The sequence below is a fragment of the Mustelus asterias genome, chromosome 2 (genome assembly GCF_964213995.1).
Source record: "Mustelus asterias chromosome 2, sMusAst1.hap1.1, whole genome shotgun sequence".
Classification (NCBI taxonomy): domain Eukaryota; kingdom Metazoa; phylum Chordata; class Chondrichthyes; order Carcharhiniformes; family Triakidae; genus Mustelus; species Mustelus asterias.
In genome coordinates, this window is record NC_135802.1 from 10,852,447 (window position 1) to 10,924,535 (window position 72,089).

Below are 72,089 nucleotides of genomic sequence, written 5' to 3' on the forward strand. Positions count from 1 at the left end.
TAATCTAGAAACTCACCTAATGCTCTGGGGACCCGGGTTCGAATCCCGTCACGGCAGATGGTGGAATTTGAATTCAATAAAATATATCTGGAATTAAGAATCTACTGATGGCCATGAAACCATTGTCGATTGTCGGAAAAACCCATCTGGTTCACTGATGTCCTTTAGGGAAGGAATTTGGGCCAGCGGGCTGACGAATGGCAGATGGAGTTTAATTTAGATAAATGCAAGGTGATGCATTTTGGTCGACCGAACCTGGGCAGGACTTACTCAGTTAATGGTAGGGCGTTGGGGAGAGTTATAGAACAAAGAAATCTAGGCTACAAGGTTCATAGCTCCTTGAAAGTGGAGTCACAGGTGGACAGAGTAGTGAAGAAAGCATTCGGCATGCTTGGTTTCATTGGTCAGAACATTGAATACAGGAGTTGAGATGCCTTGTTGAAGCTGTACAAGACATTGGTAAGGCCACACTTGGAATACTGTGTGCAATTCTGGTCACCCCATTATAGAAAGGATATTATTAAACTAGAAAGAGTGCAGAAAAGACTTACTAGGATGCTACCAGAACTTGATGGTTTGAGTTATAAAGAGAGGCTGGATAGACTGGGACTTTTTTCTTTGGAGCGTAGGAGGCTGAGGGGTGACCTTATAGAGGTCTATAAAATAATGAGGGGCATAGATCAGCTAGATAGTCAATATCTTTTCCCAACTGTAGGAGAGTCTAAAACTAGAGGGCATAGGTTTAAGGTGAGAGGGGAGAGATACAAAAGGGTCCAGAGGGGCAATTGTTTCACACAAAGGATAGTGAGTGTCTGGAACAAGTTGCCAGAGGTAGTAGTAGAGGCGGGCAGAATTTTGTCTTTTAAAAAGTATTTAGACAGTTACATGGGTAAGGTGGGTATAGAGGGATATGGGCCAAATGCGGGACTCGCTGAATGGTTAAAAAAAAGGGGCAGCATGGACAAGTTGGGCCAAAGGGCCTGTTTCCATGCTGTAAACCTCCATGATTCTATGAAATCTGCCGTCCTTACCTGGTCTGGCCTACATGTGACTCCAGAGCCACAGCAATGTAGTTGGCTCACAACTGCCCTCCAAGGGCAACTAGAGTTGGGCAATAAATGCTGCCCAGCTAGTGACGCTCAGGTCCCACAAATAAATGAATAAAAATAAGCTCCCAAAACAGTTGATGACCATGATTATCTATTGGTTGAAGTGGGGGCGGGTAAGATGAAGATAGGAGGCAGGAAAGAAGGTGGGGGGGGGGGGGGGGGTTGCGTCAGAATAAGAATGGGCAGCACGGTGGCACACTGGTTGGCACTGCTGCCTCACAGCGCCAGAGACCTGGGTTCAATTCCCAGCTTGGGTCACTGTGCGGTTTCGTCTGGGTGTTCCGGTTTCCTCCCACAGTCCAAAGATGTGCGAATTCGGTGGATTGCCCTTTGGTGTCAGGGAATTACCCGGGTAAATTCATGGGGTTACACGGATAGATGCGATTGTTGCTGATTCAAGCTCGATGGGCCAAATGGCCTCCTTCTGCACTATTAAGTTTAAGTTTATTTATTATTGTCACAAGTAGGCTGACATTAACACTGCAATGAAGTTACTGTGAAATTCCCCGAGTCGCCACACTCCGGCGCCTGTTCGGGTACACTGAGGGAGAATTTAGCACGGCCAATGTACCTAACCAGCGCGTCTTTGGGCTGTGGGAGGAAACCGAAACACCCGGAGGAAACCCACGCAGACATGGGGAGAATGTGCAAACTCCACACAGACAGTGACCCAAGCCGGGAATTGAACCTGGTCCCCAGCATTGTGAGGCAGCAGTGTTAAGCACTGTAGGGATTCTATGAATAAATCTTTACACCCTCCCAAATGGCAAAATCCCACAACCGCTGATGACCAAGTTTATGGGTGGGATTTTATGGCCTCGCTTGAGTGAGACCGGAAATTCCCACCCAAGGTCAACAGGGATTTCTGCTGTCAGAGCCTCACCCAACTCCGATTCCGGCGTCGTGGTAGAGTTCTAGCGTATCTGTTGGTTAAAAGGGGAGTTAAAGTCAAATCTGTCATCGACTTCAGGAAGCGTAGAGGAGAACGCGTCCCTGTCTACATCAATGGGGACAAAGTAGAAAGGGTCGAGAGCTTCAAGTTTTTAGGTGTCCAGATCACCAACAACCTGTCCTGGTCCCCCCATGCTGACGTTATAGTTAAGAAAGCCCACCAACATCTCTACTTTCTCAGAAGACTAAGGAAATTTGGCATGTCAGCTACGACTCTCATCAACTTTTACAGATGCACCATAGAAAGAATTCTTTCTGGTTGTATCACAGCTTGGTATGGCTCCTGCTCTGCCCAAGACCGCAAGGAACTTACAAAAGGTCGTGAATGTAGCCCAATCCATCATGTAAACCAGCTTCCCATCCATTGACTCTGTCTACACTTCCCGCTGCCTCAGCAAAGCAGCCAGCATAATTAAGGACCCCACGCACCCCGGGCACTCTCACTTCCACCTTCTTCCATCGGGAAAAAGATACAAAAGTCTGAAGTCACGTACCAACCGACTCAAGAACAGCTTCTTCCCTGCTGCTGTCAGACTTTTGAATGGACCTACTTCGCATTAAGTTGATCTTTCTCTTCACCCTAGCTATGACTGTAACACTACATTCTGCACTCTCTCCTTTCCTTCTCTATGAACGGTATGCTTTGTCTGTATAGCACGCAAGAAACAATACGTATGTTAATACATGTGACAATAATAAATCAAATTAAATCAGTGAAGATAGGAGGCAGGAAGGGAGGAGATAGGAATAATAAAGTTAAAGTTTATTTATTCATGTCACAAGTACGCTTACATTAACACTGCAATGAAGTTACTGTGAAATTCCCCTAGTTGCCACATCCCGGCGCTTGTTCGGGTACACTGAGGGAGATTTTAGCATGGCCAATGCACCTAACCAGCACGTCGTTTGGACTGTGGGAGGAAACCGGAGCACCCGGAGGAAACCCACGCAGACACGGGGAGAATGTGCAAACAAGGATGTTGCCGGGACTTGAGAAGCTGAGTTACAGAGAGAGATTGAATAGGTTGGGACTTTATTCCCTGGAGCGTAGAAGAATGAGGGGAGATTTGATAGAGGTGTATAAGATTTTGATGGGTATAGATAGAGTGAATGCAAGCAGGCTTTTTCCGCTGAGGCTAGGGGAGAAAAAGACCAGAGGGCATGGGTTAAGGGTGAAAGGAGAAAAGTTTAAAGGGAATATTAGGGGGGGCTTCTTCACGCAGAGAGTGGTGGGAGTGTGGAATGAGCTGCCGGATAAAGTGGTAAATGCGGGGTCACTTTTAACATTTAAGAAAAACTTGGACAGGTTCATGGATGAGAGGGGTGTGGAGGGATATGGTCCAAGTGCAGGTCAGTGGGACTAGGCAAAAAATGGTTCGGCACAGACAAGAAGGGCCAAAAGGCCTGTTTCTGAGCTGTAATTTTCTATGGCTCTATGGTTCTATGGTCCACACAGACAGTGACCCAAGCAAGGAATTGAACCCGGGTCCCTGGCGCTGTGAGGCAGCAGTGCTAACCATTGCAGGGATTCTATGAATAAATCTTTTCCCCCAAGATCCCACAAACAGTTGATGACCAAGATTATGTGTTGGTTAGAGGGGGTTGGGGGTGGGGGGGCGGGGAGGGGGGGTGGGGGGGGGGTGCTGTTAACGTCAAGATGGGAGGCAGGAAGCGAGGAGGTGGGAATAATAATGTTAAAGTTTATTTATTTGTGTGACAAGTAGGCTTACATTAACACTGTAATGAAGTTACTGTGAAATTCCCCTAGTCGCCACACTCCGGCGCCTGTTCGGGTACACTGAGGGGGAATTTAGCATGGCCAATGCACCCTAACCAGCACGTCTTTCGGACTGTGGGAGGAAACTGGAGCACCCGGAGGAAACCCACGCAGACACGGGGAGATTCCACACAGACAGTGACCCAAGCCGGGAAGGTTTACATTAACACTGCAATGAAGTTACTGTGAAATTCCCCTAGTCGCCACACTCTGGCGCCTGTTCGGGTACACTGAGGGAGAATTTAGCACCGCCGATGCACCCTAACCAGCACATCTTTCAGACTGTGGGAGGAAACCGGAGCATCCGGAGGAAACCCACGCAGACACGGGGAGAAGTTAAAGTTTAATTATTAGTGTCACAAGTAAGCTTACATTAACACTGCAACGAAGTTACTGTGAAAATCCTCTAGTTTGTAAATCTCTTCCCTTTCCAAACAGCAGCTGTCAAAGTCAGGGGCTGAAAGGTTTAACATTGCAGGGCAGCGTTTTGAAAGCACCTCCTTCTCCCACCCACTCGACTGACAAAAGGGAACTCCACTATAAAAACTTTGGAAGTTTGTATTCTCTGCTAACTTGACTTGTCCGTCTCCACTCGCTGCAGTCTCTCACCCAGGCGCACACACACAGCTGTAGAGATATTGCAACATGGTCAGGGAGGTGCAGTGTAAGTCTTTCTGGAGAGCTGCCCTGGCTGAGTTTCTGGGAATGACTGTCTTCATTTTCCTGAGCATCGGTTCGGCCACCAAGTGGACACCCAGCGGCTTCCCCGCGGACCTGGTGCAGATCGCCCTGACCTTCGGGCTCTCCATCGCCACCCTCGCCCAGTGCGTGGGCCACATCAGCGGGGCGCACCTCAACCCCGCCGTCACCCTGGGGCTGCTGCTGGGCTGCCGGATCAGCCTGCTCCGGGCAATGGTCTACATCATCTCCCAGCTGCTGGGAGCGCTGGCTGCCAGCGCCATCCTGCTGGGAATCACCCCCAAATCCAGGAACGGCACCCTGGGGGTCAACGCTGTGAGTAATCCCTCCGCACCCCCAGAAAGGGCAAACATCAGGGTGCTGGGGTGGGTGGGGTGTCATTAGAGTGTTGGGGATTGGGTGGGAGTGTCATTAGCGTGCTGGGGATTGGGTGGGGGTGTCATTAGCATGCTGGGGATTGGGTGGGGGTGTCATTAGCGTGCTGGGGATTGGGTGGGGGTGTCATTAGATTGTTGGGGATTGGGTGGGGGTGTCATTAGGATGCTGGGGATTGGGTGGGGGTGTCATTAGCGTGCTGGGGATTGGGTGGGGGTGTCATTAGGGTGCTGGGGATTGGGTGGGGGTGTCATTAGGGTGCTGGGGATTGGGTGGGGGTGTCATTAGCGTGCTGGGGATTGGGTGGGGGTGTCGTTAGATTGTTGGGGATTGGGTGGGGGTGTCATTAGGGTGCTGGGGATTGGGTGGGGGTGTCATTAGGGTGCTGGGGATTGGGTGGGGGTGTCATTAGCGTGCTGGGGATTGGGTGGGGGTGTCATTAGATTGTTGGGGATTGGGTGGGGGTGTCATTAGGGTGCTGGGGATTGGGTGGGGGTGTCATTAGCGTGCTGGGGATTGGGTGGGGGTGTCATTAGGATGCTGGGGACGGGATGGAGGTGTCATTAGGGTGCTGGGGATTGGGTGGGGTTGTCATTAGAGTGCTGGGGATTGGGTGGGGGTGTCAATATGGTGCTGGGGATTGGGTGGGGGTGTCATTAGGGTGCTGGGGATTGGGTGTGGGTGTCATTAGGGTGCTGGGGATTGGATGGGGGTGTCATTAGGGTGCTGGGGATTGGGTGGTGCTGTATTTAAGGTGCTGGGGTTTGGATGGGGTGTATTTTAGGTGCTGGGGTGGTGTTATTAAGGTGCTGTGAGGGCGGTGTATTTAAGGTGCTGGGGATTGGATGGGGGTGTATTTTAGGTGCTGGGGTGGTGTTATTAAGGTGCTGTGAGGGCGGTGTATTTAAGGTGCTGGGGTGGGCTATCAATGGGTGCAATATTATAATGGGTGCAAGTCATAAGTTTAAAAAAAAACAAACACCTCTGAAGTCACTGTGTATCCCTTCAACCTGTGGACCCCACAGAGAACCCCAGTTAGTCTCACACCCGGGGAGGGGTCTAAGGAGGGGATTTGTCACTGAGAGACTATCAGCTGTATCATTGTAGCTCTATGATCAGATTTGAAAGGTGGATAGGATGAAGGGTGAGCCTTTTAAATTGATCACATCGATAACTAGCAAAAGACTCAAAATTCTTTAATTAACTTATAACAATCGTTTTTGCAAACGTTGTATGAACAAATCCATACTCTCTCTCTCTACACACACACATATATATATATATATATATATATTTAAGAGTGTGTAACAGCAGTGTGTCAAGGAGCTGTGATCTTATCCAGTTGTCAGTACCGCTTGCAACATCAATTGGCAGAATGAGGCTGGATAAGGAGGAGACCATTCGGCTCATTCTGCCCCTTCTCCTGCCCCTTGCACCAGAGCTTTGTCAATCCTCTTCTTTGATAAGCGATTTGTAACTGTGATCTTAATCCTCTTGATTGCGAACACAATGCCTTTACAGTCTGTGGGTGAGATGGAGCTATATTAGTTAATTTGGCATTTATTAGTTTTGTATAAATGTTAGAAAAAAGTCGCTCGAAGTTAAATATATAAAGCGCTGAAGTTAAACATCATTCTGTATTCAGCCACCACTATCTACGAGTTAACAAACAGCCCTTAACCTCAGCATGGGTTTAATATTTAATGATCTGGGATATATTTTCCCTGGTTAAAGGTGCTCTGCTCTGTACCTCTGCAGTGTTTATCTAAACAATTCATGCTTATTTGTGAAGTCTATCTGTGTAAATAGTTTAAATTGGTGTCTCTATGTTATCACTCAGGTTTAACTGTTCTTTATCTGGAGAAAAATAAATAAGACATCATCAAATTAATCATCAAATATGATCACAAGCTGTTTGTCCCGAGGCGCCCTGAAAATCAAATCACCTCAGACCCAACTAACTATTAAAAAATGGATATAGATCATTCAAACTCGGGCTATTCCCTCGCTTGAACCTTTGGGATTGTGTGTAATATTCACACACGATTGGTTCAGACAACACAACCTTCCCTGAACCTTTGAGATTTTCACAGAATCTCCCTCACTAAAACTTTGAAGACAACTAAAGGTGCTTGGGATTTCGAAACTCGCGTTGTTATCTGAAGCGTGCATGCGCGTGTTAGTATTTGTACATTTTTTGCGTGTATCTTAGTATTTGTATATTTTGTGTTCGTGTGTTAATTTATATTAATATTTGTATATTGTGTGTGTCTATGAGTATATGTATATTTTGTGTGTGTGTGTTTATTTATCAGTATTTGTATATTTTGTGTGTGTATGTTAGTATTTGTATATTGTGTGTGTGTATATGAGTATATGTATATTGTGTGTGTGTGCGTGTGTGCCTTTATGTATATTGGGAAATTACTGAGTTCAGTCCCCTCCCAAAGACTGTGTCGGTGCGGTCAGTGTCCCCTCAGTGACTCATTGCTCAGAACTTGTATCATCACAGCAGCTCACACACACAGCACATGGAGATGTGAGCTGCTCACACAGATTGGATCTGCGGATAGGATTCTCGGCCGTTTCCTTATCTGATATTTGGATTGACCTTTGATCGATTCTCCAATTGTCCATTCTCCTCAAGATCCTAGTGCTGTCAGCCAGACAGATCCACCCGGGAACAGAGGGACATTTAGCCCGGGTCAGTCACATAGGCGGCCATTCGGACCATCGTGTCTGCAACGGCTCCCCAAACGAGCTTCCTGGTTTAGTGCCATTCCCCTGCCTTTCCCCATTCCCCTGCCCTTTCCCAAATCCCCTCCCCTTTCCCCAATCCCCTCCCCTTTCCCCATACCCCTGCCTTTTCCCCATTCCTCAGCCTGTCCCCATTTCCCTGCCCTTTCCCCCATGCCCTTGCCTTTCCCCATTCCCCTACCTTTCCCATTCCCCTGCCCATTCCCCATTCCCCTGCCCTTTTCCCCACTCCCCTCCCCTTTCTCCATCCCCCTGCCTTTCCCATTTCCCTGCCCTTTCCCCATTCCCCTCCTCTTTCCCCATACCCCTGCCTTTTCCCCATTCCTCAGCCTGTCCCCATTTCCCTGCCCTTTCCCCACATGCCCTTGCCTTTCCCCATTCCCCTGCCTTTCCCCATTCCCCTGCCTTTCCCCATTCCCCTGCCCATTCCCCATTCCCCTGCCCTTTTCCCCACTCCCCTCCCCTTTCCCCATCCTCCTGCCTTTCCCATTTCCCTGCCCTTTCCCCATTCCCTTCCCCTTTCCCCATACCCCTGCCTGTTCCCCATTCCTCAGCCTGTCCCCATTTCCCTGCCCTTTCCCCCATGCCCTTGCCTTTCCCCATTCCCCTGCCCTTTCCCCATTCTCCTGCCTATTCCCCATTCCTCTGCCCATTCCCCATTCCCCTGCCCTTTCCCCCACTACCCTTCCCTTTCCCCATCCCCCTGCCTTTCCCCATTCCCTTGCTCTTTCCCCATTCCGCTCCCCTTTCCCCATTCCCCTGTCTTCCCCATTCCCCTCCCCTTTCCCTATTCCCCTGCCTTTCTCCTGATCTACTCTGTCCAGCCCCCTCATGATTTTGAACATCTCTATCAAATCTCCTCTTAGCCTTCTTCTCCCCAAGGAGAACAATCTCAACCTCTCCAATCTATCCTCATCACGTAATCCTTAAAAGTGGATGGAATGGTGACACAGTGGTTAGCACTGCTGCCTCACAGCACCAGGGACCCAGGTTCGATTCCCGGCTTGGGTCACTGTCTGTGTGGAGTCTGCACGTTCTCCCCGTGTCTGCGTGGGTTTCCTCCGGGTGCTCTGGTTTCCTCCCACAGTTCGAAAGACGTGCTGGTTAGGTGCATTGGCCAGTCTAAATTCTCCCTCAGTGTAACCGAACAGGCGCTGGAGTGTGGCGACTAGGGGACTTTCACTGTAACTGCATTGTGGTGTTAATGCAAGCTGACTTCTGACACTAAGAAATAAACTTAAACTGAAGTTTCTCATCCCTGGAACCATTCCTGTAATCCTCTCCTGCACTCTCTCCAATGCGTTCACATCTTCCCTATAGTGTGGCTCCCAGAACTGTACACAGTATTCCAGCTGAGGTCTAACCAGTGTCTTGTATAAATTCAGCATAACCTCCTTGCTCTTGTACTCTCTGCCTCTATTAATACAGCCCAGAATACTACACGCTTTATTAACTGCTTTCTCTGCCTGTCCTGCCATCTTCAATGATCTACACATATACACCCAGCTCCCTCTGCTCCTGCAGCCCTTTTAGAATTTTACCCTTTATTTTATATTGTCTCTCCATGTTCTTCCTTCCAAAATGCATCACCTCACACTCCTCCACATTAAACTTCATCTGCCACTTATCCTGAATCTGTTCCGATAGTCAATGAGCTAATGGCTGTTCTGCAACTAACTCCAGAAACCCCACTTTTGCCCCTTACCCCAAATACCCAAATCCCTACAGTGCAGAAGAGGCCATTCAGCCCATCGAGTCTGCGCTGACTCTCTGACCCAGTATCTTACCCAATCCCTCTTCCCTTCCCTATCCCCATAACCTCACACATTTAGCATGGCCAATCCACTTAACCTGCACATCTTTGGACACTAAGAGGCAATTTAGCATGGCCAATCCACCTAACCTGCACATCTTTGGACACTAAGGGGCAATTTAGCATGGCCAATCCACCTAACCTGCACATCTTTGGACACTAAGGGGCAATTTAGCATGGCCAATCCACCTAACAGGCACATCTTTGGATTGTGGGAGGAAACCGGAGCACCCGGAGGAAACCCATGCAGACACGAGGAGAATGTGCAAACTCCGCACAGACAGTCATCTGAGGCTGGAATCGAACCCGGGTCCCTGGCGCTGTGGGGCAGCAGTGCCAACCACTGTGCCAGACTAAAATCTATCAATCGCCCATTTAAAATTAAATATCGATCTGCCATTTGCAGATGAAGAGTTCCAAGCTTGTGCAACCTTTTGCTTTGTATGTTTTTAGAGCTGTTTTTCTAGTGACCCCTGAAGGGCCAGGTATTTTGTTTAAATGCTCCCTCCCAGTCCGAGATGCCTGAGCTGACATGAATAGTTTTCTGTGCTTACCATACCTGTTTCCCATATTCACCTGAAAACTTTGATCAAATCTAATAAATACCAGCATTTAGTGCCCTTATTTGTGCAATTGCAGCTTATAATTTAACCCTTGATGTTCTGCTATCTTTCTGGTGAATCTGCATTCTCTCCAAGGTGCTGTGTTCTGATGTAGGCGGCACGGTGGCGCAGTGGTTAGCACTGCTGCCTCTCAGCGCCAGGGACCCGGGTTCAATTCCAGCCTCGGGTCACTGTCTGTGTGCAGTTTGCACATTCTCCCCGTGTCTGCGTGGGCTTCCTCCGGTTTCCTCCCACAGTCCAAAGGTTGATTGACCATGATAAATTGCCCCTTAGTGTCAGGGGGATTAGCAGGGTAAATACGTGGGGCTATGGGGATAGGGGTTGGATGGGATTGTGGTCAGTGCAGACTCAATGGGCCGAATGGCCTCCTCCTGTCATGTAGGGATTCTATGATATGCTCACATTGCTCCAGGTATAGTTGGGCCATGATTTTCTATTACAGAAGCCTGATTTCCAGGATGTGTTGCAGACTGTTTTTACAAATGAATATCAAAGTGAAGCAGGCGTGGATGGGGGTGTAAACATAAAAACTAGAAGCAGGACTAGGCCATTCGGCCCTTCAAGCCTGCTCCCCCATTCATCTTGATCATGGCTGGTCATCGAATTCAATATCCTGATCCCCCCCCTTCCCCCCATATCCCTTGATCCCTTTAGCCCCAAGAGCTATATCTAATTTTTTCTTGAAATCACACTACATTTTGGCCTCAACTACATTCCATGATAGTGAATTCCAAACATTCACCAACCTTTGGGTAAGAAATTTCTCCTCACCTCAGTTCTAAAAGGTTTACCCATTATCCTCAAACAATGAGCCCTAGTTCTGGACTCTCCCACCATCGGGAACATTCTTTCTGAATCTATCCTGTCTAACCCTGTTAGAATTTTATAAGTTTCTATGAGATCCCCTCTCACTCTTCTAAACTCCAGTGAATATAATCCTAACTGACTTAGTCTCTCCTCATATGACAGACCTGCCATCCCAGTAATCAGCCTGGTAAACCTTCACTGCACTCCCTCTATAGCAAGAGCATCCTTCCTCCTGGCTAACGGACAGGACTTGTGCTGAATGTTAGCACCCTGCTTGGAAAGAATAAAGATCAAAGAACAGTACAGAACAGGAACAGGCCCTTCAGCCCTCCAAGCCTGTGCCAATCATGATGCCTGCCTAAACTAAAACCATATGTGATTATGGAGTCCGTATCCTTCCAGTCCCACCCTATTTAAGGAGAGGTGATGGTCTAGTGGTATTATCGCTGGACTATTAATCCAGAAACTCAGCTAATGTTCTGGGGGCCCGGGTTCGAATCCCGCCATGGCAGATGGTGGAATTTGAATTCAATAAAAATATCTGGAATTAAGAATCTACTGCTGACCATGAAACCATTGTCAATTGTCGGAAAAACCTATCTGGTTCACTAATGTCCTTTAGGGAAGGAAATCTGCCATCCTTGCCTGGTCTGGCCTACATGTGACTCCAGAGCCATAGCAATGTGGTTGACTCTCAATTGCCCTCCAAGGGCAATTAGGGATGGGCAATAAATGCTGGCCAGCCAGCAACATCCATGTCTCATGAAAGAATAAAAAAAAATTCATGTATTTGTTGAGTTAACATAGAACATAGAACATAGAACATTACAGCGCAGAACAGGCCCTTCGGCCCACGATGTTGCACCGACCAGTTAAAAAAAAACTGTGACCCTCCAACCTAAACCAATTTCTTTTCGTCCATGAACCTATCTACGGATCTCTTAAACGCCCCCAAACTAGGCGCATTTACTACTGATGCTGGCAGGGCATTCCAATCCCTCACCACCCTCTGGGTAAAGAACCTACCCCTGACATCGGTTCTATAACTACCCCCCCTCAATTTAAAGCCATGCCCCCTCGTGCTGGATTTCTCCATCAGAGGAAAAAGGCTATCACTATCCACCCTATCTAAACCTCTAATCATCTTATATGTTTCAATAAGATCCCCTCTTAGCCGCCGCCTTTCCAGCGAAAACAATCCCAAATCCCTCAGCCTCTCCTCATAGGATCTCCCCTCCATACCAGGCAACATCCTGGTAAACCTCCTCTGCACCCTCTCCAAAGCCTCCACATCCTTCCTGTAATGTGGGGACCAGAACTGCACACAGTACTCCAAGTGCGGCCGCACCAGAGTTGTGTACAGTTGCAACATAACGCTACGACTCCTAAATTCAATCCCCCTACCAATAAACGCCAAGACACCATATGCCTTCTTAACAACCTTATCTACTTGATTCCCAACTTTCAGGGATCTATGCACACATACACCTAGATCCCTCTGCTCCTCCACACTATTCAAAGTCCTCCCGTTAGCCCTATACTCAACACATCTGTTATTCCTACCAAAGTGAATTACCTCACACTTCTCCGCATTAAACTCCATCCGCCACCTCTCGGCCCAACTTTGCAACCTGTCTAAGTCTTCCTGCAAACTACGACACCCTTCCTCACTGTCTACCACACCACCGACTTTGGTGTCATCAGCAAATTTGCTAATCCACCCAACTATACCCTCATCCAGATCATTAATAAATATTACAAACAGCAGTGGCCCCAAAACAGATCCCTGAGGTACACCACTTGTAACCGCACTCCATGATGAATATTTACTATCAACCACCACCCTCTGTTTCCTATCCGCTAGCCAATTCCTGATCCAATTTCCTAGATCACCCCCAATCCCATACATCTGCATTTTCTGCAGAAGCCTACCATGGTGAACCTTATCAAACGCCTTACTAAAATCCATATATACCACGTCCACTGCCTTGCCCCCATCCACCTCCTTGGTCACTTTCTCAAAAAACTCAATAAGGTTAGTAAGGCACGACCTACCTGCCACAAAACCATGCTGACTATCACCTATCAATTCATTACTCTCCAAATAACTATAAATCCTATCCCTTATAATTTTTTCCAACATCTTGCCGACAACAGAAGTGAGACTCACCGGTCTATAATTCCCGGGGAAGTCTCTGTTCCCCTTCTTAAACAATGGGACAACATTCGCTAACCTCCAATCTTCTGGTACTATACCAGAGGCCAACGACGACCTGAAGATCAGAGCCAGAGGCTCTGCAATCACTTCTCTTGCCTCCCAGAGAATCCTTGGATAAATCCCATCCGGACCAGGGGATTTATCTATTTTCAGACCCTCCAGAATATCCTGCACATCCTCCTTATCAACTGTAATACTGTCTATTCTACTCCCTTGCAACCCAGTGTCCTCCTCAGCTATATTCATGTCCCCTTGCGTGAACACCGAAGAGAAATATTGGTTCAATGCTTCACCAATCTCCTCCGGTTCCACACATAACTTCCCTCTGCCATCTATAACTGGCCCTAAACTTGCCCTAACCAACCTTCTGTTCTTGACATACCTATAGAACGCCTTAGGATTCTCTTTAACCCTATCCGCCAAAGTCTTCTCATGTCCCCTTTTAGCCCTTCTAAGCTCGCTCTTCAACTCCCTCTTAGCCAATCTAAAGCTTTCTAGTGCACTACCCGAGTGCTCACGTCTCATCCGAACATAAGCCTCCTTTTTCTTTTTAACCAACAAAGAAACTTTTTTGGTGCACCACGGTTCCCTAGCCCTACCAATTCCTCCTTGCCTGACAGGGACATACCTATCACAGACTCGCAGTAGCTGCTCCTTGAAAAAACTCCACATGTCGGACGTTCCCAGTCCCTGTAATCTCCTAGTCCAACCTATGTTTCCTAATTCTCTCCTAATAGCCTCATAATTACCCTTCCCCCAGCTAAAACCACTGGCCCGAGGTTCATGCCTATCCCTTTCCATCACTAAGGTGAACGTAACCGAATTGTGGTCACTATCACCAAAATGCACACCAACTTCCAAGTCTAGCACCTGGTCTGGCTCATTTCCCAGCACCAGATCCAATATAGCCTCACCTCTAGTTGGCCTGTCTACATACTGAGTCAAAAAACCTTCCTGCACGCTTTGAACAAAAACTGACCCCTCTAACGAGCTAGAGCTATAACAATTCCAGTCAATATTAGTCAAGTTAAAATCCCCCATAACAATTGCCCTATTACTTTCACTCCTAAGCAGGATTGACTCCGCAATCCTTTCCTCAACCTCTCTAGAACTTTTAGGAGGTCTATAAAAGACTCCCAACAGGGTGACCTCTCCTCTCCTATTTCTAATCTCCGCCCATACTACCTCAACAGATAAGTCCTCATCAAACCTCCTCTCTGACACTGTGATACAATCTCTGACCAATAATGCTACCCCTCCCCCTCTTCTACCTCCTTCCCTACTTCGACTAAAACATTTGAACCCCGGGACCTGCAGCATCCATTCCTGCCCCTGCTCTATCCATGTCTCTGAAATAGCCACAACATCGAAGTCCCAGGTACTGATCCACGCTGCAAGTTCACCCACTTTATTGCGAATACTCCTGGCATTGAAGTATACACATTTCAAACCCTGCTCCACCCCACCTCTGCAATGCCGTGCATTGCAGTCCCCATCCATGCATCCCTCACTTTCAGCCCCACTACTCAGGATCCCTCCCCCCCCCCGAATCAGTTTAAACCTCCCTGCATGGCCTTAGCAAATTTACCCCCAGGATATTGGTCCCCTTCTGATTAAGGTGTAGACCATCCTTCTCATAGAGGTCACACCTTCCCCAGTACGAGCCCCAATTGCTTAAGTACCTGAACCCCTCCCTCCTGCACCATCCCCTCAGCCATGAATTCAAACCTTCCCTCTCCCTATTCCTCTCTAAACTATCCCGTGGTACAGGCAAGAGTCCAGAGATAACCACTCTGTCAGTCTTGGCCTTTAGTTTCCACCCCAACTCCATAAATCCCTGCCTAATATCCCCTTCCCCTATCCTCCCTATGTCGTGTGTCCCCACATGTACAATAACTTGTGGTTTATCTCCCTCCCCCCTTAAATGTGCGGGTTAGGTTGATTGGCCTTGCTAAATTGCCCCTTAATGTCAGGGGATTAGAAGGGTAAATACGTGAGGTTACGGGGATCGGGCCTGGTGGGATTGTGGTCGGTGCAGACTCAATGGGCTGAATGGCCTTCTTCTGTCATGTTTGTGGGAGCTTGCTGTGCACACTTTGACTGCCCTGCCTCTACATGACAACTGTGACTACATTGGTTGTAAAGTGTTTGGAGATGAAGTCCTGAGGTGATGGTGAGGGTACAATCTCTCCCATCTCTATCTGCCCTCCATTTACGAGGGTAGTTGAAAGTCAATCACATTACTGTAGTTCTGAAGTGCAGAGCCGACATGCACAGAGATGTGAAACCCCGGCGCCCCCCCACCACCCCCCAACACCCCCCCACCCCCCACCCCCAACACCCCCCCACCCCCCCAACACCCCCCCACCACCCCTCCCCCAACACCCCCCCAACACCCCCCCACCACCCCTCCCCCAACACCCCCCCACCCCCCACCCCCCAACACCCCCCCCACCCCAACACCCCCCCACCACCCCTCCCCAACACCCTCCCACCCCCCCACCCCCAACACCCCCCCCACCCCCAACACCCCCCACCCCCCCACCCCCCCCCAACAAACCCCCCAACACCCCCCACCCCCTCCCCCCACCCCCAACACCCCCCACCCCACCCCCCACCCACCGGACACCCATTCGATTTTTCTTTTACCAATGGGTGCCACCCTTCTCCTTTAGTTTTCTTTTGTTGTTGTTGTGTTTACTTTGGCTTCACCTCCAGGACCAGTTGATTCTCCGACGGGAATAGTTGGAAACCGCAGTCCAGAACGTTTGGTCTTTCAGAGACTCCAGGGCTATGGGGGGTGGGGGGGGGGGGGGAGGGCGGGAAAATGAAGTGGAGGTAGAAGGTCAGCCATGATCGTGCTGGAACAGCATGGCAGGCTTGATGGGCTGAGCGGCCTACTCCTCCTCCTGATCTTCAACAACCTAGGGTCTCAAGTCCATTCTTGAAAGTAGGAGAGGTGATGGCCTAGTGGTATTATTGCTAGACTATTAATCCAGAAACTCAGCTAAAGTTCTGGGAACCCGGGTTCGAATCCCACCACGGCAGATGGTGGAATTTGAATTCATTAAAAAATATCTGGAATTAAGAATCTACTGATGACCATGAAACCACTTTCAATTGTCGGAAAAATCCATCTGATTTACTAATGTCCTTTAGGGAAGGATATCTGCCATCCTTATCCGGTCTGGCCTACATGTGACTCCAGAGCCACAAAGCCCTCTGAAATAGATATAGAGATATAGAATCCCTACAGTGCAGAAGGCGACCATTCAGCCCATCGAGTCTGCACCGACCACAATCCCACCCAGGCCCTGATCTCGTAACCTCACATATTTACCCTAGCTAATCTCCCTGACACAAAGGGGCAATTTAGCATGGCCAGTCCGCACATCTTTGGAGTGTGGGAGGAAACCGGAGCACCCGGAGGAAACCCACGCAGACATGGGGAGAACGTGCAAACTCCAGACAGACAGTGAGCCGAAGCCGGAATTGAACCCGGGTCCCTGGCGCTGTGAGGCAGCAGTGCTAACCACCGTGCCACCGGGCACAGCGACTGAGCAAGCCACCCAGCTCAAGGGCAACTAGGAATGGGCAACAGATGGTGGGCCAGCCGCGATGCCCATGTGTCACGAATGAATAAAATAAGGTTAAGAGTAAAAGTCTAAAATCCTTCACTTATGAAGCTCAGGGTATAAAGTTCACTCGCAGGTGGAGAGGATGTTTCTATCAAAACCTGCAATTATAACAGCTCTGTGCTAGCAATAAACTACTTGTGAAATCTTGCGAAGTTTGTTGGTTCCTATAAACCCATTAAACTAACCATATGATCCTTGCAGTTTATTTGGGAGAGTTAGCAATGAAAGGTGATTTTACCCTTTGTGTTTCCTCCTAATGTTGTGGATATTATTTTTTGTCCCGTTGCACAGCATCTAGTCCTCGGTCAGTGAATCTAATCTGGCGGGGGGTGGGGGGGGGGGGGGGGGGGGGGGGGGGGGGGGGGGGGTGGGGGGCGGCGGTGGTGCTAGGGTAGAAGCAGGAGCCGGAGTGGGGGGGGGTGGGGGGCAACGGTATTATGGATTGAATTTGGCCACAGGGTTGTGTTATCGTTGGTTCAACCAGCGTTTAAAATTCATGACCGGAAAAATGGTTTAATTGGAAAGACAACAACACTAAGCTTAGTTTGCACGAACTACAGTTGTGATTTAAAAAAAAAATTAACTAGAAGTTTCTTTGGATTCAAAGTCACTCTGCATGTGACGCTCTTTATATCCCCACATTAAAGTCAATAAAACCAAGCTAACAGTCTCGGAAGATTTATGGTTTTGTGCGTGACGCACCCCCTGTAACAAGCACTTAAGTGGCAAGAGAGGGGAACCTGGTTTGGATGTTCCCCTTCAAGCCTCTCACTATCCTGATGTGGAAATATATTGGCTGTTCCTTCACTGTCGCTGGGTCAAAATTCTGTAACTCCTTCCCTAACAGCACTGTGGGTGTACCTACACCACATAGACTGCAGCGATTCAAGAAGGCAGCTCACCACCACCTTCTCAAGGGGCAATTAGGGATGGGCAATAAATGCTGGCCAACCAGCGGCGCCCATGTCCCATAAATGAATTAAAAAATTGAAGAACGTCACCTCATGAACCCCAAAACTCATGAACCCTGGGTAATTTTTAAAATTAACCTTCTTGTCTTTCAGACAGAACTAAGCGATCCCACAGCCAACGGATCAGATCTAAGTTCTGCATTCCCGCCACATTCAGCTGTGAATCATAGGGGTGGCACGGTGGCACAGTGATTAGCACTGCTGCCTCACAGTGCCAGGGGCCCAGGTTCGATTCCCGGCTTGGATCACTGTCCGTGCGGAGTCTGCATGTTCTCCCCGTGTCTGCGTGGGTTTCCTCCGGGTTCTCTGGTTTCCTCACACACTCCAAAGATGTGTGGGTTAGGTGGATTGGCCATGCTAAATTGCCCCTTTGTGTCAGGGGGACTAGCTAGGGGAAATGCATGGGGTTATGGGGATAGGGCAGAGGGTCAGTACTGAGGGAGTACCGTACTGTCAAAGGGTCAGTACTGAGGGAGTGATGTACTGTCGGAGGGTCAGTACTGAGGGAGTGCTGCACTGTCAGGGTCAGTACTGAGGGAGTGCCGCACTGTCAGAGGGTCAGTGCTGAGAGAGCGCTGCACTGTCAGAGGTTCAGTACTGAGGGAGTGCTGCACTGTCAGAGGGTCAGTACTGAGGGAGTGCAGCACTGTCAGAGGGTCAGTACTGAGGGAGTGCCGCACTGTCAGAGGGTCAGTACTGAGGGAGTGCCGCACTGTCAGAGGGTCAGTACTGAGGGAGTGCTGTACTGTCAGAGGGTCAGTACTGAGGGAGTGCCGCACTGTCAGAGGGTCAGTACTGAGGGAGTGCCGCACTGTCAGAGGATCAGTACTGAGGGAGTGCCGCACTGTCAGAGGGTCAGTACTGAGGGAGTGCTGTACTGTCAGAGGGTCAGTACTGAGGGAGTGCCGCACTGTCAGAGGGTCAGTACTGAGGGAGTGCCGCACTGTCAGAGGGTCAGTACTGAGGGAGTGCCGCACTGTCAGAGGGTCAGTACTGAAGGAGTGCCGCACTGTCAGAGGGTCAGTACTGAGGGAGTGCTGCACTGTCAGAGGGTCAGTACTGAGGGAGCGCCGCATTGTCGGAGGGTCAGTGCTGAGGGAGTGCCGCACAGTCAGAGGGCCAGTACTGAGGGAGTGCCGCACTGTCAGAGGGTCAGTACTGAGGGAGTGCTGCACTGTCAGAGGGTCAGTACTGAGGGAGTGCTGCACTGTCAGAGGGTCAGTACTGAGGGAGCGCCGCATTGTCGGAGGGTCAGTGCTGAGGGAGTGCCGCACAGTCAGAGGGCCAGTACTGAGGGAGTGCCGCACTGTCAGAGGGTCAGTACTGAGGGAGTGCTGCACTGTCAGAGGGTCAGTACTGAGGGAGTGCTGCACTGTCAGAGGGTCAGTACTGAGGGAGTGCCGCACTGTCAGAGGGTCAGTACTGAGGGAGTGCCGCACTGTCAGAGGGTCAGTACTGAGGGAGTGCTGCACTGTCAGAGAGTCAGTACTGAGGGAGTGCTGCACTGTCAGAGGATCAGTACTGAGGGAGTGCTGCACTGTCAGAGGATCAGTACTGAGGGAGTGCCGCACTGTCAGAGGGTCAGTACTGAGGGAGTGCCGCACTGTCAGAGGGTCAGTACTTAGGGAGTGCCGCACTGTCAGAGGGTCAGTACTAAGGGTTCAGTTAGACAGGGAAGGGATTGAGAAAGGTAATAATGATTCCTGATAAGCGGGCTTGTTGGGTCCATTTCCTTCCTGTGTGGCATTTTCTAATCATTCTTCTTCCTGTGTTTCAGCTGGGAGAGGGTGTTACCCCAGGGCAGGGTCTGGGAGTTGAAATCATCATCACCTTCCAGCTCGTTCTGTGTGTCTTTGCAACGACTGACAAGCGAAGGTCGGATCTCTCTGGCTCAGGCCCTCTCGCCATCGGACTATCGGTCGTCATTGGTCACTTAATGGCGGTGAGTGAAACCGGCGGAAACATCTGGCTGGAGTTAGCAAAACATTCCAAGACTGTGTTTCACTGGTCAACAACCTTCCAGCCAATAGTCTCACCCGAGTTGTCCCATAAAGGGGACCAGCAGAGTGGAAGATTCCAGATGGTTCCAGGCTTATCCAACATGGAAGGCCATTCTGGCCCTCCAGGCCTCTGCTGTCACTCTGAAGGAGCTACCCAATCATTCCTTGCTTCTTCCGCACACCTTCCAAATCTACCTCTGGATCTACCTATCCAATTTGCTTTAAAAAAATTACGGACCGGGGACATGGGAGCATAGGATTTAGGAGCAGGAGTAGGCCATTCAGCCCTTCGAGCCAGCCCCATCTTTCAATATGATCTGAGTGTGGTCTTAAGTCCACCTTGTCACCTGCCACCCCCCCCCCCCCCCCCCCTTCCTCCCCCATAACCCTTGACTCCCTTGAACAGGATTTTCCGGCCGCATTCACCCCAAGTCTGGAAAATCCCACCCGAGGTCAACAGACCTTTGCATGGTCCGTGTCCCCTCCTGCTACGATTCCCGTGGCGGTAGAGACGGGAGAATTCCGCTCGAAAATCTGTCTAACCCTGTCTGGAATCAATTTAAGGACCCAATCTTCACTATGATTGAATCTGCTTCCACCAACTTTTCCAGGCAATCTCTCCGGATCTCACTGGATTAAAAAGCCTCCTTATTGTAATTTATCCTTGGGGAAGGGAGTGGGGGGGGGAGAGGGAGTCCGGGCAACTTGAATGTTTGTTGTCCACCTTCAGTTTTACCGAGAGGGGAGTTTTGGACATTGCCCTTTGAACTGCTGCAGCCCATGTGGTGAGGGTGTTACCCACAATGCTGTTCATGGGGGGAGTCCAGTGCCGATGAAGGAATGGTGTGTGCGGAGGATGTGGAAGGACCAACATGATTGCTGGTCTTGTCCATCTTGGTCCCTCAGGTCAGGGGATGGGGGAGGTGCTGTTCAAACGTCCCTGGGAGGCCGTGCATTCTGAACCTGAAAAGGTGATGAGGGGCGGCACGGCGGCACAGCGGTCAGCACTGCTGCCTCACAGCGCCAGGGACCCGGGTTCAAATCCCGGCTTGGGTCACTGTCTGTGTGGAGTCTGCACGTTCTCCCCGTGTCTGCATGGGTTTCCTCCGGGTGCTCCGGTTTCCTCCCATAGTCCGAAAGATGTACGGGTTCAGTGGATTGGCCGTGCTAAATTGTCCCTTAGGGGGACTGGCTAGGGTAAATGCATGGAGTTATGGGGATAGGGTCTGGGTGGGATTGTGATGGATGCAGATTCGATGGGCCGAATGGCCTCCCTCTGCACTGCAGGATTCTATGATTCTGTGCTGCATTTTGGGAGGACCAACAAGACCAGGGAATATGCAATGAACGGCAGTACACTAGGAAGTACAGAGGACCAGAGGGACCTTAGGGTGCATGTCCAAAGATCCCTGAAGGTAGCAGGACAGCTAGCTAAGGTGGTTAAGAAGGCAAATGGGATACTTGCCTTTATTAGCCCAGGCATAGAATGCAAGATCAGCGAGGTTGTGATGGAGCTGTATAAAACGCTGGTTAGGTCACAGCTAGAGTATTGTGTGCAGTTCTGGTCACCACACTAGAGGAAGGATGTGATTGCACTGGAGAAGGTACAGAGGAGATTCACCAGGATGCTGCCCGGGCTGGATTGTCTCAGCTATGAAGAGAGGCTGGTTAGGCAGGAGTTGTTTTCCTTAGAGCGGAGAAGGCTGAGGGGGGACCTGATTGAGGTGTACAGAATTATGAGAGACACAGATAGGGTGGATAGGAAGAAACTTTTCGCTTAGTAGCGGGGTCAGTAACCAGGGGGTGTAAATTTAAGAGAAGGGGCAGGAGATTTAGTGGGGATTTGAGGAAAGACTTTTTCACCCAGAGGGTGGTGGGAATCTGGAATCTCACTGCCTGAAATGGGTGTAGAGGCAAGAACCCTCACAACATTTAAGAAGTATTTCGATGAGCACTGGAAACACCATAGCACACAAGGCTACGGACCAAGTGCTGGAAACTGGGATTAGAATAGATGGGGGTTTGATAGAGTGCAGATATGATGGGCTGAAGGGCCTCTTTCTGTGCTGTAAAACTCTATGGCCGAAACCCTATCACCTCGCCCTCCCCAGAATGGAAATTTCCGTTGGCCTCAGGTGGGATTTTACGATCTTGCCCGAGCGGGGCTGTAAAACCCCACCTTGTGGCTCTATGGCTGCTGTCACAGCACAGTGGTGATGGCAGTATCTACTGGGGAATTAATCATAGGTAAAAAAAGGAATGAGGTCCTAAAAGCAGAATACAGGGAGCTAGGAAGAAAGTTAAGAAAGTGGACCTCAAAGGTAGTGATCTCAGGATTACTACCGGTGCCACGTGCTAGTCAGAGTAGAAATGAGAGGATATATCAGATAAATACGTGGCTGAAGAGATGGTGTCAGGGGGAGGGTTTCAGATTCCTGGGGCATTGGGACCGGTTCTGGGGGAGGTGGGACTTGTACAAATTGGACGGGTTACACCTGGGCAGGACTGGGACTGATGTCCTAGGGGGACTGTTTGCTAGAGCGGTTGGGGAGGGTTTAAACTAATAGGCCAGGGGGATGGGAACCTATGTAAGGAGTCCGAGAAGGAGGGAGCAAGGACACAATACGGGGAGAAGGTTCCAACCACATCAAAAATCAGGAAAAATGTTAGAAGGAAGGAGAACTCAGGAGATGTTATTAATGGAAGTGTTAGAATTCAAAAAGAAGGTACAAAAACTAGCATAAGGGCACTTTATCTGAATGCTCGTAGCATTCGAAACAAGCTAAATGAGTTGGCGACACAAATCATTGCAAACGAGTATGATTTGGTGGCCATTACAGAGACATGGTTGCAGGATGGTCACGACTGGGAGTTAAATATCCAGGGGTATCAGACTGTTCAGAGGGACGGACAGGAAGGTAAGGGAGGTGGTGTAGCTCTGATATTTAAGGATGACATCAGGGCAGCAGTGAGAGATGATATAGGTTCTATGGAAAAAAAGGTTGAATCCACTTGGGTGGAAATTAGAAATAGTAAGGAGAAAAAGTCACTGATAGGCGTAGTCTACAGGCCACCAAATAATGACATCATGGTGGAGCAAGAAATAAACAAAGAAATAACTGATGCATGTAAAACTGGTTCAGCAATTATCATGGGGGATTTTAATCTACATGTCAATTGGTCAAACCAGGTCGGTCAAGGCAGTCTTGAGGAGCGGTTCATAGAATGTATCCGCGATAGCTTCCTTGAACAGTATGTAATGGAACCGACAAGGGAGCAAGCTATCCTAGATCTGGTCCTGTGTAATGAGACAGGAATAATTAATGATCTTACAGTTAGGGATCCTCTTGGAAGAAGCGATCACAGTATGGTTGAATTTAAAATACAGATGGAGGATGAGAAGATAAAATCCAATACCAGTGTCTTGTGCTTAAACAAAGGAGACTATAAAGGGATGAGGGAGGAGTTGGCTAAGGTAAACTGGGAGCAAAAACTTTATGGTGGGACAATTGAGGGACAGTGGAGGACCTTCAAAGTGATCTTTCACAGTGCTCAGCAAAAGTATATACCAGTGATAAGGATGGACTGTAGAAAAAGGGATAATCAGCCATGGATATCTAAGGAAATAAAGGAGGGTATCAAATTGAAAGAAAATGCATACAAAGTGGCAAAGATTAGTGGGAAACTAGAGGATTGGGAAATCTTTAAAGGTCAGCAGAAAGCCATGAAAAAAGCTATAAAGAAAAGTAAGGTGGATTATGAGAGTAAACTAGCTCAGAATATAAAAACAGATAGCAAAAGTTTCTACAAATATATAAAACAAAAAAGAGTGGCAAAAGTAAACATTGGTCCTTTAGAGAATGAGAAGGGGGATGTAATAACTGGAAATGAGAAAATGGCTGAGGCATTGAACAGGTATTTTGTGTCGGTCTTCACAATGGAAGACACAAATAACATGCCAAAAATTGATGACAGGAAGGCTATGGCAGCTGAGAACCTAGAAACTATCATTATCACGAAAGAGGTAGTGTTGGGCAAGTTAATGGGGCTAAAGGTAGACAAGTCTCCTGGTCCTGATGGAATGCATCCCAGGATACTAAAAGAGATGGCGGGAGAAATAGCAAATGCATTAATGGTAATTTACCAAAATTCGCTGGACTCTGGGGTGGTTCCCGCAGATTGGAAAACAGCAAATGTTTAAAAAAGGAGATAGACAAAGGGCGGGTAACTATAGGCCAGTTAGCTTAACTTCTGTAGTAGGGAAAATGCTTGAATCTATCATCAAGGAAGAAATAGCAAGACATCTGGATATAAATTGTCCCATTGGTAAGACGCAGCATGGGTTCATGAAGGGCAGGTCATGTTTGACTAATTTGGTGGAATTCTTTGAGAACATTACATGTGCAGTGGACAATGGGGAATCTGTGGATGTGGTGTATCTGGATTTCCAGAAGGCATTTGACAAGGTGCCACACCAAAGGCTGCTACATAAGATAAAGGTGCACGGTGTTACGGGTAATGTATTAGCATGGATAGAGGATTGGTTAACTAAAAGAAAGCAAAGAGTGGGGGTAAATGGGTGTTTTTCTGGTTGGAGATCAGTGACGAGTGGTGTGCCTCAGGGATCAGTTTTGGAACCGCAATTGTTTACGATTTTCATAGATGATTTAGAGTTGGGGACCAAGTGTAGTGTGTCAAAATTCGCAGATGACACTAAGATGTGTGGCAGAACAAAGTATGCAGAGGACGCTGAAAGTCTGCAAAGGGATATAGATAGTCTAAGCGAGTGGGCGAGGGTCTGGCAGATGGAGTACAATGTTGGTAAATGTGAGGTCATCCATTTTGGTAAGAATAACAGTAAAATGGACTAGTATTTAAATGGTTAAAAATTGCAGCATGCTGCTGTGCAGAGGGACCTGGGTGTCCTTGTGCAGGAATCTCAAGGAGTTGGTTTGCAGGTGCAGCAGATAATTAAGGCAGCAAATGGAATTTTGTCCTTCTTTGCTAGAGGGATGGAGTTTAAAAACAGCGAGGTTATGTTGCAGCTGTATAAGGTTCTGGTGAGGCCACACCTGGAGTACTGTGTACAGTTTTGGTCTCCTTACTTGAGAAAGGATATACTGGCACTGGAGGGGGTACAGAGAAGTTTCACTAGGTTGATTCCGGAGTTGAGAGGGTTGAGAGGGTTGGCTTATGAGGAGAGACTGAGTAGACTGGGGCTATACTCATTGAAATTCAGAAGAATGAGGGGAGATCTTATAGAAACATATAAGATTATGAAGGGAATAGATAAGATAGAAGCAGGGAAGTTGTTTCCACTGGTGGGTGAAACTAGAACTAGGGGGCATAGCCTCAAAATAAGGGGAAGCAGATTTAGGACTGAGTTGAGGAGGAACTTCTTCACCCAAAGGGTTGTGAATCTGTGAAATTCCCTGCCCAGTGAAGCAGTTGAGGCTACCTCATTGAATGTTTTTAAGGCAAGGATAGATAAATGTTTGAACAGTAAAGGAATTAAGGGTTATGGTGAGCGGGCGGGTAAGTGGAGCTGAGTCCACAAAAAGATCAGCCATGATCTTATTGAGTGGCGGAGCAGGCTCGAGGGGCCAGATGGCCTACTCCTGCTCCTAGTTCTTATGTTCTTGTGAATTTTGTCTTACCATGAAATAACGTCATTGAGAGCATGTATGGACAAGAGCTGTGAATCTGCAATAAAAACAGCAAATGCTGGATAAACCCAACATCTGCGGAGAGAGAAACAGAGATAACGTTTCGAGTCTGTATGATGCTTCTTTCAGATGAGGCTGAAATAGGAAGTACATTGCATTTTTATCCAGAGAATGGTTAGGCGTCTGTGCAGAGTCTGCACGTTCTCCCCGTTTCTGCGTGGGTTTCCTCCGGATGCTCCGGTTTCCTCCCACAGTTCAAAGATATGCAAGTTCGGTGGATTGGCCATGTTAAATTGCCCCTTCGTGTCCAATATTGTGTAGGCTGGGTGGATTAGCCATGCTACATTGCCCTTTAGTATCCAATATTGTGTAGAGTAAATGGATTAGCCATGCTAAATTGTCCCTTAGTGTCCAACGATGTGTAGGTTAGGTGGATTGGCCATGCTAAATTGCCCCTTAGTGTCCAACGATGTGTAGGTTAGGTGGATTGGCCATGCTAAATTGTCCCTTGGTGTCCAAAGATGTGTAGGCTAGGTGGATTGGCCAGGCTAAATTGTCTCTTAGTGTCCAAAGGTGTGCAGGTTAGGTGGATTAGCTATGGTAAGTGTGTCGGGTTCAGGGGATAGGACAGGGGAGAGGGCCTGGGTAAGATGCTCTGTCAGAGAGCCAGTGCCGACTCAATGGGTAGGGATCCTATGGTTCTGATAGCTGATAGCAGTTGGTGTGGTCAGGTGATGGAGGCTGTGTTTATGTGTGGTATAACACTAGGGGGAGCACTTTCTGCACATGTGCAGACAACCCTGTCAGAGTTCGTGAAGTGATTTGATTTATTATTGTCACATGTATTGGGATACAGTGAAAAGTATCGTTTCTTCAGCACTACACAGACAAAGCATACCGTTCATAGAGAAGGAAAGGAGAGAGTGCAGAATGTAGTGTTACAGTCATAGCTAGGGTGTAGAGAAAGATCAGCTTAATGCAGGGTAGGTCCATTCAAAAGTCTGACGGCAGCAGGGAAGAAGCTGTTCTTGAGTCGGTTGGTACGTGACCTCAGACTTTGTATCTTTTTCCCGATAGAAGAAGGTGGAAGAGAGAATGTCCGGGGTGCGTGGGGGTCCTTAATTATGCTGGCTGCTTTGCCGAGGCAGCGGGAAGTGTAGACAGAGTCAATGGATGGGAGGCTGGTTTGCGTGATGGATTGGGCTACATTCACGACCTTTTGTAGTTCCTTGCGGTCTTGGGCAGAGCAGGAGCCATACCAAGCTGTGATACAACCAGAAAGAATGCTTTCTATGGTGCACCAGAGTCAGTGAAGTCAGTGTCAGCTTCATGCTGGGTGGCTGTCTTTCCCACACACAAACTCCTAGTTTCGGTGGATAATCCTCAGGAGTTCCCCAGCGTAGTCATTGCTCCAACTCAATGCTGTCTTAAAAACTGTTAACTAAGATCCTGAGGGGGACCTGACAGGGGCGGATGCCGAGAGAGTGTCCCCCTCATGGGGGAGTGTCGATCCAGGGGGCGCAGGTTGAAAATAAGAGGTCTTGCACTGAAGACTCGGAGGAGAAATTTCTTCTCTCTGAGAGTTGTAGTCTCTGTTCTTACCTCTCTGAGGAAACATTTGCTGATCTCCGTATTGTTACTGTCTCTTCTTAGATCGGCTTCACCGGATGTGGGATGAATCCAGCCCGGTCTTTTGGGCCGGCTGCTGTTACCGGCAACTTCAAGGATCACTGGGTGAGTTGGTGCCTGTCAAAACAAGAAGCTATTGGATCAAATGTGCCACTGGGCCCGGGTGCTGTGGGGAGGGGAGGGACATGAGTAAATGTGGGGGATGGGGGGAGGGACGTGAGTGGATGGGGGAATGGGGGGGGGATATGAGTGAATGGGGGATGGGGGGGGGGATGTGAGTAGATGGGGGATGGGGTGGGGGATGTGAGTGGATGGGGGATGGGGGGGGGATGTGAGTGGATGGGGGGGGGGGATGCGGTGGGGGGGGGGGGGGGCACCAGGAATTGGGCGGATACTGGGAGAAACACCAACCCTTTCAGCAACACCCACATTCTTTCTTTTTACTCATTCGTCGGACAGGGGTGTCGCTGGCTGGGCCAGCATTTATTAGACCATCACACATTGGAGCAGAATTAGGCCACTCGGCCCATCGAGTCTGTTCTGCCATTCAATCATGGCTGATATTTTTCTCATCCCCATTCTCCTGCCTTTTCCCCATAACCCCTGATCCCCTTATTAATCAAGAACCTATCTATCTCTGTCTTAAAGACACTCAATGACCCGGCCTCCACAGCCTTCTGCGGCAAATAGTTCCACAGATTCACCACTCTCTGGCTGAAGAAATTCCTCCTCATCTCTGTTTTAAAGGATCGTCCCTTTCGCCTGAGGTTGTGCCCTCTGGTTCTAGTTTCTCCTACTAGTGGAATCATCCTCTCCACGTCTACTCTATCCAGGCCTTGCAGAATCCTGTAAGTTTCAATAAGAACTCCCCCTCATCCTTCTGAACTCCAATGAGTACAGACCCAGAGTCCTCAACTGTTCCTCATACGACAAGCTCTTCATTCCAGGGTTCATTCTTGTGAAGCTCCTCTGGACCCTTTCCAAGGCCGGCACATCCTTCCTTAGATACGGGGCCCAAAACTGCTCACAATACTCCAAATGGGGTCTGACCAGAGCCTTATACAGCCTCAGGAGTACATCCCTGCTCTTGTATTCTAGCCCCTCTCGACATGAATGCCAACATTGCATTTGCCTTCCTAACTGCCGACTGAACCTGCACGTTAACCTTAAGAGAATCTTGGACAATGACTCCCAATTCCCTTTGTGTTTCTGATTTCCTATTGCACATCCCTAATTGCCCTTGGAGGGCAGTTAAGAGTCAATCACATTGCTGTGGCTCTGAAGAGACATGTAGGCCAGACCGGGTAAGGACGGTAAACGTAGGGGAGTCTAAAACTAGAGGGCATAGGTTTTAGGTGAGAGGGGAGAGATACAAAAGTGTCCAGAGGGGCAATGTTTTCACACAGAGGGTGGTGAGTGTCTGGAACAAGCTGCCAGAGGTAGTAATAGAGGCGGGTACAATTTTGTCTTTTAAAAAGCCTTCAGATAGTTACATGGGTAAGATGGGTAGAGAGGGATATGGGCCAAATGCGGGCAACTGGGACGAGCTTAGTGGTAAACACTGGGCGGCATGGACAATTTAGGCCAAAGGGCCTGTTTCCATGCTGTAAACCTCTATGACTCTATGACTCTATCCAATATGTTCATGCCCAAAGCACTCACATCTACTCAATCAGCATCCATGTTACACCCATGCCCAGTGTCAATGCCTCACCCTCACTGTTGTATCCCGCTCTCCCCGGCCACCTGCCAATACCTTCACCTCTTCCCCGTCTCTCAAAAGAACAAAGAAAATTACAGCACAGGAACATGCCCTACAGCTCTCCAAGCCTGCACCAACCATGCTGCCCGACTTAACTAAAACCCCCTACCCTTCCGGGGACCATATCCCTCTATTCCCATCCTATTCATGTACTTGTCAAGACGCCCCTTAAAAGTCACTACGGTATCCGCTTCCACTACCTCCCCCGGCAGCGAGTTCCAGGCACCCACCACCCTCTGTGTAAAAAATCTGCCTCGTACATCTCCTTTAAATCTTGCCCCTCGCACCATAAACCTGTGCCCCCGAGTAATTGACTCTTCCACCCTGGGGAAAAGCTTCTGACTATCCACTCTGTCCATGCCCCTCATAATCTTGTAGACCTCTATCAGGTCGTCCCTCAACCTCCGTCGTTCCAGTGAGAACAAACCAAGTTTCTCCAACCTCTCTTCATAGCTAATGCCCTCCATACCAGGCAACATCCTGGTAAATCTTTTCTGTACCCTCTCCAAAGCCTCCACATCCTTCTGGTAGTGTGGCGACCAGAATTGAACACTATATTCCAAGTGCGGCCTAACTAAGGCTCTATAAAGCTGCAACATGACTTGCCAATTTTTAAAGTCAATGCCCCAGCCGATGAAGGCAAGCATGCCGTCTGCCTTCTTGACTACCTTCTCCACCTGCGTTGCCACTTTCAGTGACCTGTGTATCTGTACACCCAGATCCCTCTGCCTATCAATACTCTTAAGGGTTCTGCCATTTACATTTATTAACCAGCTCCTGGGAAGGAATCTCCCCGTTCTCCCGCTAATTCCTGTGTCATTTATTTTTCCCGCCAGTTGTACTGGGTGGGCCCCATCGTCGGGGGATTTGCCGCCGCGTTGATCTACGACTTCCTGCTGACCTCAAACTGCTGTAACATGTCTGAGCGGCTCAAGGTGCTGACCAACGGGCAGGTGGAAGAGTATGACGTGGAAGGAGAGGAGGACAGCGCCAGGATAGAGATGAAGCCAAAGTAAACACAACAAAAAGAAAAAAGAAAAATAAAGGAGAAGGATGGCACCCATTGAGAAAAGAAAAATCGAATGGGTGTCCGGTGGTGGGGGGGTGGGGGGGGAAGGGGCGGTGGGGGGAGGGGCAGGGGTGAAGGTGGGGGGAGGGGAGGGGAGGGGCGCCGGATTTTCTCATCTCTGTGCACGTCGGCTCCGCACTTTGCCGGGTGGGAAATGTTGGGATCATGGAGGCAGTGTCGGAAGACCCACCCTCTTCCTCCACTTTCAAACCTCATGGAGCCTGAAATCTAGGCCGTCTCCCCCCTTGGCCGTACTGACGGGGGAGGGGGCAGGGGTGCTACACTGCCGAGAGCGCTGTCTTTCAAATGAGACTTCAAACCCGGGCCCCGATTCCACTGCGGTTCAATCCGACTTGTTTCGGTCGTGCGTTTTTAAGTTTGTTTCTTTCTCGTAACCCAGAACGTGGGTCTGGATCCTCGGCCTAGCTCACTCTACAACCAGAACCCTTCTCGAATTTCAACTTTACCTCACGTCCCAGACAGCAGGATTTGCCTTCGTTTAGCACCTATCTGATGGCTTTAACTGTTGAAGTATTTTTGAAGTTTTAAGGAAGGAATCTTGGGAGCCAATTTACACATAAAGAAAGGAAATCAGTGATTAGATAATGTGCTTTTTTTAGCTTGAGGGATTAGTGTTAGCCCAGGGCACGAGGATGGGGGGAGTGTGGGTCCAGTGAAGTCTCTCCTTATTCAAAATGGCGGCCTTCTGAGATTTTATATTCACGTGAGCAGGCAGGCAGGAATTGGCTTTAACATCTTAACCGGAACTGCCCGACGGTGCAGCTCTCCCTCAGCACTGCACTGGGATTGTTGAGCACAGAGGTTATAGAATGCCTACAGTGCAGAAGGAGGCCATTCGGCCCATCGAGTCTGCACCGACAACAATCCCACCTTGGCCCTATTCCCGTGACCCCACACATTTTTCCCTGCTAATCCCTCTAACCTACACATCCCGGGACACTAAGGGGCAAATTTAGCACGGCCAATTCACCTAACCAGCACCTCTTTCAGACTGGGAGGAAACTGGAGCACCGGAGGAAACCCACGCAGACACGGGGAGAATGTGCAGACTCCACACAGTCACCCAAGCCGGGAATTGAATACAGGTCCCGAGCACTGTGAGACAGCAGTGCTATCCACTGCGCCACCAAGCCTCTGAAATGGGGTTTGACCCCAAGAACTTCTGACTCAAAGGTCAGAGTGCTACCTCCTGAGCCAAGGATGACGACAAGATGCTACCTCTGACCTGTCAGGTCTCTGTGACCATTCTGGCGGTCATTTGATGTCAGCGCTGTTCTGTCTTCTTCCATTGTGGTTGCCGTGGATACTGCACTACTTGAGGCCACTTGGCCCATCATGCTTTTGGGCAGCTCTGTGGGGAGGCTATCCAATCAGACCACACACCTTCCCATCCTACCATTTCCCCACAAACCTCTTCCCTTCAAGTAGATGTCCAATCCTCTCCAGACAACCAAGACTGAATCTGCTTCCACCGCCCTTTCAGACAGCACCTTCCACGTCATGACAACTTGTTGAAGTTGTACAAGACATTGGTAAGGCCACGCTTGGAATACTGTGTACAGTTCTGGTCACCCTATTATAGAAAGGATATTATCAATCGAGGGATTGAGTTTAGGAGTCCGGGGATAATGATGCAGCTATATAAGACCCTCGTCACACCCCACTTGGAGTACTGTGCTCAGTTCTGGTCGCCTCATTACAGGAAGGATGTGGAAAAGATTGAAAGGGTGCAGAGGAGATTTACAAGGATGTTGCCTGGATTGAGTGGCATGCCTTATGAGGATAGGCTGAGGGAGCTCGGTCTTTTCTCCTTGGAGAGACGAAGGATGAGAGGAGACCTAATAGAGGTATATAAGATGTTGAGAGGCATAGATCGGGTGGACTCTCAGAGGCTTTTTCCCAGGGTGGAAATGGCTGCTACGAGAGGACACAGGTTTAAGATGCTGGGGGGTAGGTACAGGGGAAATGTTAGGGGTAAGTTTTTCACACAGAGGGTGGTGGGCGAGTGGAATCGGGTGCCATCAGTGGTGGTGGAGGCAAACTCAATAGGGTCTTTTAAGAGACTCCTGGATGAGTACATGGGACTTAATAGGATGAAGGGTTATAGGTAGGCCTAAAAGGTAGGGATATGTTCGGCACAACTTGTGGGGCCGAAGGGCCTGTTTTGTGCTGTAGTTTTCTATGTTTCTATGTTTCTATTATTAATCTAGAAAGAGTGCAGAAAAGATTTACTAGGATGCTACTGGGACTTGATGGTTTGAGTTATAAGGAGAGGCTGGATAGACTGGGACTTTTTTCTCTGGAGCGTAGGAGGCTGAGGGTGACCTTACAGAGGTCTATAAAATAATGAGGGGCATAGACAAGGTAGATAGTCAATATCTTTTCCCAAAGGTAGGGGAGTCTAAAACTAGAGGGCATAAGTTTAAGGTGAGAGGGGAGAGATACAGAAGTGTCCAGAGGGGCAATTTTTTCACACAGAGTGTGGTGAGTGTCTGGAATGAGCTGCCAGAGGTAGCAGTAGAGGCGGGTACAATTTTGTCTTTTAAAAAGGATTTAGGCAGTTCCATGGATAAGATGGGTACAGAGGGATATGGGCCAAATGCGGGCAATTGGGACTAGCTTAGTGGTTTAAAAAAAAAGGTGGCATGGACAAGTTGGGCTGAAGGGCCTGTTTCCATGCTGTAAACCTCTATGATTCTAACTCAATTCTATTTCTTCTGGCAAGTTCTTAAAATTGATCACTCTTGGCTGGCCGTCTCACCTCAGCCTCCATTTAGCAAGAGGAAGGAGCTTTATTCAGCTGTTAGCAGGGAGATCTTGTGGTGCAGTGGGTAGCATCCCTGCCTCTGAACCAGAAGCTTTGGGTTCGAGTCCCACCTCAGGACTTGACGCAAGGAAGTTGCGTCATAACAGGGGTGGGGGTGCTTGGGGAGCAGAAACTAATTGAATAATAACTTTCACAAATAACTTTTAAATAATACTCAACGAGGATATGAATTTTCAGGATGATGGTGGGAAAATAGCGGGAGAGTGGGACTAGAGTCAGTCAGAGCCATCAGAGGGCACAGAAGGAGGCCATTCAACCCATCGAGCCCATGATGGACAAACTGGATAGGTCTTTCAAACAGCCAGCACGGGTTAGAGGAGCTGAATGGTCTCCTTAGGCACAGGATGATTCCAATTCTAAATCAATACCGACACTTGAGAAGGCAGAAATTTATATATTAAGCTCATTTTACTTATTATTCTCTGTAATTGTGCAGAACGCACACACCTTGATAAGTATCGCCATGCCAGTATCATTGTACAGTTCCACCTCACAGAGGTTTCTGGGGGTTTTTTTGTAGTCACTCAGGGGCGTCTGGGTGGGGTGGGGAGGAGAGGGGGGGGGGGTGGTGGAGGGGAGGGGTGGGTGGGGGGGAGGTGGGGTGGTGGAGTTGGTGGTGGTGGTGATTGTGGGGGGGCGGGGAGTATGGGGGGATGTGGGGGTTTCACAGAGAATGGAAAGCGAGAGCCGGAGGCCGCGGTGGAGGAGCGACATGGTAGAGGGCTCACACAGTGAGGCCAGCGTAGCGATGGTAACCTAGGCCTCAGGCTTCAACCACTCTCTTCCTTCAGCAGCCATTTTGATTCCAAACCTCAATATGGCCGCTGAGGCCACATTGTTTTCTGTGCCGAAAGAGCTTGAAAATGTTGGTGATGTTGGAGATTTACAGCTGCACATTTCAATGCGCAGTTTACTCGTGTTCAGGAAACAGTTAAATTCTGTGTAAAAAAATGTTCATTGTTCGAATGCTGTCCACTAACATCTGAACGATAATACAGCTGCCTCATAGCTCCCTTCGTGTACTGATCTTTCTCTTTATCGAGATAATATTTATTGGGATAATTTGAGTATTTCTTTATGTTATTCAAATAAACTACTACATACAGTTGTATGTCTTTGAGTTTCTTGCAGAGTCTAAGTGTTGTTTTATCATTCTCTTTTAAATCTTTCACTCATTTTATTGTTCGTGGGATGTGGGTGTCGCTGGCTGGGTCAGTATTTATTGTCCATCCCTAATTGCCCCTGAACTGAGTGTCTCGCTGGGCCATTTCAGAGGGCAGTTGAGTCCACCACATTGCTGTGGCTCTGGAGTCGCATGTAGGCCAGACCAGGTAAGGACGGCAGATTTCCTTCCCTAAAGGACATTAGTGATCCAGATGTTTTTTTTTACAACAATCAATGATAGTTTCATATGTCCCCAATACCGAGACTAGCTTTAGATTCCAAATTTTATGAATTAAATTTAAATTCCACCAGCTGCCGGGGTGGGATTTGAACCCATGTCCCATGAACCCTAAGCCTCTGGATTACTAGTCTATTGACATTTCCATTGTAGCATTGGCTCCTGAATTAATGGTTCCAGATGACAATGAAAAGCAGGAAGACGCACAACTTAATCATAGAATCATAGAATCCCTACACACAGAAGGAGGCCATTCGGCCCATCAAGCCTGCACCGACCACATTCCCACCCAGGCCCTATCACTGTAACCTCAAGTATTTACCCCAATAATCTCCCTGGCACTAAGGAGCAATTTAGCACGGCCAATCCACTTAACCTGCATATTTTGGAATACTAAGGGGCAATTTAGCATGGCCAATTAACCTAATTTGCACATCTTTGGACTGTGGGTGGCACAGTGGTTAGCACAGCTGCCTCACAGCGCCAGGAACCCAGGTTCGAATCCTGGCTTGGGTCACTGTCTGTGGAGAGTCTGCACGTTCTCCCCGTGTCTGCGTGGGTTCCCTCTGGGTGCTCCGGTTTCCTCCCACAGTCCAAAGATGTGCAAGTTAGATTTATTGGCCATGCTAAATTGCCCCTTAGTATTCCAAAATATGTAGGTTACGTGGATTGGCCGCGCTAAATTCTCCCTCTGTGTATCCGAACAGGCGCTGGAGTGTGGTGACAAGAGGATTTTCACAGCAACTTCATTGCAGTGTTAATGTAAGCCTACTGGTGAGACTAATGAATAAACATGAAACTTGTTGGAGGAATCCGGAGCACCCGGAGGAAACCCACGCAGACACGGGGAGAACATGCAGACTCCACACAGACAGTGACCCAAGCCGGGAATCGAACCTGGGTCCCTGGCGCTGTGAGGCAGCAATGCTAACCATTGTGACACCGTGCCGCCCTAATGCACAATGAGCAGACACCTCTTCCCCGTCACTGACCCACCTCCAAAGGTCAATCCTTCTCTCAAGGTTGACATGACTGAAGGGAACGCGGAGGCGGCGGATGTTTGAGTCCCGTGAAACTTTCCACTGCTGCCCCGTGCAACCTCGCTTCAAGCTATTTACTGGGATATTATGGTGCAATGTAGCTAAAGACCCCTTGTCGATCCAGCGATGTGTAACTATTTCCTGGGCTGTTGAGTGTCCAATCTGATTTCCCTTTCTTGTCCCTCTGTTTACATTGTCCAGGTTTCACACTTCCCATGAAAAATTCCCATTTGAAACATAGAACTGCCTCGATTTGAAGATTCCTGTCCTTGGAATGGAATGTTCCGGTCCCACCAGCAGCGGGAAGCTTGACGGGCTGTGAGGGGGGATTGGTCTTAATTTAGTGAGAGGCCCAAAGATCACTGTTGGAGGTTAATGAATGAACTGAGTCTTCCGAGACCCTGTAGAACTTCAACAAAAACAGCTTTATTCAACATGCATGAGGGAGAGCAGAATTTGTGGCTGTAACTACAGCTTGCTTCCGAGCTACTCTGCTAATCACTGGGCCTTACATATTCTTGTACTCCTTCCTTTACATTACAACATGCTACATTTCGATTAGGTCATCAGTTTGTTACTTTGAATTGTTTACAGTTCTGTTTCTGATCACAATATATGGTTCCATTGTCTTGGGTGCTTCAGCTTTAATTGCGTTGTGGACGTGTCCTGTCTCCCTGTTTACAACATCAAAGCGTTGTGTTTGTCAAACTGATTTCGATGGGCTGTTAATTGTCCCATCCCCTGGATGTTTGATTCAGTTTTCAGAGGCATAGTGGTTCCTCTAGACCTTTTGGAGCCTTGGCAATTGATATCAATTCTCATATGGTTGTTGTAACCTTGGAGTGATCCCACCTGGGGTGTGACTATTTGAGTGCTGTCTGAGATATAGTTATTTGTTTTTGTCCTGTTTGCCTGCAGTGAGTGTGGACACTACAGCGCTGTCTTTTTAACCCTTTCCATACACTCCTCTCCTACTCCCTAGGTTTTGCCCTACTACATGTCACTTTCCTGACGATGGGATGAACTTTAGTGATTATATTCTCGGGATTTTAAACACGGGTTAAAGCTGGGCGGAGCTTCCCGCTGGACAATGTCGGGAAGCCCTTTTGTGTGTATTAGTGAGTCATACCTGCTCATTAAAAGGCCGCCTCACCTGGAATGAAGTCCCCTCCCCCTCCCCCTCCCCAACCCACCCCCACCCCCACCCCCACCCCCCTCCACCCCCCCACCCAGCCCAGCCTCCAAATTAAGTTCCTCGCCAGCGAGAAATTAGAGCGTTTACACTCACCGCTGTGCCCAAGTGTTTGTGCACCCGGTGAGGTAGACGCCCTCTCTGATTGACGGTGAGTTGCTGTTCCATTGACCTCTTTGGGGTCGACTGTAAACAGTACTTGATAATGAAGACCAGGTGGCAGCAGCAAGTGTTGTTGAAGAATGGCCAATGAAGTGGAGGAGGGTTAGCGGGGGAGAGCAGAGCAATGTCCAGCAAAGGTGGAAGAGATAGCGCAGAGTGTCTGAGTGCCCTTTAAACATGGCGTTTGACCTTCGACCCCCCCCCCCCCATGAGGTAATGGCAGAGACGCTGACTTCCTGCCTGCCCCCATGGGCGAGCTCTTTGCGGATGTATATGTAATGAGCTGTGGTTAGGGGGATTGGTCATGCTAAATTGCCCCTTACTGTCCAAAGATGTGCAGTATAGGTGGATTGGCCATGTTAAATGCACGGGGTTCCAGGGATAGGGCAGGGGGTGGGTCTGGAGGGGGATGTTCGTTCGGAGTGTGGTGCAGACTCGATGGACTGAATGGCCTCTTTCTGCACTTTGTATCTTTTTCCTGAAGGAAGAAGGTGGAAGACAGAAAGACCAGGTGTGTGGAGTCCTTAATTATGCTGGCTGCTTTGCCGAGGCAGCGGGAAGTGTAGACAGTGTCAATGGATGGGAGGCTGGTTTGAGTGACAGACTGGGTTTCGTTCACGATGCTTGGTAGTCAGGGACAGATTGAAATGATTGCCGCATTTCCCTCTCTACCTGAGGAAAAACCATCAAGCCATTGGGAGTGTCGATCTGTTGGTTGTAAAGGATGTGCTGCCCATTCTGATCGAAGGGTGACCAGCTCATTGCCCATTGCCAGTGGTCAGTCTCGCTGCCATGAATGATGTGGAGATGCCGGCGTTGGACTGGGGTAAACACAGTAAGGAGTCTAACAACACCAGGTTAAAGTCCAACAGGTTTATTTGGTAGCAAATACCATTAGCTACTGATTCAGTATTCTGTAACTTGATTTCTGTGTCTCTGTGCACTGTTTGAGAGCACATTTCCACTCCATCTGACGAAGGAGCAGCGCTCCGAAAGCTAATGGTATTTGCTACCAAATAAACCTGTTGGACTTTAACCTGGTGTTGTTAGACTCCTTGCTATGAATGATATGATACAGTAAGAAGTTTAACAACACCAGGTTAAAGTCCAACAGGTTTATTTGGTAGCAAAAGCCACACAAGCTTTCGGAGCTGCAAGCCCCTTCTTCAGGTGAGTGGGAATTCTGTTCACAAACAGAGCATATAAAGACACAAACTCAATTTACACGAATAATGGTTGGAATGCGAATACTTAGAACTAATCAAGTCTTTAAGAAACAAAACAACATGAGTGGAGAGAGCATCAAGACAGGCTAAAAAGATGTGTATTGTCTCCAGACAAGACAGCCAGTGAAACTCTGTGGGGGTTACAAATAGTGGGACATGAACCCAATATCCCGGTTGAGGCCGTCATCGTGTGTGCGGAACTTGGCTATCAGTTTCTGCTCAGCGACTCTGCGCCGTCGTGTGTCGCGAAGGCCACCTTGGAGAACGCTTACCCGAATATCAGAGGCCGAATGCCCGTGACCGCTGAAGTGCTCCCCAACAGGAAGAGAACAGTCTTGCCTGGTGATTGTCGAGCGGTGTTCATTCATCCGTTGTCGCAGCGTCTGCATAGTTTCCCCAATGTACCATGCCTCGGGACATCCTTTCTTGCAGAGTATCAGGTAGACAACGTTGGCCGAGTTGCAAGAGTAGGTACCGTGTACCTGGTGGATGGTGTTCTCACGTGAGATGATGGCATCTGTGTCGATGATCCGGCACGTCTTGCAGAGGTTGCTGTGGCAGGGTTGTGTGGTGTCATGGTCACTGTTCTCCTGAAGGCTGGGTAGTTTGCTGCGGACAATGGTCTGTTTGAGGTTGTGCGGTTGTTTGAAGGCAAGAAGTGGGGGTGTGGGGATGGCCTTGGCGAGATGTTCGTCTTCATCAATGACATGTTGAAGGCACCGGAGGAGATGCCGTAGCTTCTCCGCTCCGGGGAAGTACTAAACAACAACGAAGTTGTCCAGTACTTCCCCGGAGCGGAGAAGCTACGGCATCTCCTCCGGAGCCTTCAACATGTCATTGATGAAGACGAACATCTCGCCAAGGCCATCCCCACACCCCCACTTCTTGCCTTCAAACAACCACGCAACCTCAAACAGACCATTGTCCGCAGCAAACTACCCAGCCTTCAGGAGAACAGTGACCATGACACCACACAACCCTGCCACAGCAACCTCTGCAAGACGTGCCGGATCATCGACACAGATGCCATCATCTCACGTGAGAACACCATCCACCAGGTACACGGTACATACTCTTGCAACTCGGCCAACGTTGTCTACCTGATACGCTGCAAGAAAGGATGTCCCGAGGCATGGTACATTGGGGAAACTATGCAGACGCTGCGACAACGGATGAATGAACACCGCTCGACAATCACCAGGCAAGACTGTTCTCTTCCTGTTGGGGAGCACTTCAGCGGTCACGGGCATTCGGCCTCTGATATTCGGGTAAGCGTTCTCCAAGGCGGCCTTCGCGACACACGACGGCGCAGAGTCGCTGAGCAGAAACTGATAGCCAAGTTCCGCACACACGATGACGGCCTCAACCGGGATATTGGGTTCATGTCCCACTATTTGTAACCCCCACAGAGTTTCACTGGCTGTCTTGTCTGGAGACAATACACATCTTTTTAGCCTGTCTTGATGCTCTCTCCACTCATGTTGTTTTGTTTCTTAAAGACTTGATTAGTTGTAAGTATTCGCATTCCAACCATTATTCATGTAAATTGAGTCTGTGTCTTTATAAGCTCTGTTTGTGAACAGAATTCCCACTCACCTGAAGAAGGGGCTTGCAGCTCCGAAAGCTTGTGTGGCTTTTGCTACCAAATAAACCTGTTGGACTTTAACCTGGTGTTGTTAAACTTCTTACTGTGTTTACCCCAGTCCAACGCCGGCATCTCCACATCATGAATGATATGAACCAGAGGGTGGCAGCATTGCTCTTTCTCATCCTGTCCACTCTGCATCCTGTCTGCATCTCGAACCTTAAAGAGACTAAAATCCACTCCCTTTACCTCTACCCCGATCTGGGGAAAAGCCGCCGTGACTTGCACTCATATTAGCACCTTTGATAAAGTGAAATAAAGTCCTGAGTCGCATTGTGGGGTGTCACAGAAAGAAAATTTGACAGCCATCTGTGTAAGGAGACTAAAGCCTTTGGCAAAAAGTCAGGTTTTAAATCAACATCTGATGTGAAGATAGAACGAGAGAGAGAGAGAGAAGCGGGGTGGTTATAGAATTATAGAACCTTTACAGCTCACCAACGCCTCTACTTTCTCAGAAGACTAAGGAAATTTGGCATGTCAGCTACAACTCTCACCAACTTTTACAGATGCACCATAGAAAGCATTCTTTCTGGTTGTATCACAGCTTGGTATGGCTCCTGCTCTGCCCAAGACCGTAAGAAACTACAAAAGGTCGTGAATGTAGCCCAATCCATCACGCAAACCAACCTCCCATCCATTGACTCTGTCGACACTTCCCGCTGCCTCGGCAAAGCAGCCAGCATAATTAAGGATCACACACACCCCGGACATTCTCTCTTCCACCTTCTTCTGACGGGAAAAAGAGACAAAAGTCTGAGGTCACGTACCAACCGACTCAAGAACAGCTTCTTCCCTGCTGCCGTCAGACTTTTGAATGGACCTAACTCATAGATCTTTCTCTACACCCTAGCTATGACTGTAACACTACATTCTGCACTCTCTCCTTTCCTTCTCAATGAATGGTATGGTGGCACAATGGTTAGCACTGCTGCCTCACAGCGCCAGGGACCCCGGTTCAATTCCCGGTTTGGGTCACTGTCTGTGTGGAATCTGCACATTCTCCCCGTGTCTGCGTGGGTTTCCTCCAGAAACTCCAGTTTCCTCCCACAGTTCGAAAGATGTGCTGGTTAGGTGCATTGGCCATGCTAAATTCTCCCTCAGTGTACCTGAACAGGTGCCGGAGTGTGGCGACTGGGGGATTTTCACAGTAACTTAATTGCAGTGTTAATGTAAGCCGACTTGTGACAGTAATAAATAAACTTTAAACTTAAAACTGTATAGCACTGAAGAAACAATACTTTTCACTGTATACTAATGCATGTGAGAATAATAAATCAAATCAAATCTAATTAGTGCAGAAGGAGGCCATTCGGCCCATCGAGTCTGCACCGACCACAATCCCATCCAGGCCCTATTCCCATAACCCCACGTATTTAAACTGCTAATCCCCCTGACTCGGTAACGGAGGCCATTCCGGAGCTTGGTTCCATGGTCGCTGAGGATACAACCCGTCGATAGCAGAGCCATTCCATTCGGGAATGTAATGCCCGAGAGGCCTGAATTGGAGGAGCCACAGCGATCTCAGGGAGTTGTGAGGCTGGAGGGGGTGACGGAGACAGGGGTGGGGGGGGGAGGGGAGAGAACGGGAGGATTTGATGATAAGGGGGAGGAGGGGGCGAGGATTATAAAAGTGAGGTGTCGTTACTGGGGAGGGAAGGGGAAGGCAATGTAGGTCAGTGAGCACAGGGGTGAGGGGTGAAGGGGTACAGGTCACAGAACCTCCCGTTATAAAAGGAAAAATTACTGCGGGTGCCAAAATCAAAACAGAAAATGCTGGAAACACTCAGTGGGTCTGGCAGCATCTGCAGAGAGAGAAACCGAGTTATCGTCCCGAGACCACCTGTCGCTTCCTTGGAGAGTTATGTTTAAGTAAGGTGACTGTGGGACCATGCTATAATTGATAGAGTGGGGTCAACTATCATCGATTGTTGTAAAAACACATCTAATGTCCTTTAGGGAAGGAAATCTGCCATCCTTACCTGGTCTGGCCTACATTTTTTTTCATTCATGGGACATGGGCGTTGCTGGCTGGCCAGCATTTATTGCCCATCCCTAGTTGCCCTTGGAGGGCAGTTGAGAGTCGACCACATTGCTGTGGCTCTGGAGTCACATGTAGGCCAGACCGGGTAAGGACGGCAGATTTCCTTCCCTAAAGGGACATTAGTGAACCAGATGGGTTTTTCTGACAATCGACAATGGTTTCATGGTCATCAGTAGATTCTTAATTTCAGATATTTTTATTGAATTCAAATTCCACCATCTGTTGTGGTGGGATTCGAACCCGGGTCCCCAGAACACTACCTGGGGTCTCTGGATTACTAATCCAGTGACAAAAGCACTGCGCGACTGCCTCCTCTGCTACACAACTACCTCCCCTTTGGGTGCTGCCTAAATAACCTGGCTGAATTTTGTAAGACAAACCTTGATATTTTTAACTTGATCATGATTTCCAGGGTTATAAGAACATAAGAACTAGGATCAGGAGTCGGCCATCTGGCCCCTCGAGCCTGCTCCGCCATTCAATAAGATCATGTCTGATCTTTTTGTGGACTCAGCTCCACTTACCCGCCCGCTCACCATAACCCTTAATTTCTTTACTGTTCGAAAATTTATCTATCCTTGCCTTAAAAACATTCAGTGAGGTAGCCTCAACTGCTTCACTGGGCAGGGAATTCCACAGATTCACAACCCTTTGTGTGAAGAAGTTCCTCCTCAACTCAGTCCTAAATCTGCTTCCCCTTATTTTGCGGCCATGCCCCCTAGTTCTAGTTTCACCCGCCAGTGGAAACAACTTCCCTGCTTCTATCTTATCTATTCCCTTCATAATCTTATATGTTTCTATGAGATCTCCCCTCATTCTCCTGAATTCCAATGAGTATAGCCCCAGTCTACTCAGTCTCTCATCATAAGACAACCTTCTCAACTCCTTATGGAGAAAGTGAAGGGAGTGGGGCTGGTTGGAATGTGGTGACCCAGAGCTGAACCCAGGATGATGGATTGAATGGCCTTCTGTGCTGTATCAGTTTACGAGTCCATGCCAGAGACTGAAAGCAAACAGACAGGAGGGGGAATCTGAGTCTGAATGTTCAGAAGGGAATGCTGGATAAACTCAGCAGGTCTGGCAGCACCTGCAGGGAGAGAAACAGGGGCGGCATAGTGGTTAGCACTGCTGCCTCACAGCGCCAAGGACCTGGGTTCGATTCCCAGCTTGGGCCACTGTCTGTGTGGAGTTTGCACGTTCTCCCTGTGTCTGAGTGGGTTTCCTCCGGGTGCTCCGGTTTCCTACCACAGTCTGAAAGACGTGCTGGTTAGGTGCATTGGCCATGCTAAATTCTCCCTCAGTGTACCCGAGCAGGCGCCGGAGGGATTTTCACAGTAACTTCATTGCAGTGTTAATGTACGCCGACTTGTGACACTAATAAATAAACTTTTAACTTTAGAAGCAGAGTTCGCGTTTCGAGTCTGCTTGACTCTTCATCGGAACAGGGAGCTCTAATATTCCGAAGTTCTCACATCTTGGCCTAAATTTCCTGGTCCCACCTGCCGCGGGAATTGTCACCGGTGGGAAGGACAATTTGATGAATCATTTAAAGGCCTGTTGACCCTCAATGGGAAATTCTGGTCTCGGGGTGTCTCTGCTGTATCTCTGTGGAGGTGGGAGTTACTTTACCCATGGATGTTATTCTCAACCTTTTCTCATTACAATGACCTGGAAACTGACCAAATTGATTCAACCTTTGGCGTTTTGACCTCGCTGTAAACAGAAGCATTGCCATAGCGGCAGTGTCACTGATCTAGTAATCCGGAGACCCCGGGTAATGTTCTCGGGACCCAGGTTCGAATCCCACCATGGCAAACGGTGAAATTTGAATTCAATAAAAATCTGGAATTAACAATCCAATGATGACCATGGAACCATTGTCGTAAAAACCCATCTGGTTCACTAATGTTTTTGATTTGATTTATTATTGCCACATGTATTAGCATACAGTGAAAAGTATTGTTTGTTGCGTGCTATACAGACAAAGCATACCGTTCATAGAGAAGGAAAGGAGAGGGTGCAGAATGTAGTGTTACAGTCATAGCTAGGGTGTAGAGAAAGGTCAACTTAATGCAAGATAAGTCCATTCAAAAGTCTGACAGCAGCAGGAAAGAAGCTGTTCTTGAGTCGGTTGGTTCGTGACCTCAGACTTTTGTATCTTTTTCCCGATGGAAGAAGGTCGAAGAGAGAATGTCCGGGGTGCGTGGGGTCCTTAATTATGCTGGCTGCTTTGCCGAGGCAGCGGGAAGTGTAGACAGAGTCAGTGGCTGGGAGGCTGGTTTGCGTGACGGATTGGGCTGCATTCACGACATTTTGTAGTTTCTTGCGGTCCTTTAGGGAAGGAAATCTGCCGTCCTTACCCTGGTCTGGCCTACATGTGACTCCAGAGCCACAGCAATGTGGTTGACTCTTACGTGATGGGTAATAAATGCTGGCCCAGCCAGCGACACCCGTATCACATGAATGAATATAAAAAAATGTTATCTTAGAAAAGGAACAAAATACACTCAGTGTCCTTGAGTTGAAAGATCAATCTTGCCTGAGCTATTATTAGCAAACTTTATAGACTTATTGAGAGCAATGGATGTTGTAAATGTGAACAAAGACGCGGTATTATCTGGAGAGTGTAATGTCATTCATATAAAATTAACTTAAATTACATCTACCAGGGGAATAGTATGGAGGGAAGGATCTATTATCAACGTACCAGCATCTTTGCCTCATATCGAGTGAGATAGGGTTGATATTTTTCCGCTTTCTTGAATGCTGTTAGTGTTATTCTATATTCTGAAAGGCGAGGAAGGCTGGTTATGGGGATTGGAATGTTGAAGCCCAGTGTTCTGACACCATTAAAGTAGGCATGATGTGGAGATGCCGGCGTTGGACTGGGGTGGGCACGGTAAGAAGTCTCACAACACCAGGTTAAAGTCCAACAGGTTTATCTGGAATCATGAGCTTTTGGAGTGCTGCTCCTTCATCGGGTGAGTCCTGAATGTGAGAACTCGCCTGATGAAGGGGCAGCTCTCCGAAAGCTCGTGATTCCAAATAAACCTGTTGGACTTTAACCTGGTGTTGTGAGACTTCTTACTGTACCGTTAAGGTACAGATGGGGACACTTTATAACATAAAACTTCCCTGTTAGTCAAGAGTATAAGAGCTTAAGAAATAGGAGTAGGCCTTTCGGCCTCTCGATCCTGGTCTACTTGTCAATAAGATGATGGCCGATCTGACTGTGGTCATAACCTCACTTTTCTGCCTAATCCCCCATAACCCTCCACTCCCTTGTAAATCAAAAACCTGCCTAATTCAGCCCTGAATACAAAATTTATCTTATTAGCATCAATTTTATTACTGCAATGAAGTTACTGTGAAAATCCCCCAGTCGCCACTCACTGGCGCCTGTTTGGGTACACTGAGGGTGAATTTAGCATGGCCAATGCACCTAACCAGCATGTCTTTCGGAGGAAACCGGAGCACCCGGAGGAAACCCAAGCAGACAAGGGGAGGACGTGCAGACTCCACACAGACAGTGGCCCAAGCCGGGAATTGAACCCGGGTCCCTGATGCTGTGAGGCAGCAGTGCTAACCACCGTGCCACCCTCATGCAATGAGCCAGCCTCCACTGCTCTCTGGGGATGGGAATTCCAAGCACTGACCACCCTCTTGGAAAATAAATTCCTCCTTTGCTCCGTTTTAAGTAGGAGTCTCCTTATTTTTAACTGTGCCTACTGGTTCTAGATTCCCCACAAGGGGAAACATTCCCTCAACATCTACACTGTCACCATGCCTCTCCTCAGAATCTTACATGTTTCAATGGAACCACCTCTCATTCTTCTAAACTCCAATGAGTATAGGCCCAACCTGTTCAACATCTGCACAGAAAAGGACAATCGATCGCCAATTCTGATTGGAGGTATTCCTGGAAATTGCATCATATGATCTCCAAACACCTGCCCCCATAAGCTCAGATGATTGGTTGCCGAACGCAGTCATTGTCATGGTGCTCCGCCCCTTCCCGCACGGCCATTTTGAAAACCAACAGACTCCTGGTTGTCCAATTGGATGACCTCTGACTGTTAGTCAGCTCTCCGTCTCCAATATACTCCAAACAGAAAATGTTCAGAGAAAATTTGGGAATAAAGACCCACACATTTGCTTCATGTCATTCTGATTTTTGCTGGTGACAGTGATGGCCTGGAGATAAATCTTCAGTTCCCGCAGATCCCAGGGCAATCCCGGAGAATTGGCGACTCTACATCTGGAGCAGGAGGGTGGTTACAAAAGGTTGGGAACGCTTATGTGCTTCTCCCTGGAATTTTAACCTCACCTTCAGCACAAGCAGCAAGGACACCTCAAGTTAAAGTTTGTTTATTAGTCACAAGTAGGTTTACATTAACACCGCAATGAAGTTACTGTGAAAATCCCCTAGTCACCACACTCCGGCACTTGTTCAGGTCAATTCACCGAACCAGCACGTCCTTCCGACTGTGGGAGGAAACCGGAGCACCCGGAGGAAACCGATGCAGACACGGGGAGAACATGCAAACTCCACACAGTGACCCAAGTCAGGAATCGAACCCGAGGCAGCAGAGCTAACCATTGTGCCACCGTGCCGCACTTACCACCCTCCCCATCTCTGCAATCTTCTGTAACCCTCCCTATCTCTGCAATCCCCTACAATCCTCCCTATCTCTGCAATCTCCTACAACCCTCCCTATCTCTGCAATCTCCTACAACCCTCCCGATCTCTGCAATCCCCTACAACCCTCCCTATCTCTGCAATCCCCTACAACCCTCCCTATCACTGCAATCCCCTACAACCCTCCCTATCTCTGCAATCCCCTACAATCCTCCCTATCTCTGCAATCTCCTACAACCCTCCCTATCTCTGCAATCTCCTACAACCCTCCCGATCTCTGCAATCCCCTACAACCCTCCCTATCTCTGCAATCCCCTACAACCCTCCCTATCACTGCAATCCCCTACAACCCTCCCTATCTCTGCAATCTCCTACAACCCTCCCTATCACTGCAATCCCCTACAACCCGCCCTATCTCTGCAATCCCCTACAACCCTCCCTATCACTGCAATCCCCTACAACCCTCCCTATCACTGCAATCTCCTACAACCCTCCCTATCACTGCAATCCCCTACAATCCTCCCTATCTCTGCAATCCCCTACAACCCTCCCTATCATTGCAATCCCCTACAACCCTCCCTATCTCTGCAATCCCCTACAACCCTCCCTATCTCTGCAATCCCCTACAACCCTCCCTATCTCTGCAATCCCCTACAACCCTCCCTATCACTGCAATCTCCTACAACCCTCCCTATCTCTGCAATCTCCTACAACCCTCCCTGTCTCTGTACTCATGACAATTTCTACTACAGGAGAAAAGGGTGATATTTGATTGACAAGCCAACTCTGAGTTGCTGCCATGGGTAAAACAATAGGGAGAATAGGGTCCCCAGGTCCCTGTGGAAGGGGCAGTGTTTGATCATATTCCTTTTGTCGGCACTGGAAGATTCTCTGCAGGTGAATGCATGTCACTTTGAGCGAGTGTAAATGAGCTACGTTATGAGCTTGACTGTTTCTATCTGATTGAGTTTCAGTGTAGCCACCAGGCACTCAGGATTGCTCAGTAAGTGCTGCACATTGTGTCTCAGTGATGCCTTATAACTCGATTCCACTGGATCCGAAAAACAATGACCCAAACTACCTCAGTGTTTGTGTGATCACCCGTGAAACCTGCCAGATTGCGGTTCAATGTCCAATGTCTTTTACCTGATAAATGCCCACCCTGTGCCACCTTGATGGTGTTGCCGACCTGTTTCACCTGGCCAGGTGAATGATTGCGCTGACGTTGGCAGCCGTGAATCAATGGGTGGCACTCTCACCCGTTTCACAAGTTCCACCCCAGAGTCTTGACATTTGACCAATTTTACCAGGGGCTTCGGGACCCCAGCCTCAGACTGCAAAGTGGGTGTGGAGACGGCACTTGCCAACAGTGGGACCAACTCGAGGATTTTACCACATGTAGTTATGTGATCTTGGTGATATGTACATTGCTTCATTAAATACCAAGATCACTTACAGAAGGAGACTGAGAGGGGCTACTCCACAAGTTTATGCTGCCCCTCAGCCCCATGCTCCTAATCATAGGATCATAGAATCATAGAATCCCTACAGCGCAGAGAGAGTCCATTTGGCCCATCGAGTCTGCACCAACAACTGTCCCACCCAGGTCTTATCCCCGTAACCCCAGACATTTACCCTCCTAATCCCCCTGACACTAAGGGGCAATTGAGCATGGCCAATCCACCTAATCTGCAGTAAGAAGTCTCACAACACCAGGTTAAAGTCCAACAAGTTTATTTGGAATCACGAGCTTTCGGAGCACTGCCCCTTCCTCAGGTGAGTGGAGAGTTGGGTTCACAAACAGGGCATATATAGACACAGACTCAATTACAAGATAATGGTTGGAATGCGAGTCTTTACAGGTAATCAAGTCAATGCAAGTGGAGAGAGAGTTAAGCACAGGTTAAAGAGGTGTGAATTGTCTCAAGTCAGGACAGTTAGTGAGATTTTGCAAGCCCAGACAAATCTTGGCGGTTATAGGTAGTGTGACATGAACCCAAGATCCCGGTTGAGCCGTCCTCATGTGTGCGGAACTTGGCTATCAGTCTCTGCTCAGCGACTCTGCGCTGTCGTGTGTCGTGAAGGCTGCCTTGGAGAACGGTTACTCAAAGGTCAGAGGCTGAATGCCTGTGACTGCTGAAGCGTTCCCCGACAGGAAGGGAACACTCCTGCCTGGTGATTGTTGAGCAGTGTCCATTCATCCGTTGTCATCCGTTGAGAAGAGAGTGCTGATTAGTTGCCAGGTAATTATGGAGGTGTTGCCATGGCAAATGCCGCACGGAACAGTTAATTAACTGGCCTTATTCAAATTCAAACCAGGCTGGCTGACTCTGATTGGTCAAGGCATTGCCCTGGAGAATGGCTGTTCTGTAAGCTCTTGTTTAGGTGAAAAAGATGCAATGTGTGGACCTGTCCCATCTGTTTACAGTAAACAGGGCCCTGTGTGTGAATATGTGTGTCCTCAAGCAAGTCTAAGTGATCCACACTGTGAGCCCAAATGATAATCTTAAACTGGTTTTCAGTGTAATTCTCAGCACAATCAGGATTGTTTAGCAGGTGTTGTCCAATCGTGGAATCACATCTAATGTTGGATAGTATTTTTTGAGTTGCGTAAGTATGGGCTGGTTGAGTACAGTCAGTACTTTGCCTGCTGTGAACAGCTGAAGGGACGTAGTGTTTGATACGATTCGCCAGTCATTGGGATGTGCGGCCTACACATCTGGCATCACATCAGCATTGAAACTCATAGACCACATTAGTATGGGATAGTAGAACATCTTTCTGGCTTGGTGCAGCATCTTGGCAGTGGACAATATCACTCGTGTCGCTACTACAGATGAACTACTAGCCAGGTGAAACAGCTAGCTTCCCCTCTTGCTCATATTTCTGAGATTCTGGGATAATCTGCGATAGACTAGACACTTATCAAGCCCAGACGTAGCAGCTTTAGGTCTGATCATGAGATTGCGTGATTCACAGATCACTGAAGTCAGCAGAGCACAGGAAGAAGGTAGTTAAGAAGGCACATGGGACACTTTTTTTATTCATTCGTGGGACACGGGCGTGGCTGGCTGGCCAGCATTTATTGCCCATTCCTAGTTGCCCCTTGAGAAGGTGGTGGTGAGCTGCCATCTTGAATCGCTGCAGTCCACGTGCTGTGGGTTGACCCACAATGCCGTTAGGGAGGGAATTCCAGGATTTTGACCCAGCGACTGTGAAGGAAAGGCGATATATTTCCAAGTCAGGATGGCGAGTGGCTTGGAGGGGAACTTGCAGGTGGTGGTGTTCCCATGTATCTGCTGCCCTTGTCCTTCTAGATGGAAGTGGTCGTGGGATTGGAAGGTGCTGTCTAAGGATCTTTGGTGAATTGCTTTTAGCAGCTGTGGTATAGAGTATAATAGCAGGGAGGTAATGTTGGACTTGTACAAAGCGTTGATTAGGCCTCAGCTACAGAACTGTGTGCAGTTCTGGTCACCTCACTATAGGAACAGGAATCGCACTGTGAGAAGGATGTGGTTGCAGGAGAGGGGGTACAGAGGAGACTCACCAGGATGTTGCCTGGGATGGAGCATTTGAGCTATAAGGAGAGACTGGATAGGCTTGGATTGTTTTCTCCAGAGCAGAGAAAGGCTGAGGGTGGACATGACTGAGGTGTATAAGATTATGAGGGGTATGGGCAGAGTGAGTAGGAAGCAGCTGTCCCCCTTGGTTGAAGGGTCAATCACGAGGGGGCAGAGTTTTAGAGTGAGGGTGGTGTGAATCTGGAATGCGCTGCCTGGGAAGGTAGTGGAGGCCGGAAACCTTACAACCTTTAAAAAATATTTGGATGAGAGCTTGAAATATCATAACATCCAAGGATATTGGACAAGTGCTGGAAAACGGGATTATAGCGCCTTTGGTGTATGGTGGCACAGTGGTTAGCAGTGCTGCCTCACAGCGCCAGAGACCCGGGTTCGATTCCCGGCTTGGGTCACTGTCTGTGCGGAGTCTGCACGTTCTCCCCGTGTTTGCGTGGGTTTCCTCCGGGTGCTCCGGTTTCCTCCCGCAGTCTGAAAGATGTGCTGGTTACGTGCATTGGCCGTGTTAAATTCTCCCTCAGTGTAACCCGAACAGGCACCGGAGTGTGGCGACTAGGGGAATTTCACAGTAACTTCATTGCAGTGTTAACGTAAGCCTGCTTGTGACAATAATAAATAAACTTTAAATTTTGACAAAGGGTCATCTGGACTCGAAACGTCAGCTCTTTTCTCTCCTCACAGATGCTGCCGGACCCGCTGAGATTTTCCAGCATTTTCCCTTTTGGTTTTAAACTTGAGTTACTGTCGGTGCAGGCTTTATGGGCCGAAGGGCCTTTTCTGCGCTGTGTGACTCTATGGCCGGAACTTTACCGCCATGCCCGGGCGGAACGGAATTCTCCATTGGCCTCGGGCGAGATCTCACCAGCCTCGCCCGAGCGAGGTCATAGAATATCGGTCTACGACTCGACATAGCAAGCAATGATCTGATCATGGGGCAATCTCAAGTCAGGAAAGGCGCTAGATCAATGCAAGTCTTTCTCCGCTTTGAGCTGCTGCTCGTGCTGAGAATGTGGACCCCGCCACGGCTGTTTGCGCTGCCGGGGCTGGGGCACCGGCCAAAGGTGGACGATATTCCGTTGTTACACACGACCTATCCCAACATCGAAAGACAGTCGAATCAGTGGGCTGTCAGATACCGAGGTTGCGGTAGGTGAGGCGGTGCGAGGGGGCGGGCGGAGGGGGGTGGCTGTGTGGGGGAGGCGGGGGTGTGGGGGAGGCGGGGGTGTGGGGGAGGTGGGGGAGGGTGAGAGGAGCAAGGCGATAGAATCAATCAATGAGATTCGAAAGTCCATTTGTTTGAAAGCAATTATCCTGATAATGAAGTTTACATAGCAACGCCTGAAGGCAAAGCAAACTGCATTATCGAGAGGCTTCGCTTCGAAATGACCAGGCCGGAAATAGCTTTCAAATTGAAAATGATAATTTTCTTCGCTTTCCCTTCCTGCTCACTGGGCACTGTTAATCACTTCAGCTGAACAGTGCTGATAACTCCCCATGCACCGGAGCCAGCTAAACAAACTCCCACAGAGGCAACATTCACCAACAGAGACTCGTCGCCCAATCTGCCGGCCATTCCGCCCTCTCTCCCTCTGCTAGCCCTATAACCGGGCGAGGTCGCGCCATTAATTACGTCCTTCCCCTTGGGGCGGCTCACACTAATGTCGCTGCTTGCTCTGATACAGAGAAACTGGCTGAGGCCTGCAATAAAAGGGCGGCACGGCGGCACAATGGCTGCTTCACAGCGCCAGGGACCCGGGTTCGATTCCCGGCTTAGAACCATAGAACCATAGAAAATTACAGCTCAGAAACAGGCCTTTTGGCCCTTCTTGTCTGTGCCGAACCATTTTTTGCCTAGTCCCACTGACCTGCACTTGGACCATATCCCCTCTCATCCATGAACGCGTCCAAGTTTTTCTTAAATGTTAAAAGTGACCCGGCATTTACCACTTTATCCGGCAGCTCATTCCACACTCCCACCACTCTCTGCGTGAAGAAGCCCCCACTAATATTCCCTTTAAACTTTTCTCCTTTCACCCTTAGCCCATGCCCTCTGGTTTTTTTTCTCCCCTAGCCTCAGCGGAAAAAGCCTGCTTGCATTCACTCTATCTATACCCATCAAAATCCTATACACCTCTATCAAATCTTCCACACACTGTCTGTGTGGAGTTTGCACGTTCTCCCCGTGTCTGCGTGCGTTTCCTCTGGGTGCTCAGGTTTCCTCCCACAGTCCGAAAGACGCGCTGGTTAGGTGGATTGGCTATGCTAAATTGCCACTGAGTGTACCCGAACAGGTGCCGGAGTGTGGCGACTTGGAGATTTTCACAGTAACCTCATTGCAGTGTTAATGTAAGCCTATTGTGACACCAATAAATAAACTTTAAAAAAGAGACATGCTGGTGAAACTTTTTGTCTTGGGCACATCAGGGTCAATTGGCAAGAATATCAATTTTAAACCAAAGAGCGACATTGCCACAGAAAATGCACCAGGGAACAGTTAACTGCCAAGCTTTTGTTCAAATTCAAACTAGGCAGGGAGACTCTGATTGATCAATGCATTGCCCTGGGACATGAACCACAAAATGGTTGTCCCACAAACTTTTGCTTAGTTGGAAAAGGTGCAACATGTGAATAGGCACTTTCGGGTTGCATGTGTGCGTGTGTGTGAATGCATGTGTATATGGAAACACACAGGGGGGCTGTCCTGTGTGAATAGGAAGGGCATACCCATGCATTTCTGACACTATTTTCAATTCCCAGATTATTAATTGCATTTTAATACCCCATGGTGGGATTTGAACACTTGCATCTAGGACATTCAAGGATATGGGACAAGTGCTGGAAAATGGGATTAGTGTGACTTTAGTGGTAGTTATTGTTGGTGCGGACTGGATGGGCCGAAGGGCCTTCTCTGCACTGTACGACTCCATGGCTCTAATAGCTCTGGCCTCTAGATTGCTAGAATATGACATGAACACTACACCACCATCTCCCTTATGAAGGGATGCTTACACTTATTATTCAATCCTATTCCTTTTCCTATTGAATTTTTATCCTTGGATAGGAGTTTCAGTTTCTCTGATTTCGATGTATACAATCCGTCTGAGCCCGTGATCTTGTCCTCTTGAGTTTCACCTGTTCGATATCTACACCTCTTATATTATCGTAACCCTTCCTACGAAGTGTGGCAACTTCTCCCTGGTATCCACTGTTTCTTCAAAAGGAACTCTTCAATATGCAGCTAATGAAAATATAACAAAACTTACTCCAACTTATAAATCAAAGAAAGGGTTTAATAAAGAAACTTCATAACTCCAAACTTGGGGCCTCGCCCCGTGGGCCAATCCAAGCTCCGCACAATTCTGCATAGTTCCTTGTTTATAGCGAATCAGCTGGTCAGCTGACTACTACATCACTCTGTAATTGGTTCCATGGTTTACTTGGTCAGCTGACCCTTTCATCTTACTCCCATTGGTCACATTACATCCAATACAAAGTTGTCACCAGTTACATTCTAACATCTATCAATTATATCGAGGCTTGGTGCGACTGCACCCTGGCGTACTGCGGACAGTTTTGGTCTCCTTACCTCAAGAAGGATGTCGTTGCCATGGAGAGAGTTCAATGAATGTTCACCAGGCTCATGCTGAGCTTGGAGGGATTGTCCAATGAGGAGACTGGGCCTGTATTCACTAGAGTTGAGTAGAATGTGAGTTGATCTCATTGACTGAGACAAAATTCTTACAGTACTCGACAGGGTAGATGCAGGAAAGATGCTTCTCTTGGCTTGGTGGGGGTGAGGGCTGGGGGGAGATGTAGACAGTAAGAAGTTTAACAACACCAGGTTAAAGTCCAACAGGTTTATTTGGTAGCAAAAGCCACAAAAGCAGTGGCTTTTGCTACCAAATAAACCTGTTGGACTTTAACCTGGTGTTGTTAAACTTCTTACTGTGTTCACCCCAGTCCAACGCCGACATCTCCACATCGGGAGATGTAGAACCAGAGGATACAGGCTCAGAATATGAGGCTGGCTTGAGGTGAGGAGAATCTCTTCTCTCAGAGGGTGATAAAATATTTTGAATTCTCTCTCTCGGAGGCGGGAGCAGCTGGTTTCTTGAACATATTCAAGGCTGAGTTAGACAGATTTTTTGATCACGGTGGAACACTGGTTAGCACTGCAGCCTCACAGCGCCAAGGACCCAGGTTCAATTCCGGCCTTGGATGAGTGAAGGTGGTGAAGAAAGCATATGGCGTGGCTACCTTCATTGGACGGGGCATCGAGTGTAAAAGTTGACAAATTATGTTACAGTTATATAAAGCGTTGGTTCGGCCACATTTGGAATACTGTGTCCAATTCTGGTCACCACACTACCAGAAGGACGTGGAGGCTTTGGAGGGAGTGCAGAAAAGTTTTACCAGGATGTTGCCTGGTATGGAGGGTATTAGCTATGAGGAGAGATTGAATAAACTGGGATTGTTCTTTCTGGAAAGACGGAGGCCGAGGGGCGACCCGATAGAAGTTTATAAAATTATGAGGGGCATAGATAGGGTGTGCAGTTGGAAGCTTTTTCCCAGGGCTGAAAAGACAATTACAAGGGGGCACATGTTCAAGGTAATTATTAATGACTTAGAGGAGGGGGCTGAAGGGTGGATCAGTAAATTTGCTGATGACACCAAGATTGGTGGAGTAGTGGATGAGGTGGAGGGCTGTTGTAGGCTGCAAAGAGACATAGGATGCAGAGTTGGGCTGAAAAATGGCAAATGGAGTTTAACCCTGATAAATGTGAGGTGATTCATTTTGGTAGGACTAATTTAAATGTGGATTACAGGGTCAAAGGTAGGGTTCTGAAGATTGTGGAGGAACAGAGAGATCTTGGGGTCCATATCCACAGATCTCTAAAGGTTGCCAGTCAAGTGGATAGAGCTGTGAAGAAGGCCTATAGTGTGTTAGCTTTTATTAACAGGGGGTTGGAGTTTAAGAGCTGTGGGGTTATGCTGCAACTGTACAGGACCTTGGTGAGACCACATTTGGAATATTGTGTGCAGTTCTGGTCACCTCACTATAAGAAGGATGTGGAAGCGCTGGAAAGAATGCAGAGGAGATTTACCAGGATGCTGCCTGGTTTGGAGTGTCGGTCTTATGAGGAAAGGTTGAGGGAGCTAGGGCTGTTCTCTCTGGAGCGGAGGAGGCCGAGGGGAGACTTAATAGAGGTTTATAAAATGATGAAGGGGATAGATAGAGTGAACGTTCAAAGACTATTTCCTCGGGTGGATGGAGCTATTACAAGGGGGCATAACTATAGGGTTCATGGTGGGAGATATAGGAAGGATATCAGAGGTAGGTTCTTTACGCAGAGAGTGGTTGGGGTGTGGAATGGACTGCCTGCAGTGATAGTGGAGTCAGACACTTTAGGAACATTTAAGCGGTTGCTGGATAGGCACATGGAGCACACCAGGATGATAGGGAGTGGGATAGCTTGATCTTGGTTTCAGATAAAGCTCGGCACAACATCGTGGGCCGAAGGGCCTGTTCTGTGCTGTACTGTTCTATGTTCTATGTAAGAGGGGAAAGTTTCAGTGGAGATGTGCGGGGGAAGTTTTTTACACAGAGGGTGTTGGGAGCCTGGAATGCACTGCCAAGTGAGGTGGTTCAGGCAGATACGTTAGTGACATTTCAGACTTATCTGGATAGACACATGAACAGGCGGGGAATAGAGGGTTACAGCCAGTTGGTCTAGATAGGACAATGCGCTATGAGTTTGGAAACTCATCTCCAAACTCTGTGGCCTGGGCCTCGGCTCCTCCCTCGGCGACTGAATCCTGAACTTCCTAACTCACAGACCACAATCAGTAAGGATAGGCAACAATACCTCCTCCACGATCATCCTCAACACCGGTGCCCCACAAGGCTGTGTCCTCAGCCCCCTACTATACTCCTTATACTCCTATGACTGTGTGGCCAAATTCCCCTCCAACTCGATTTTCAAGTTGCTGATGACATCACTGTAGTGGGTCAGATCTCAAACAATGATGAGACAGAGTACAGGAAAGAGATAGAGAATCTGGTGAACTGGTGCGATGACAATGATCTCTCCCTCAATGTCACCAAAACGAAGGAGATTGTCATCGACTTCAGGAAGCGTAAAGGAGAACAAGCCCCTGTCTACATCAACGGCGACGAAGTAGAAAGGGTCAAGAGCTTCAAGTTTTTAGATGTCCAGATCACCAACAACCTGTCCTGGTCCCCCCCATGCCTACACTATGGTTAAGAAAGCCCACCAGTGCCTCTACTTTCTCAGAAGACTAAGGAAATTTGGCATGTCAGCTACGACTCTCACCAATTTTTACAGATGCACCATAGAAAGCATTCTTTCTGGTTGTATCACAGCTTGGTATGGCTCCTGCTCTGCCCAAGGAACTACAAAAGGTCATGAATGTAGCCCAATCCATCACGCAAACCAGCCTCCCATCCATTGACTCTGTCTACACTTCCCACTGCCTCGCCAAAGCAGCCAGTATAATTAAGGACCCCACGCACTTAGGACATTCTCTCTTAATAATAAGAACATAAGAACTAGGATCAGGAGTAGGCCACCTGGCCCCTCGAGCCTGCTCCGCCATTCAATAAGATCATGGCTGATCTTTTTGTGGACTCAGCTCCACTTACCCGCCCGCTCACCATAACCCTTAATTCCTTTACTGTTCAAACATTTATCTATCCTTGCCTTAAAAACATTCAATGAGGTAGCCTCAACTGCTTCACTGGGCAGGGAATTCCACAGATTCACAACCCTTTGTGTGAAGAAGTTCCTCCTCAACTCAGTCCTAAATCTGCTTCCCCTTATTTTGAGGCGATTTCCCCTAGTTTTAGTTTCACCTGCCAGTGGAACAACTTCCCTGCTTCTATCTTATCTATTCCCTTCATAATCTTATATGTTTCTATAAGATCTCCCCTCATTCTTCTGAATTCCAATGAGTACAGTCCCAGTCTACTCAGTCTCTCCTCATAAGCCAACCCTCTCAACTCCGGAATCAACCTAGTGAACCTCCTCTGCACCCCCTCCAGTGCCAGTATATCCTTTCTCAAGTAAGGAGACCAAAACTGTACACAGTACTCCAGGTGTGGCCTCACCAGCACCTTATACAGCTGCAACATAATCTCGCTGTTTTTAAACTCCATCCCTCTCGCAATAAAGGACAAAATTCCATTTGCCTTCTTAATTATCTGCTGCACCTGCAAACCAACTCCTTGAGATTCCTGCACAAGGACACCCAGGTCCCTCTGCACAGCAGCATGCTGCAATTGATATGTTTGTGGCTTTAACTCCACTTTCTTGTCTATCCCCCGAATAACCCTTGACCCTCTTGTTCATAGAATCCCGACAGTGCAGGAGGCCATTCGGCCCATCGAGCCTGCACCCGACAACAATCCCACCCAGGCCCTATCCCCGTACTCCACGTATTTACCCCGCTAATCCCCCAACGCTAGGGTCAATCTAGCATTGCCAATCAGCTCAACCCGCACATCTTTGGACTGTGGGAGGAAACCTCTTCCACCTTCTTCCGTTGGGAAAAAGATACAAAAGTCTGAGGTCACGTACCAACCGACTCAAGAACAGCTTCTTCCCTGCTGCCGTCAGACTTTTGAATGGACCTACCTTGCATTAAGTTGATCTTTCTCTACACCCTAGCTATGACTGTAACACTACGTTCTGCACTCTCTTGTTTCCTTCTCTATGAGCGGTATGCTTTATCTGCATAGTGCGCAAGAAACAATACTTTTCACTGTATGTTAATACGTGACAATAATAAATCAAATCAAACAACATGTGACTGTTGGCATGGAGTTTGCACATTCTCCCCGTGTCTGCGTGGGTTTCCTCCGGGTGCTCCGGTTTCCTCCCACAGTCCAAAGATGTGCGGGTTGAGTTGATTGGCTATGCTAGATTGACCCTAGTGTCAGGGGGATTAGCGGGGTAAATACGTGGAGTACGGGGATAGGGCCTGGGTGGGATTGTTGTCGGGTGCAGGCTCGATGGGCCGAAAGGCCTCCTGCACTGTAGGGATTCTATGAACAAGAGAGTCAAGGGTTATTCGGGGGATAGACAAGAAAGTGGAGTTAAAGCCACAAACGTATCAACGACAAGCTTATTGAACGATGGGAGGTTTGGCATGGATGGGCCGAATGGCCTACTCCTGCTTTTTAAAAATTCATTCTCCCCGTGTCTGCGTGGGTTTCCTCCAGGTGCTCCGGTTTCCTCCCACAGTCTGAAAGACGTGCTGGTTAGGTGCATTGGCCATGCTAAATTCTCCCTCAGTGTACCCGAACAGGTGCCAGAGTGTGGCGACTAGGGGATTTTCACAGTAACTTCATTGCAGTGTTAATGTAAGCCTATTTGTGACACTAATAAATAAACTTAAACTTAGACTGTAAGATATAAAGAAGAACGAAAAACATACAGCACAGGAACAGGCCCTTCGGCCAATACACAGTTTCTATCCCTCTGATCGCCTCCCATTCCTGCGTCTATCAAGATACACCTTGAACATTGCTAATGTGCCTGCTTCCACCGCCTCCACTGGCAGCGCATCCTAGGACCCACCACCCTCCATCTTTCCAGTGAAAAGGTAGTTAGTAAGAGAGACTCGGATCCGAGGGCACAGCCTCAGAGTAAAGGGCACTGAGATGAGGAGGAATTTCTTCAGCCAGAGGGTGATGAATCTGTGGAATTCACTGCCACAAAAGGCTGTGGAGGCCGGGTCATTGAGTGTCTTTAAGATTGAGATAGGTAGATTCTTGATTGATAAGGGGATCAAAGGTTCACAAGGATGTTGCCGGGACTTGAGAAGATGAGTTACAGAGAGAGATTGAATAGGTTGGGACTTTATTCCCTGGAGCGTAGAAGATTGAGGGGAGATTTGATAGAGGTGTATAAGATTTTGATGGGTATAGATAGAATGAATGCAAGCAGGCTTTTTCCACTGAGGCTAGGGGAGAAAAAAACCCAGAGGGCATGGGTTAAAGGTGAAAGGAGAAAAGTTTAAAGGGAATATTAGGGGGGGCTTCTTCACACAGAGAGTGGTGGGAGTGTGGAATGAGTTGCCGGATAAAGTGGTAAATGCACTTTTACCATTTAAGAAAAATTGGACGGGTTCATGGACGAGAGGGGTGTGGAGGGATATGGTCCAAGTGCAGGTCAGTGGGACTAGGCAAAAAATGGTTCGGTACAGACAAGAAGGGCCAAAAGGCCTGTTTCTGTGCTGTAATTTTCTATGGTTCTGTGGTTCTAAGGCCAGATGGGACCAGACCAGAAAGATGGCTTTCATTCAAATGTCTTTCATTGGTACATAATGTGGTTTGATTTGATTTATTGTCACATGTGTTAGTATACAGTGAAAAGTATTGTTTCTTGCATGCTACACAGACAAAGCATACCATTCATAGAGTACATAGGGGAGAAGGAAAGGTGAGAGTGCAGAATGTGGTGTTTCAGTCATAGCTAGGGTGTAGAGAAAGATCAATTTAGTGCGAGGTAGGTCCATTCAAAAGTCTGACAGCAGCAGGGAAGAAGCTGTTCTTGAGTCGGTTGGTGCGTGACCTCAGACTTTTGTATCTTTTTCCTGGTGGAAGAAGGTGGAAGAGAGAATGTCCGGGGTGCGTGGGGTCCTTAATTATGCTGGCTGCTTTTCTGAGTTGGAGGGAAGTGTAGACAGAGTCAATGGATGGGAGGCTGGTTTGTTGTTGGTGATCTGGACACCGAGAAAAACTAGGTACATTCATCAATGAAAAAGAAGTCTCATAACACATTTCTTTTGCAAATCTAAATCTGCTTCACCAAGAATGAGTTCAAACTCCCAAAACAATTACAGAAGTGTACACCAGCAATAAATCACTGACTTTGAATGCATTGAACACAGCTTACACAGAGGCACAATGGTTAGCACTGCTGCCTCACAGCACCAGGGACCCGGGTTCAACCCTGTCCTTGGGTCATTGTCTGTGTGGAGTTTGCACGTTCTCCCCGTGTCTGCGTGGGTTTCCTCCGGGTGCTCCGGTTTCCTCCCTCAGTCCAAAGATGTGCAGGTTAGGTGGATTGGCAATGCTAAATTGCCCCTTAGTGTCCAAAGATGTGCAGGTTAGGTGGATTGGCCATGCTAAATTGCCCCTTAGTGTCCAAAGATGTGCAGATTAGGTGGATTGGCCATGCTAAATTGCCCCTTAGTGTCCAAAGATGTGCAGATTAGGTGGATTGGCCATGCTAAATTGCCCCTTAGTGTCCAAAGATGTGCAGATTAGGTGGATTGGCCATGCTAAATTGCCCCTTAGTGTCCAAAGATGTGCAGATTAGGTGGATTGGCCATGCTAAATTGCCCCTTAGTGTCCAAAGATGTGCAGATTAGGTGGATTGGCCATGCTAAATTGCCCCTTAGTGTCCAAAGATGTGCAGATTAGGTGGATTGGCCATGCTAAATTGCCCCTTCGTGTTCAAAGATGTACAGGTTAGGTGGATTGGCCATGCTAAATTGTCCCTTAGTGTCCCGGGATGTGTACATCAGATAGGTTTGTGAATTTTTTATCCTCTGTGTCTGAGTGGACACAGCTCAGGGCTGGGGACAGGAGTGATGTTCCCAAAAGACCTTAGGAAATAGGAACAGGAGTAGGCCATTCAGCCCTTCGAACCTGCTCCATCATTTAATCAGATCATGGCTGAGCTAATACTCACCAAGTCCACTTTCCTGCCTCACCTCCCTAACCCTTAATTCCCCTGCTCATTAAAAACCTCGGGAGGGAGTTCCAGGATTTTGACCCGGCGACAGTGAAGGAACGTCGATATATTTCCACGTCAGGATGGTGAGTGGCTTGGAGGGGAACCTCCAGTTGGTGGTGTTCCCAGGTATCTGCTGTCTCTGTCCTTCTAGCTGGTAGTGGTCATGTGTTTGGAAGGTGCTGCCTAAGGAACCTTGGTGAGTTTCAGCATCCTGAGGAGAAATCTCTTCACCCAGAGGGTGGTGAATGTGTGGAATTCACTACCACAGAAAGTAGTTGAGGCCAAAACGTTGTGTGATTTCAAGAAGAAATTAGATATAGCTCTTGGGGCCAAAGAGATCAAGGGATATGGGAGGAAGGGGGGGATCAGGATATTGAATTTGATGATTAGCCATGATCAGAATGAATGGTGGAGCAGGTTCGAAGGGCCGAATGGCCTAATCCTGCTTCTAGTTTCTATGTTTCTTTGTTCCTATGACTCTGTATTTACAGTGAATAGCCATACTCCCATGATTTTCTTCTGTATATTTTACGACGGTTGTCTTTAACTCTGGGACTGACTGGGGGCATTTAGTGATGAGGCATGGGGTTTGCTTGGATTTATTTGTAAGGGGCTTGGTGTCTAAAAGCCATTTAAACATTGGATAAATCTGAGCAGCGTATAAGTGGAGGCCTTACCCTCAGGAGAAAAAAAGCCTTGTCCTATACACTGCAAAATATGTGTGGGTTAGGCTGATTGGTCATGCTAATTTCCCCCTTTGTGTCAGGGAGATTAGCTGGGTAAATATGTGGGGTTGTGAGGATAGGACCTGGGTGGGACTGTTGTCAGTGCAGACTCGATGGGCCGAATGGCCTCTTTCTGCACTGTAGTGATTCTATGATGATAGGATAATGTAACGCACGGCAAAAAATTCTCTCTTTAAATACAAATTCTCTCTTTAAATACAAATTGATCCTCACCCGTTTATTTACCCTTGGCGCCTCCTTCTGGGCAGATTGGTTCTGACTGCTTTTAATGGAATATGATTCATTGGAGCTCAGTCGATCGCTCATTTGAATATTGCCAATTGGTTCCTATCTCTTTGGCCGTGTTATCTCTCTTCTATCTGTCCTCATTCCTGCATAATTGGCTTTTTTCTCAATCGATTGCCTTGGCATTTGTACGGGGTGGGAGGATTATCTGAAAATCTCATTATCTGGTGATCAGCACTCCTTAACTGTTCTTGTACTTACTTCCCTTATCTGCTGTGATATCAGGGGCTAAAGGTGTCAAGTTACAAGGACATGTTGCACAAACTTGGCTTGTGTTTGCTCCAGTACAGGTGATTGAGGAGTGATCTGATTGAGGTGTTTTAATATGTTCAGAAGATGAGGGTAGCTACGGGGAAACATGTTGCCTGTGGTGAAGGGTTTAGGTCAGGAAGAGAGATGAGATATTGAATAAAGAACAAAGAAGAGTACAGCACAGGAACAGGCCCTTCGGCCCTCCAAGCCTGTGCCAATCATGATGCCCTAACTAAACTAACAAACCTACTGGCCTTATTCAGTTCATATCCCTCTATTCCCTCCCTATTCATGTACCCATCCAGATGCCTCTTAAACGTTGCTAATCTGTCTGCTTCCACCACCTCCTTTGGCAGCATGTTCCAGGCACCCACCACTCTCTGCGTGAAAATTCTCCCCTGCACATCTCCCTTAAACTTTTCCCCTCTCACTTTGAACCTGTGCCCCGTTATAATTGACACTTCCACCCTGGGAAAAACCCTCTGACTATCCCCCGTGTCTATGCCTCTCATAATTTTGTCGACCTCTATAAGGTCTCCCCTCAGCCTCTGTCTTTCCAGTGAAATTAGTTGGAATTCTGCCCTTTAAATCGTTGGGGTCTTTTAAGAGACTTCTGGATGAGTACATGGGATTTAATGGGATTGAGGGCTATAGATAGGCCTAGAGGTGGGGATGTGATCGGCGCAACTTGTGGGCCGAAGGGCCTGTTTGTGCTGTGGCTTTCTATGTTCTATGTTCTATGTTAAATCGGGAAGCACAAATCCAGACATTTCCCAATGTCAGGCTTCTAAAATTCAGCCCCTTCCCGAAAGATTCCAGAGTTGTGGGTGGGCTGGAGTCAAGGCTGTCTTCTCCCAAGGTTGGCTCCTGGCGGGTATGGAGGCAGGAAGGATAGAAGACCCGTCTCCGTTCTCTGGGACATTGTCCCAGTTTTTGACACGATTGTTAAGTCCTCATCCCTCACCCCTCACCTCCCTATTACCCCGCCCATGCTTATGCCCTCTCCAAAGCCCCTCATATTTCCCATGCCCACTCCATGTCCAAGTGCAGCAAGACCTGGGCAGTATCCAGGCTTGGGCTGGCTGACAAGTGGCAAGTAACATTTACTCCACACAAGTGCCAGGCAATGACCATCTCCAATAAGAGATGGCCCTTTGACATTCAATGGCATTACCATCGCTGAATGCTCCATATCAACATCCTGGGGGGCTTACCATTGATCAGCAACTGTACTGGACTAGCCATATAGTCTACTAGAGGAGATCATAGGCTAGGAATCTTGCAGCAAGTAACTCCCCTTCTGACTCCCCCAAGCCTGTTCACCTGTAAGGTAAAAGTCAGGCGTGTGATGGAATACTCTCCACTTGCCTGGATGGGTGCAGCGCCGACAACACTCGAGAGGTTTGACACCATCTAAGACAAAGCAGCCCATCCACAAACATTCATTCCCTCCACCACCGGGTCACTGTGGCAGACTGTGGCGACCAGGGTAATTTCACAGTAACGTCATTGCAGTGTTAATGTAAGCCTTACTTGTGACTAATAAATAAACTCTTACTTTAAAAGGTTCCTTCGGCAGCACCTTCCAAACCCATGACCACGACCATCGAGAAGATCAAGACTTGGGGAAAATGGCATCAATCAGGAATTGGCAGGAAAGTTTAAAACTGAAGCCTCCCCCTCCCGCTCCCGCTCCCGCTCCCACTCCCATTCCCACTCCCGCTCCCGCTCCCACTCCCATTCCTGCTCCCGCTCCTGCTCCCACTCCCATTCCCACTCCCACTCCCGCTCCCACTCCCATTCCTGCTCCCACTCCCACTCCTCCTCCCACTCCCACTCCCGCTCCTGCTCCCACTCCCACTCCCATTCCTGCTCCCACTCCCGCTCCCACTCCCGCTCCCGCTCCTGCTCCCATTCCCACTCCCGCTCCCGCTCCCACTCCCATTCCTGCTCCCACTCCCGCTCCCACTCCCACTCCCGCTCCCACTCCCACTCCCGCTCCCACTCCCACTCCCGCTCCCAGTCTTGCTCCCACTCCCACTCCCACTTTGTGCCTGCTAACATGTGTTTGCTCAGTGTCGGCAGGGAAAACCTCACTCATAATCATAAGATCAGAGCCACGCCATTCCACAATGAAAACAGGAAAGGTTTCTCACTGATATGTTAGCAGAAACCTGGAGCTCCCCACCCCAAAACCCTGCTGACCCCGGGGTACATTTGGAGCCTTCAAGACTGAGACCAATAGATTTCTGTTGGGTAACAATATCATAGAATAGAATCCCTACAGTACAGATGGAGGCCATTCGGCCCATCGAGTCGGCACCAACCACAATCCCACCCAGGCCCTATTCCCGTAACCACACATATTTACCCTGCTAATCCCCCTGACACCAGGGTCAATTAATCATGGCCAATCAACCTAACCCGCACATCTTTGGAGGTGGGAGGAAACCGGAGCACCTGGAGGAAACCCATGCAGACACGAGGAGAATGTGCAAACTCCACACAGTCAAAAAGGAAAGAACAGTACAGCAAAGGAACAGGCCCTTCGGTCCACCAAGCCTGCGCTGATCATGTTGTCCTATCTGGACCAACTGCCTGTATCCTTCTATTCCCCGTCTGTTCATGTGCCTATCCGGATAAGTCTTAAATGTTGCTAACATATCTGCCTCAACCACCTCACTTGGCAGCGCATTCCAGGCCCCCACCACCCTCTGTGTAAAAAACTTCCCCCGCACATCTCCACTGAACCTGTCCCCCCTTACCTTGAACTTGTGCCCCCTTGTCATTTCTACCCTGGGAAAAAGCTTCCAAATGTTCACCCTATCCATACCCCTCATAATTTTATAAACTTCTATCAGGTTTCCAGGGAGAACAATCCCAGTTTATTCAATCTCTCCTCTTAGCTAATACCACAGACACAGGGAGAATGTGCAAACTTCACAGAGACAGTGACCCAAGCCGGGGTTCCTGGAGGCAGCAGTGCTATCCACTGTGGCACCGTGCTGACCCTAATCAAGGTATATGGAGTTGAAATGGTTAGATTGAGTTGAGGTACAGTTCCTCTGCTCATTTCCCATCCCTAAATCCCCAGGATTTGGGGAGGAGAGAGGGGTCCCGGGCAGAAGTGGCTGAAGACCTGGTGGTTGGGATGAAAACTTGTTGGGCGCACGAGGTTAGCGTTGGAGGAACAAAGGAGAATGCAGAGGGTGATAGGGCTGGGTCAGGTTACAGAGAAAGGGAGTGTTGAGGTCCTGGAAAGGTTTCAAGGTGAGGATCGTAGAATTACAGAATGCCTGCAGCGCAGAAGGAGGCCATTCAGCCCATCGAGCCTGCACCGATCACAATCCCACCCAGGCCCTATTCCTGTAACGCCACGTATTTAGCCTGCCAGCCTCCTTGGCACTACGGTTCAATTTAGCGTGGCCAATCAACCTAACCAACACGTCTTTGGAGCACCCGGAGGAAACCCACGCAGACACGGGGAGAATGTGCAGACTCGGCAAAGACAGTGACCCAAGCCTGGAATTGAACCCGGGTCCCTGGCATTGTGAGGCAGCAGTGCTAACCGCTGTGCCACCGATGCCAAGATATGCGGATTAGGTGGATTGGCCATGGTAAATTGTCCCTTTGTATTGGAGATTAGCAGGGTAAATACGTGGGGTTGCGGGGATAGGTGTGATTGTTGTTGGTGAAGGCTCGATGGGCCGAATAGCCTCTTGCTGCTCTGTTGGCATTTAAGTTCTGATGGACATTTGAAATTAGAGGACGTGGTGTGTGATTGGATACGGGCAGCAGAGACAATGCCACCAGATGGGTCCGCAAAGGAGTTGATCCGAGGATTTGATGATCGAGTGGGTTCCGGAAATGATTGGTTGAGGTGCAGATATGAATCAATCTCATGCTGAGCACCGTAACAGAATTCCAGGGCAAAGTGTGAGAGGCTTCGAGGGAGCAGAATTCTTAAAGCCACACCACCCCGGCTTGGAAATATATCGCCGTTCCTTCACTGTCGCTGGGTCAAAATCCTGGAACTCCCTCCCTAACAGCACTGTGGGTGTACCTACACCACACGGACTGCAGCGGTTCAAGACGGCAGCTCACCACCACTTTCTCAAGGGGCAATTTTAAAGTTAAAAAGTTTATTGATTAGTGTCACAAGTAGGCTTACATTAACACTGCAATGAAGTTACTGTGAAATTCCCCTAGTCACCACTCTCTGGCGTCTGTTCGGGTACACTGAGGGAGAGTTTAGCACGGCCAATGCACCTAAACAGCACGTCTTTCGGGCTGTGGAAGGAAACCGGAGCACCCGGAGGAAACCCACACAGACATGGGGAGAACATGCAGACTCCACACAGACAGTGACCCAAGGCCGGAATCGAACCCGGGTCCCTGGCGCTGTGAGGCAGCAGTGCTAACCACTGTGCCACCGTGCCGCCCCAGCTAGGCAATTAGGGATGAGTAATAAATGCTGGCCTAGCCAGTGAGACCTGACAGGGTGGGTGGGATGTTTCTTCCTGTGGAAGAATCTAGAACTGTTGAAAAGTAAGGGCTCAGCCACTTCTGATCACGATGAGGAGAAATGGTTTCACTCACACGATTGTGAGTCTCTGGAAGATACTGGAATGTCTGTTCTAACAAACGCATCAAGTCTTGGACAATATCCAGGCTTGGGCTGACAAGTGGCAGTAACATTCACGCCACACAAGTGTCAGGCAATGACCATCTCTAACAAAAGAGAATCTAACCTTCTTGAAGAAGAGTCATATACACTCGAAATGTTAACTCTGTTTCTCTCTCCACAGATGCTGCCAGACCTGCTGAGATTATCCAGCATTTTGATTTGATTTGATTTATTATTGTCACATGTATTAACATACAGTGAAAAGTATTGTTCCTTGCGCACGACAGTCAGAGCTAGGGTGCAGAGAAAGATCAACTTAATGCAAGCTGGGTCCATTCAAAAGTCTGATGGCAGCAGGGAAGAAACTGTTCTTGAGTCGGTTGGCACGTGGCCTCAGACTTTTGTATCTTTTTCCCAACGGAAAAAGGTGGAAGAGCGTATGTCCGGGGTGCTTGGGGTGCTTAATTATGCTGGCTGCTTTTCCAAGGCAGTGGGAAGTGTAGACAGAGTCAATGGATGGGAGGCTGGTTTGAGTGATGGGCTGGGCTACATTCACGACCCTTTGTAATTCTTGGTCAGAGCAGGAGCCATACCAAGCTGTGATACAACCAGAAAGAATGCTTTCTATGGTGCATCTGTAAAAGTTGGTGAGAGTCGTAGCTGACATGCCAAATTTCCTTAGCCTCCTGAGAAAGTAGAGGCGTTAGAACATAGAACATTACAGTGCAGTACAGGCCCTTCGGCCCTCGATGTTGCGCCGACCAGTGGTACCAATCTAAAGCCCCTCTAATCTACACTATTCCAATATCATCCATATGTTTATCCAATAACCACTTGAACGCTCTCAACGTTGACGAGTCCACCACTGCTGCAGGCAGGGCATTCCACGCCCTTACTACTCTCTGAGTAAAGAACCTACCTCGAACATCTGTCCTATATCTCTCACCCCTCAATTTAAAGCTATGTCCCCTCGTGCTAGCCAACACCATCCGAGGAAAAAGGCTCGCACTATCCACGTTGGTGGGCTTTCTTAACTATAAGTGTTAAGAAAGCATTTTCTGCTTTTATTTCAGATCCTGAGGGTTCCTGACTGGGTGGATGTGGTGAGGATGTTTCCTCTTGAGGGAGCATCTCAAACTGTTGAAAAGTAAGAGCTTACCCACGCAATGAGGAGAAATGTTTTCTCCCAGAGGGTGGGGAGTCTCTGGAACTTTCTTCTTTAAATGTCAATGGAAGAGGTGAATCTGAATGGCTTTGAGGCCGAGCTTGATAGATTCCTGATTAACAAGAGGGCGAAAGGCAGGAATGTGGGGTTGAGATTGCAATTAGATCAGCCATGATCCGATTGAATGATGGAGCAGGCTCGAAGGGCCGAGTGGCCTAATCAAAGAACAAAGAGCAAAGAAAATTACAGCACAGGAACAGGCCCTTCGGCCCTCCAAGCCTGCACTGACCATGCTGCCTGACTGAACTAAAACCCCCTACCCTTCCAGGACCGTATCCCTCCATTCCCATCCTATTCATGTATTTGTCATGACACTTCTTAAAAGTCACTATTGTATCCCCCAGCAGCGAGTTCCAGATACACACCACCTTCTGTGTAAAAAACTTGCCTCATACATCTCTTAAAACCTTGTCCCTCACACCTTAAACCTGTGCCCCCTAGTAATTGACTCTTCCACCCTGGGAAAAAACTTCTGACTGTCCACTCTGTCCATGCCTCTCATAATCTTGTAGACTTCGTCATTCCAGGGAGAACAAACCAAATTTCTCCAACCAACAAACCAGTTGGAGAGTTGGGTTCACAAATATTCACCAACCCAACTCTCCACTCACCTGATGAAGGAGCAGCGCTCCGAAAGCTCGTGATTCCAAATAAACCTGTTGGACTTTAACATGGTGTTGTAAGACTTCTTACTGTCCAACGCCAGCATCTCCACATCTTTCTCTCCCGCCACACCGCTGCCAGCGAGAATGGAGAATTTGGCGCTGAGCCGAATCTCCACTCACTGCAGCGGGACCGGAGAATCCCAGCCACGGGCGAGTTCGAAGAATTATGGCCATCTTCAATGTTTCGGATCTAAATGATCCTCCTACAGCCCTGAGCGCTTTACAGCCAATGATGTACTTTCGAATTGCGGTCACCGTTGCAAAATGGGAAACATGGCAGTCAATCTGTGCACAGCAAGATCCCACAGGCAGCAACATTTGGTGTTGTAGTGGTGACGTCACTTGGACTAGTAATCTGGCAGCCCAGGCTAAACCATGGGACATGGGTTCAAATCCCATCACTGTAGCTGGCGGAATTTAAAGTTTCAGGTTTATTTATTATTGTCACAAGTAGGCTCACATTAACACTGCAATGAAGTTACTGTGAAAATCCCCTAGTCGCCACACTCCGGCACCTGTTCGGGTACACTGAGGGAGAATTTAGCATGGCCAATCCACCTAACCAGCACGTCTTTCGGACTGTGGGAGGAAACCGGAGCATCCGGAGAAAACCCACGCAGACACGGGGAGAATGTGCAAACTCCACACAGACAGTGACCCAAGCCGGGAATGGAACCCGGGTCCCTGGCGCTGTGAGGCAGCAGTGCTAACCACTGTGCCACCGTGCTGCCCGTTTCCTTCCTTTAGGGAAGGAAATCTGCCGTCCTTACCTGGTCTGGCCTACATGTGACTCCAGAGCCACAGCAATGTGGTCAACTCTCAAATGCCCTCTGAAATGGCCCAGTGAGCCACTCAGTTCAAGGGGCAATTAGGGATGGGCAATAAATGCTGGCCCAGCCAGCGACGCGCCCATCATATGACAGAATTAAGAGAAGAGCATGTGACATTGACAACCATCTGTTTTTGGGAATGTCGATTAAGGGGTAAACATTGGGCAGGACATGAGGGACACAGTCCTGATACCTTCTACAGAGCGTCAATGGATCTCAGAAGGTGATCTGAGAGGGCAGGTCAGCTTAACATTTCGTTGGAAGGTTCTTACCTCGACAGCGCTGCTTTCCCTCAGTAAGTCATGACAATATAGTGTGGTTATGTCCCTGTCAGGGTCAAATCCGAGGAATGAATGGTAATCACCAAGCCTTGACTGACACTTGAGAACCACAGTGTCACGATGGCACAACGGTTAGCACTGCTGCCTCACAGCGCCAGGAACCCGGGTTCGATTGCGGCCTCGGGTCACTGTCGGTGTGGAGTTTGCACGTTCTCCCCGTGTCTGCGTGGGTTTCCTCCGGGTGCTCCGGTTTCCTCCCACAGTCCAAAGATATGAGGCTTAGGTTGTTTGGCCATGCTAAATTGATCCTAGTGTCGGGGGATTAGCAGGGTAAATGTATGGAGTTATGGGAATAGGGCATGGGTGGGATTGTGGTCGGTGCAGTCTTGATGGGCCGAATGGCCATCTTCTGCACTGTAGGGATTCTATGATTCGCTCTCCAGGCTCGTGACGTTCAAGACCAACAATCTTATTGTTGTGCTTTTTCATACTCTTTCACAGGATGTGGGCATCGCTGGCTGGGCAGCATTTATTGCCAATCCCTAATTGCCCCTTGAGAAGATGGTGGTGAGCTGCCTCCTTGAAATGCTACAGCCCAGTAGGTACATCTACAGTGCTGTGAGAGTGGGAGGAGACTTTGAGGAGAGGTTGAATAAACTAAGATTGCTTTCACTGGAAAGACGAATGGAGAGAGTACAAAGAAGGTTCACCAGGATGTTGCCTGGTCTCGAGGGTGTTGACTATGATGAGAGGTTGAATAAACTAGGATTGTTTTCACTGGAAAGACGGAGGCTGAGGGGAGACCTGATAGAGGTCTACAGAATGATGAGAGGCACAGACAGGGTGGATAGTCAGAGGCTTTTTCCCAGGGTGGAAGTGTCAATTACAAGGGGCACAGATTCAAGGTGAGAGGGGGAAAGTTTAAGGGAGATGTGCGGGGGGTAGTTTCTCACACAGAGAGTGGTGGGAGCCTGGAACGCGCTGCCAGAGGAGGTGGTGGAAGCAGGCACATTAGCAACATTTAAGAGGCATCTGGATGGGTACATGAATAGGGAGGGAATAGAGGGATACGGACCGAGTAAGGGCAGAAGGTTTTTTTTTAGTTTGGTTAGGGCATCATGATGGGCACGGGCTTGGAGGGCCGAAGGGCCTGTTCCTGTGCTGGACTCTTCTTTGTTCTTTGAGACCCAGGGTTCAAATCCAAACAAGGGTTTCTCCCCTGAGAGCAAATGAAGAGTCTCCTTCAACCCATTTCCTGAAGTATCTGGTCGCTTATCTCACCAGACGCTTAGCACTGCTGCCTCACAGCGCCTGTATAGATTGCATCGTATTAGTTTGTAATTAATTGCAGTTCGGATAGAGATTGAGAAAGCTCCTGTCACTGCTCATAAAAGTTTTATTGTACCAAACAATGAAGACACAGTAACTATCTCCAATTCAGAGCATAGAGGACATAAACAGTCCCCAAAGTGAGATTATTTACACAATCTGCAATTTAGATTACTTAAGTACACAGGATATTAATATCGGATAAATCCCAGGTGGAAGATTTTGAGACAGTGGATCAATGCCGCAGGATGACAGACTGTTATAGCACAGAAGGAGGCCATTCGGCCCATCGCGCCTGCACTGGCTCTCCGAAAGGACAATTCCCTTCCTCCCACTCTCCCGCCTCCTCCCTGTAACCTTGCACATTCTTTCTTTTCAGATAATTCTCTAATGCCCCTTTTAATGCCTCGATCATTGAAAAAGCCTCTGACTATCTATTCTGTCTGTGCCTCTCATAATTTTAAAAAATTTTATTCGTCAAAATAAGCTTACATTAACACTGCAATGAAGTTATTGTGAAAATCCCCTAGTTGCCACACTCCGGCGCCTGTTCGGGTACACTGAGGGAGAATTTAGCATGGCCAATGCACCCTAACCAGCACGTCTTTCGGACTGTGGGAGGAAACCAGAGCACCCGGAGGAAACCCACACAGACGACGTGCAAACTCCACCCAGACAGTGACCTAAGCTGGGAATCGAACCCGGGTCCCTGGCGTTGTGAAGCAGCAGTGCTAACTCACTGTGCCACCATGGCAAATGTGTTTGTCAAAAGAACCAGAGGTCAGACTAGTGGGATCCTGCAGAAAACCGGCTGGAATTCCTCCGGACTCGCCCGCTGGGACTCTCCAGTCCCGCTGCAGTGAAGGGATGTTTGGTTGAGCGCCAAGTTCTCCACTCTCGTCGGTAGCGGCAGCTGGGAGTGTGAGACCAGAGAATTCCGGCCACTGTGCTGGGGCTTCTTCCGAATTTATTTTTCCGTGGGATACTGGTGTTGCTGGCTCATCCAGCATTTAATGTCTAACTCAAATTTCCCTTGAGAAGGTGGCAGTGAGCTGCTGTCGTGAACTATTTTCAGGTCTGGAACACTCTGCCTGGAAGTGTGGTGGAGGCAGCTTCAATCGAGGTATTCAAGAGGCCTTTAGATGATTACTTGAATAGAAACAATGTGCAGAGGTGTGGGCGAATGGCAAGGGAATGGCACCATATCATGATGTTCATTTGGAGAGCCGGTTCACGCTCGATGGGCCAAATGGCCTCCTTCTGCGCTGTAACAATTCTGTGCTTCAGACCATGAGGCCCCACAGTGCTGTTGGGGAGGGAGTTCCAGAATTTTGACCCAGTGACAGTGATGGAATATATATGGGATGATATACTTCCAAGTCAGGATGGTGAGGATAAAGTGAATTTACAACTTGCACTGCAACAACTCACCAAGGATGGTGAGTG

The 72,089-nt window shown here is 48.5% G+C and overlaps 1 protein-coding gene across 1 annotated transcript; it reads left to right on the forward strand.

Moving 5' to 3' along the window:
* The first annotated feature begins 4,189 nt into the window (after positions 1-4,189).
* Positions 4,190-29,892, forward strand: aqp1a.1 (aquaporin 1a (Colton blood group), tandem duplicate 1). The gene is made up of 4 exons (XM_078231048.1): positions 4,190-4,851; positions 19,516-19,680; positions 27,058-27,138; positions 29,632-29,892. The coding sequence occupies exons 1-4, from the start codon at positions 4,483-4,485 to the stop codon at positions 29,809-29,811; spliced, it is 795 nt and encodes a 264-aa protein (XP_078087174.1). The 5' UTR covers positions 4,190-4,482; the 3' UTR covers positions 29,812-29,892.
* Positions 29,893-72,089: the final 42,197 nt, after the last annotated feature.

Excerpts from the sequence above, each read along its gene's own strand:
- aqp1a.1 (XM_078231048.1), top strand. The coding sequence starts at position 4,483 with ATGGTCAGGGAGGTGCAGTGTAAGTCTTTCTGGAGAGCTGCCCTGGCT. Across the intron at positions 19,681-27,057 it reads TCATTGGTCACTTAATGGCG|ATCGGCTTCACCGGATGTGG; the intron begins GTGAGTGAAACC and ends GTCTCTTCTTAG. Across the intron at positions 27,139-29,631 it reads GCAACTTCAAGGATCACTGG|TTGTACTGGGTGGGCCCCAT; the intron begins GTGAGTTGGTGC and ends TTTTCCCGCCAG.